The sequence below is a fragment of the Sus scrofa genome, chromosome 2, assembly GCF_000003025.6.
Source record: "Sus scrofa isolate TJ Tabasco breed Duroc chromosome 2, Sscrofa11.1, whole genome shotgun sequence".
In the NCBI taxonomy this organism is placed as follows: Eukaryota; Metazoa; Chordata; class Mammalia; order Artiodactyla; family Suidae; genus Sus; species Sus scrofa.
In genome coordinates this window covers 72,509,298-72,581,386 of record NC_010444.4, presented here as the reverse complement: position 1 = coordinate 72,581,386, position 72,089 = coordinate 72,509,298, and the positions used below count along the sequence as shown (strand labels likewise).

General features: G+C 43.7%; 2 protein-coding genes and 1 long non-coding RNA gene across 6 annotated transcripts in view; 2 read left to right on the top strand and 1 right to left on the bottom strand.

Moving 5' to 3' along the window:
- TNFSF9 (TNF superfamily member 9) overlaps positions 1-2,576 on the top strand; it is a 4,024-nt gene extending 1,448 nt beyond the window's left edge. The window contains exon 3 of the mRNA XM_003480815.3: positions 795-2,576. Coding sequence (XP_003480863.1) covers positions 795-1,267 — 473 coding nt within the window. The 3' untranslated portion in view covers positions 1,268-2,576. The remainder of the gene's footprint in view (positions 1-794) is intronic.
- Positions 28,096-59,318, top strand: LOC110259352. 4 transcript variants are annotated; one of them, XR_002341681.1, is made up of 6 exons: positions 28,096-28,168; positions 34,498-34,553; positions 44,030-44,169; positions 57,214-57,283; positions 57,927-57,984; positions 59,075-59,318. It is a non-coding gene; the product is annotated as an uncharacterized LOC110259352 (long non-coding RNA). The 4 variants fall into 4 exon arrangements; XR_002341678.1 differs by having other exon boundaries at positions 57,927-57,988; XR_002341679.1 differs by lacking the exon at positions 44,030-44,169 and having other exon boundaries at positions 57,927-57,988.
- Positions 49,437-52,399, bottom strand: CD70 (CD70 molecule). Its single transcript, NM_001044531.1, has 3 exons — positions 52,250-52,399; positions 51,383-51,416; positions 49,437-49,825 (listed from the first exon to the last, which is right to left on the bottom strand). The coding sequence occupies exons 1-3, from the start codon at positions 52,397-52,399 to the stop codon at positions 49,437-49,439; spliced, it is 573 nt and encodes a 190-aa protein (NP_001037996.1).

Sequence of the window (72,089 nt, the reverse complement as noted above, 5' to 3'; positions counted from 1 at the left end):
TCAGGCCACCCTCCTTCCCAAAGATGTCCCCGCCCACTTCCGGAGACCCTCCTCTCTGCCCCTCCCTCTGCCCCTCCCCCTTCCAGAATCTCTTCCCATCCTCTCTCGGAGACCGCCCCCCTTCGGGACTCTTCTCCCCACACCTTTCCTTCCCGCTTCTGGACCTGTGGCCACCTCCCCACTCCTCCTCGCCTTGGAGTTCCCTCCTTACCCTTCCCACCGCTTCCGCCTTTCCCTTTATCTTTCCTCCGTTTTCTACTTCTCTCCAGGTCAGACCCCTTGTTTCCCCAATCTTTACCCTTGGATTTTTCCTTCTTCCTGACAACCGCCCCCTCCATTCCCTGCCCTCTGGGCTCCAGATCCCCTTTCCTCCTTTCTTCCTCTCTGAGTCCTCTTCTCCATTCTACTCGGTCTCTGCCCCCCCATTCCCCTCAACTCCCCCTCCGTACCCCTTTCTTCCCTAGGAGCGCCCCCTCCCCCATCGTACATTCCCTCTTCTTTCTGGGGTCCCCCCCCTTCTCTTCATCACTCTCCCACTTCTGGAGAGTCTTTCCCCTCCTCTGAAACCCTTTCCTCCCTTCTATCCCCCCCTGCCCCTTTTCCTTCCCCCTCAGCCCCAGCTCCCTTTGGGATGCTCTTCCCTCTCTGAGTCTCCTTCTCTCTCTCAGACACCCTCCCCACTTTTGCCTCCTGTCCTCTCTCCCTCAGAGCACCCCCTACCCTCTCCCCAGGGCTGCACCCCCACCCCCTCAGCCTTGCTCACATGCTGAGTGTATCCTGCTCTCTGCTCACAGAAAAGCTGACCGAAGGGCCCCTGCACTGGTGCAGCGAGCCAGGGATGAAAGGTGTGACTCTGACGCCAGGTGTGAGATATGACAGGGACACACATGAGCTGGTGGTGGTCAAGGCTGGAATCTACTATGTGTTCTTGCACTTGGCACTGAAGCGCGTGGTGGCCGTCAACAGCAACAGCAACAGCAACATCAGCTCCGGCTCCGTCTCCGTTGCCCTGCACCTGCAGCCTTCCCACGCTGAGGCCACCGCCTTGGCCTTGACCTTGGACCTGCCACCCCCATCCTCAGGGAACTCAGCCGCTGGTTTCCGGGGTGGCCTGCTGCACCTGGGTGCTGGACAGCGCCTGGGTGTCCACCTGCACCCTGAACTCCGCAAGCCCCTCACCTGGCAGCTCTTGGACACCACGGCCTTGGGCCTCTTCCGTGTGGCCACCAGAGCCCCTGCTGTACTCCCTTCACACCAGCTCTCATGACCCCAGGCCCAGGTGCCACCCCCTAGACCAAGACTGAATCTTGTCTTCTTTTGTTGGGGCCCCTGGTTGATGGGGCCTGGCTGCTCTACCTCACTGGGCTGGGCAGGGGTCTGTGCTGCTGACCCCTTCTTCCAGGACTCTTTGGGAGTCACTCCTGCCCCAAATCGAACCCTTGGTATTTATTCTGAGCCTGAGCTCAGTCAGTGTACATTATATTACATGTATATTAATCCATATTATATTACATGTATATTGATCCATTCAGCTTATATTTATTGAGCTCATGCTTGGTGCCAGGCACGGCCAGGTGAAGGGCTGGAGAAACATTGACAAACAAAAAAGACCCCTCAGAGTTCCCATTGTAGCTCAGCAGGTGAAGAACCCGATGTAGTATCCATAAGGATGTGGGTTTGATCCTTGGCCTTGCTCAGTAGGTTAAGGATCCAGCATTGCTGCAAGCTGTGCTGTAGGTCGTGGATTCAGCCTGGATCCAGCGTTGCTATGGCTGCAGCATAGGCTGCAGCTGCAGCTCCGATTCGGCTCCTAGCCTGGGAACTTCTATATGCCACAGGTGTGGCCATAAAAAGAAAAAAAAAAGACTCCCCTAAATCCTTATTTATGTTAATATATGAGAAAAGGAGACTCAACCCCAGCCTCCCCTCCCCCCATGAAATTCATGGGGCTAGCTTGTGGGGGGGGGTCCTGTAATTGCTGTGTGAGCTTTATTCATTTATTCAACTTTAATCAAGCACTGTTTTAGGTGTTGGGGACACAGCCATGAACAAGACGACACAAAACCTGCAGCTTTTGTCAAGCTGAAGTTCTAATACAGTGGCTTGACCCTGGTATTATGTGACCATGTGTAATTGGACTATGAGGGATGATGTGAGGTGGGGTTGCTACTGTATAATAAACTATAAACAGAATGACTGCTATGTATTGAGTATTTACTACATGAGTTATCTTGAGTCTTATGATTTCACTGTGCCTTAGGGATTTTATTATTCCCATGTTACTGTCATTTATTCTCTTGAGGGTTTTTTGTTTTTGTTTGTTTTTTTACCTTTATTGTATCTGGTGATACATACTGTATAATGTACAAATACTGTGTAATGCCATTTTGCAGAACGTCGCTTGTCAAGTCTGTGTTCTGTGACGCCACACTAGTAAGTTAGAATCGGTCTTGGTGAAAGTATTTACACTATGAGAAGCGGCATAGGTTACAAGTCCGGGCTTGGTTTATTGTTTATTCATTGTCTATACTTAAAGTCTATTAAACATGGATAATAAAGGATACATGTAGATTACACTTAAGTGTGTCTTGTCTGTAGCTGTTACATCGCGAATAGTGCACACACACACAAAATCAAGGAAGTCTTTAATGTTTTTAAACCATTATCTGATTTAGCAAGTAAGTTGCTCACACCAGCAAAAAACAAGTGAAGTGTGGACGCACATCTTTATTGTTCCATTCCACTTCAGTCTTTAAAGGAAATTAGCAGCCTACATTCACTGGTTTGTCACTTACCACCATAGGTTGGCTCTGGGTACAAGAGTGAGACAAGTCAAGGAAGGCATTCTGTGAGAATCACTTTTGGCTGTGTGAAATTTGCAATGCAATGTATTTTACTATTATTATTTTCTTTTTTGGCTGCGCCTGCAGCCTATGGAAGTTCCTGGGCCAGGGATTGAATCCAAGCTGTCACAGAGATGACGCTGTATCCTTAACCAGCTGTGCCACAGTGGGAATTCCCATTCCCAGAATTTTTTTTTTTAATATATATTAACCTGTGTACATATTTGCATTATTTTCACTAGTGTTCTTTTTTAATAACAATTTTTATTTTTTCTATTATCGTTGCTTTACCAGAATTTGCAATGCAGAGTATTTTGTATATCATTTTTGAAGGTTGTGTATTGCATATCATTTATGCCAGTAAAATTTATAATAAATGCAGATATTCATTTCTCCCCTTCCTGAGGGCTGGTTGTTAAACTTTTAGCAGCACACCACTCCCTCCAGACCCAGTCGGTTCCCCTAGGCTCAATCATTTTCCTACGATGCAGACCTTCTGCCCACTGGCCCCTGTATACCAGCTGGACCTTGGCTCCTGGGGCTGGAGTGGACAAGGAAGTCGCCACACAATAGGTGACTTTGATGGATCTTAAAAGGAGGGATATGGGAGTTCCTGTTGTGGCTCAGCAGTAACAAACCCGACTAGTATCCATGAGGATGTGGGTTCGATCCCTGGCCTAGCTCAGTGGGTTAAAGATCCGGCATTGCCATGAATTGTGGTGTCGATGGCAGACTCGGCTCAGATCTGGCGTTGCTGTGGCTGTGGCGTAGGCCAGCAGCTGTAGCTCCGATTCGACCCCTAGCCTGGGAACCTCCATATGCCCCAGGTGCAGTCCTAAAAAGACCAAAAAGAAAAAAAAAGAAAGGAGGGATGTAGGTGAGTGGGAGTGTGAGAGCATGGTGTATGCTGATCAGACGAGAGGGGAGGGACTGGTAGTGAGGTCGGGTATGTGGAGGTGAATGTCATTTGCCTGCCCCATTCCTATCCTTTCTGGAAGAGTTTGTTTTCCACATCCCTCCTGACAGCTGATGGACACCCTTGAATATGGCCACACCGGTCATTAATTATCAATCCAGTTCCACACCAATTGGCAAATGCATGTTACTCTTGCCCTCCTTTACTGGATGCTTTCTCTGGACCCGTAGGATGGCCCTGGTGACTCAGCATCCAAAGTGTTAACAATTAGAGTTCCCGTCATGGCTCAGGGTTTAGACACTGTGAGGATGTGGGTTTGATCGCTGGTCTCACTTGGTGGGTTAAGGATCCAGCGTTTCGGTGAGCTGCAGTGTAGGCCAGCGGCTACAGCTCCGATTTGACCCCTAGCCTGGGAACTTCCATATACCGCAGGTGCAGCCCTAAAAAGCAAACAAAACAAAACAAAACGAACAAAGAAAAACCAAAAAACCCAAAGTGTTAACCCTTTGGGCACCCTTGGGATTGGTGGGGGAAGTGTGAGGTCCAGGGGCCAGTTTCACATCTGATTGGTCAACATCTGGTTACACTGGTTGTTTCTGATTTTGAATATCACCCCTGGCACCAGATGGTGCCACTGCTCTGGCACAGCTGATTGGGCCAGGGTGGATACATGACTCAGGCTGGACCAACCAGATCTCCTCGGCAGGAATGTGGGTGGGTGAGCCTGGCCCCGTAGACAGTGGTAGTCAGGAATTGGAAGCTGCATGTGAGAGAGAAGCATGGAGGGGCCGTGGGCAGAGAGGGATGGGAGGAGGAAGATGCGTGGGGATGCACGGGTGAGACTGCAGAGTCCTGGGGAGACAGAGGAGTGACCATGGCTTCCCCTTGCCTCTTCCTGTGACATGGGGTACCCATTGCATTAATTTCCTAGGGCAGCCATTACACAGTGCCTAAAACTGTAGCTTAACGCAACACAGCTATTTATTTTCTCCCAGTTCTGGATGCCAGTAGTCCAAAATCAACGTGTCAGGAGAGCCATGCTCCCTCCAAAGACCCTAGGGAAGAGTCCTTCCTCATCTCTTCCAACTTCTAGGTGTTGCTGGAATTCCTTGGGTTTCCTTGCCTTGCAGCCATGTTACTCCCAGGAAGGATATGAATCTGGGGAGGGGGACACTATTCAACCCAGGACATCTAGTGTCTATGCTGCGGGGGGTAGTGGGCATGAGAAACTCGAGTGTCCTTCCATGAATTTTCTTCTGGGGTGGATTTTGTTCTATGTCTTCAAAAGACCTCTTAGACAGTGGTCTCCAAGGATGCAGTCCCGTAGGGTCATCAGTATCTTTTCTGATGCCTTTGGGCTCACAGAGACTGTCTTACTTCCTGCATTATGTTGGCGATGGGTCTGAGATCCCTAAAGAGAGACCCTTAACTTCTTCCACTACAGCAGCCTGGTAGGATAAGTCTCCAAAGATGGTGGCAGAATGGAGAAGCTTTGCATGTGAGTGCATGTGTGTTGGGAGTAATACAGTAAAGAAACATACTTTAAAAAAAAAGATTGTGTTAAGGATACTTAACATGAGATCTACCCTCTGAACAAAATTTTACGTGCCCAACAGAATATTGTTAACTATAGGCACGAAATGGTATGGCTGCCTCTAAAACAATCATTTGGGAGTTCCTGCTGTGGCTCAGCGGTTAATGAATCTGAATGGCACCATGCTCAGTGGGTTAAGGATCAGGCGTTGCTGCGATCTGTGGTGTAGGTGGCAGACGCGGCTCAGATCCCGAGTTGCTGTGGCTCTGGTGTAGGCTGGCAGCTACAGCTCCGATTCGACCCCTAGCCTGGGAACCTCCATATGCCGTAGGTGAGGCCCAAAAAAGCAAAAAACAAACAAACAAAAAAAGTTCATCTGGCATAACTGAAACTTTGTACCCATTGAAAAATAATGCCCCATTTCCCCCTCCTGCTAATCTCTGGAGATCATCATTCTACTTTCTGTTTCTATGATTTTTTAGGTAGAATTTTTTAGATTTCCCTCATAGAAGTGAAATCATACAGCATTTGTTCCTCTGTGTCTGGTTTATTTCACTGAGCATACCATCCTTCAGCTTCATCCATGTCGTTGTGTACAGCGCGGTTCCTTTCCTTTTTAAGGCAATGGAATAATAGTCCATGGCACCGATGGACCACATTTTCTTTATCCATCTGCCGATGGACATTTGGGTTGTTTCTACATCTTGGCTATTGTGAATAATGCTTGCACAAACATGAGAGTGCAAATATCTCTTTGGGATTCTGATTTCAGTTCTTTTGGATAGGTACCCAGAAGTGGAGTTGCTGGATCATAGAGAACATGCATTTTAGTGTCACACAGAGCTGAGTTCAAGCCCTGCTTCAGGCAGTGCTAGCCAAGCTATGCATCCTTGGGCAAGTGCCTTCACGTCTCTGGGCTTAGTGTCTTCAGTTGTAAAACTGGAAAAAGTTTTGTTATCTCATGGGATCCTGGGAATAGTAAATCAGCCAATGGGTTTAATAGCGCAGTGCCTGGCATTTGATTCAATATGTGGAAAGTGCAGTTTATTATTTCCTCGGTTGGGTCATGGCAAGATGGCATGGAAGGTTCACGGTGTATCAGGTAGAGAGAGGGTTTGGGGAAGTGAGTTCCAGGTAAGAAGAGCAGCATGTATAAAGGGCCAGAAGTAGGAGAGTGACTAGTGTGAGATAGGGATGAGGGGGGTCAGACCATACAAGCTTGTGGATGACAGCCCAAAACTCTACCCTGAGGGAAAGGGAGTATTACAAAGACAGAGGTTAAATTAGCTTGTTGGATCTTTCTGGCAGAGATGCAGAGTTTGGATGGGAGGCAAAGTTGGAAGGCAGGGAGGCCAATGGAATCACCTAAAGGAGAGCTATTGGGAGGCTTGGGATGGAGTGCTGGCTTTGAAGACGAAGAGGGAACACATGCATAGAGGAGAGTGATGATAAAAGCAGTAGGAGTTGGCAAGACTTTGAACATGGGTGAGATGGAGGAGATAAGACTTTTGGCTCATGGAGGTGGATAGGTGATGGAAGTATTTATAGATGTGGGGACCCTAGATCATCATAGGTCACTGTGAATTGTGGAATTTTCATGTGCCTCTGAAGTGACCAAGTAGGAATGTTGAGTCAATTTTGTGGCTATGCCAGCTCTTTGACTGGGATGGAAATTTGAGTTGTTAGTGTATTTATATATGAGGTGTTTGGGGCAAGGATGAGATTTCTTAGAAAAACAAGTAAAGAGGTAGCAGGAAAGAAGGTCTAAGGTCAAAGCCTAAGGAACTCCAATAAAGAATGGTTCAGTGAGAGGCTAGGACACAAAAAAGCCTGGAAAGGAGGAGCCAAGGAGGAAAGAAAAAAAAATCAAGATTCCAAGGATTCTGTTTCAAGAAGGAAGTAGTGGTCATTGGTGTGTGATATGCTGAGTCAGTTAAGATGAGAACTGAAAATATCTACCGGATTTTGAATCATCAGAATCAAAAGTGGCTCTCTTCAGGGATGTGAATGGATCAAGTGGCATCAGAGTGGCTTGAGAAATTATTAAGTGAAGAATTTGAGATCACCTCTATAGATATTTCTTTAGGAGAGTTAGCATTTGGAAATAATTTCAAATTTAGAGAAACATTTTGTAAATAATGAAAGTACAAAGAATCCCTCAATATCCTTTACCCACATTCACCAATGGCTCCCATTTCGCCCCATTGACTTTATCGCCTTCTCTCTTCTCTCTCTTCTCCTTGCCATGTTGTGAAAATAAGTTGGAAGTATTCATTGAAAATGAGTCAAACAAGATCAGAATTATTAAGAAACAAAATTAGAGGAAGCTACATCCTCAGAGGTTGGGGCAGTTCTAGGAAATTCCCAAAGGTAGTATGTGTGGATTCAAGAAATGGGAGGAAGTTTGGGGGCATTTATCAAGGTGATTTCATAGAAAGAAACATAGAAGTTAGCTGTGTTGGCTTTACTCTTTCTTCTGGGCTGTGTAGTAAGCAGATCCAATGATATAATTTGCCCTTTGGCTAATTCAGTGGATAAAATATGTCCAAGTTACCATTACTCCCCTTCTGAGTCAAGTTATAACAAATAGAACAGGTGGGGGAACGGGCATTAAAAAAAAAAAAAAAGGTGAGTAGGCAACTAAAAATTAGCAGGCATATGACCAAAATCAACATAATGAAAGAGCTATTTCAAACTCCATATAAGCAGAAAAGAGTCAATATTTGAAGAAACAGGAGTTCCCGTCATGGCGCAGTGGTTAATGAACCCGACTAGGAACCATGAGGTTGCGGATTTGATCCCTCGCCTTGCTCAGTGGGTTAAGGATCTGGCGTTGCTGTGAGCTGTGGTGTAGGTTGCAGATGCGGCTCGGATCCTGAGTTGCTGTGGCATTGGCTACAGCTCCGTATTGGACCCCTAGCCTGGGAACCTCCATATGCCGTGAGAGTGGCCCTAGAAAAGGTAAAAAGACGAAAAACAAAACAAAACAAAACAAAAGTTGAAGAAACAGAGCTAATAGAACAAGCAAAAAACTCCAGAACAAGTTTAAATCATTTTCCTAGGAAGATTTTATTTTATTTCGAATTAAATGATATTTAAATACTCTAATAAAATCTATAATGATACTCCCTCAAATTTGAGTCAAACTTCCCAAGATATGAAAGTTTAAAGATTAAATACTATTGCTCATTAAAGTTCCAAGATATTACAGTGCAAAGGAATTGACTTACCAGAGTGAGATTAGAGAATGCCTCTACATACACTCATTTATTTGGTCAACGAATATTTAATGAAGGTTTTAAAATGTGCCAGAAATTTTTCTGAGTGCTGGGGATACAGGAGGAAGAAGAGAGACTTAGATTCTGCTCTCAGTTAGCTTATATTCTAGGTCAGGAGTCAGCAAAAACCATTAACTGTTTTTGTAAGAGATGTTTTATTGGAATATGGCTGTGATCACTTTTTTCTTTTTAGGGCCGCACCACAGTGTATGGAAGTTCCTGCACTAGGGGTCAAATCAGTGTTACAGCTGCAGGCCTATGCCACAGCCACAGCATCACCAGATCTGAGCCACCTCTGTGACCTATGCCACAGCTTGTGGCAACGCCAGATACTTAACCCACTGAGTGAACCCAAGGATCAAACCTACATCCTCACAAACACTATGTCAGGTTCTTAACCAGCTAAGCCACAGCAGGAACTCTGGCCATGATCATTTTTAATATATTGTCTATAGTTGTTTTCAACTATACATGGCATAGTTGAGTAGCTATGACAGGGACTGTAGTGCTTGTGAAGCCTAAAATATTTAACAACTGTACCTTTACAGAAAATATGGCTGATCTCTGTTTTAGATGACTCCCAATACAATAATTTTTCACTGTGTGAATACCGTATTAGTCAAAGTTCTTCAGAGAAACAGAACAAATAGTATGTGTATATATGTACAGAGAGATTTATTTTAAGGACTTGAGTCTCAAAATTGTGAGATCTTGCAAGTCTGAAATCTGCAGGGCAAACCAGAAGACTGAAGACCCAGGGAAGAGTTGATGTTGCAGTCTCAAATCTGAAGGCAGTCTGGGAGGCAGAACCACCTCTTCCTCTGGGGAGCCTCAGTCTTTTTCTCTTAAGGCCTTCTACTGATTGAACAAGGCCCACCCACATTATGGAGGGCAATCTGCTTTATACATTTATGGATTTAAATGTATATACATTAAAATACGTATTGCTCTCTAGGGCCACACTCATGGCATATGGATAGTCCGAGGCTAGGGGTTGAATACGAGCTGTAGCTGCTGGCCTGTGCCACAGCCACAGCAACGCCAGATCCAAGCCATGTCTGCAAACTACACCACAGCTCTTGGCAACGCTGGATCCTTAATCCACTGAATGACACCAGGGATCAAACCAGCATCCTCATGGATACTAGCCAGATTCATTACCACTGAACCATGATGGAAACTCCCTATTGGTTTAAATATTAATTGCATCTAAAAGTATACTTTTGCAGCAATCTTTAGATTGACATTTGGCCAAATATCTGGGTACCATGACCTAGCTAAGTTGACATATAAAATTAATCATCACAAATGTTACAAAATAAATATATGATGGATGTCTTAGAGGATGAAGGAGGTCTACTTTCAAATGATAGCCAGGGACATTTTCTTTTTAGAAGGCAGCAGATGAGCTGGGATTCAAGTGATGACAAAAATCCATCCATGGGGAGTTCCCATTGTGGCTCAGTGGTAATGAACTTGACTAGTATCTATGAGGGCTCAGGTTCAATCCCTGGCCTTATTCAGTGTGTTAAGGATCCAGCATTGCTGCGAGCTGTGGTGTAGGTTGCAGATGTGACTTGGATCCCGCATTGCTGTGGCTGTAGAGTAGGCCAGCAGATGCAGCTCTGATTTGACCCCTAGGCTAGGAACCTCCATATTTTTCAGGTGTGGCTCTAAAAAAAAAAAATCTGCCACAGGACTGGAAGAACATTCCAGGTAGAGAGTACAGCAAATGCAAATGTCCTGAAGTGGAAACAAGCTAGGTGTGTTTGAGATGCAGAAAAATCAGTGTGGTGGTTAGTATTAGGGAATATTAGCAATATTATGAGGGCCTCATGTGTAGATTTAGGGGTTTAGACATTTCCTACTTTTAGTATAAAGCCAATGGGGAGTTTCAATCTAGGATTTTGGTGGGAAAATTGGAAGCAGGAACATAATTGGGAGGCTGGTGGAAGCCCTTAGGAGAAAGATCTTGTTGGCTTGGGTGGTGGTTGTGGAGCTAGATGGAAGCAGAGTATATGTCAGCTATACTAACTGAGATTTGGTTCTTTTTCAATGGATCTGGAGAATACAATAAATGAAATGAAAAATGCATAAAAGTTAAAAAAAAAGTATTAAAAATAACTAGTTACAAGATTTGGTTCTTTTTCAATGGATCTGGAGAATACAATAAATGAAATGAAAAATGCATAAAAGTTAAAAAAAAAGTATTAAAAATAACTAGTTACAATAATTTGTTAATGAATATACAACATAAAAGATGTCAAATTTGACATCAAAACAAATTGTGGGGAGGGGGAAGTTAAAGCATAGATTTTTAAAATATGATTGAAGTTAAGTTGTGATCAGATTAAAACAGACAGTTATAACTCTAAGATGTTTTATATGTCACATGGTAATTACAAAGCAAAAACCGATAGCAGACACACACAAATTAAAGAGAAAAGAATCAAAGCACACCATTATACAAAAGACATCAAATTACAGAGGAAGATAGTAAGAGAGGAAGAAAGGAAGAAAGGAACTATAAAACAATAGCATTGGAGTTCCCGTTGTGGTGCAGTGGTTAATGAATCCGACTAGGAACCATGAGGTTGCGGGTTCGATCCCTGCCCTTGCTCAGTGGGTTAACGATCCGGCATTGCCGTGAGCTGTGGTGTAGGTTGCAGACGCGGCTCGGATCTCACATTGCTGTGGCTCTGGCGTAGGCTGGTGGCTACAGCTCCTATTAGACCCCTAGCCTGGGGAATCTCCATATGCCGCAGCAGCGGCCCAAGAAATGGCAAAAAAGACAAAAATAAATAAATAAATAAAACAATAACATGACAGCAGTAATCCTTAACTATCAATAATTAAAAGTAACTCTCTCAAATCAAGAGACATAGAGCAGCTGAATGGGTAAAGTAAGTAAGACCCATTTATCTTATGCCTACAAGAGATACACTTCAACTTTAAGGACACAAAATGGCTCAAAGTGAAGGAATAGAAAAAGATATTCCATGAAAATAGAAACCAAAAAAGAGCAGGAGAGATCAGCTATACTTACAGCAGACAAAATAGACCTTAAGTCAAAAAACTGTAACAAGAGGAGTTCCCGTCGTGGCGCAGTGGTTGACGAATCCGACTAGGAACCATGAGGTTGCGGGTTCGGTCCCTGCCCTTGCTCAGTGGGTTAACGATCCGGCATTGCTGTGAGCTGTGGTATAGGTCGCAGACGCGGCTCGGATCCCGCATTGCTGTGGCTCTGGTGTAGGCTGGTGGCTACAGCTCCGATTAGACCCCTAGCCTGGGAATCTCCATATGCCGCGGAAGCGGCCCAAGAAATAGCAAAAAGACAAAAAACAAAACAAAACAAAACAAAAAACTGTAACAAGAGACAAAAAAGTTTATTAAATAATTATAAAGGGGTCAATTTAGGAGTTTCCATTGTGGCTCAGCAGTAATGAACCCAACTAGTTAGTATCTATGAGAACTTAGATTTGATCCCTGGCCTTGCTCAGTGGGTTAAGGATTTGGCATTGCTGTGAGTCGAATAGTGTAGGTTGCAGACATGCCTGACTCAGACCTGGCATTGCTGTGGCTGTGACATAGGCCAGCAGCTATAGCTCTGATTCAACTTCTAGCTGTGGCCATGGCCCTAAAAAGCAAAAAAAAAAAAAAAAAAAAAAAAAAGAAGTCAGTTCATCAAAAGGATATAACAACTTTATATATACCGAACATTGGAGCACCAAAATACATTAGACAAATATTAAGAAATTTGAAGGGAGGGGAGTTCCCGTAGTGGCGCAGTGGTTAACTAATCCGACTAGGAACCATGAGGTTGCAGGTTTGATCCCTGGCCTCGCTCAGTGGGTTAACGATCCGGCATTGTCGTGAGCTGTGGTGTAGGTTGCAGATGCGGCTCGGATCCCGAGTTGCTGTGGCTCAGGTGTAGGCTGGTGGCTACGGCTCTGATTCGACCCCTAGCCTGGGAACCTCCATATGCCACGGGAGCGGCCCAAGAAATAGCAAAAAAGACAAAAAAAAAAAAAAAAAAAAAAAAAAGCCTACACATTAACAAACAAGAAAGATTGCATAAATGACTTGACTTTATATCTCAAAGATCTAGAAAGAGGACAAAGTAAGTTCAAAGTTAGCAGAAGGAAGGAAATAACAAAGGTAAGAAGAGAAATAAATTAAAGAGAGTAGAAAAACAATAAAAGATGAACAAAATCCACTATAATCAAAAGTCTCCCAACAAATAAATCTAGCACCAAAGGCTTCATTGGTGAACTCTTTCATATACTTTAAAGTTAACCCTTCCAAAATTTCAAAGAGAAGGGACTGCTTCTCAGTTCATTTCACGGAGCTAGCATTATTCTCAAAGGCAGACAAGGACACTAAAAGAAAAGAAATGACAGAACCTATAGAAATGGTAGCCCTATAGAACTACCTTATGATCCCACAATCCTACTTCTGGGCATATATCTGAAGGATGGAAAATCACTATCTTAAAGAGATATGAACACTCCCATGTTCATTGTTGTCTTATTCGCAGTAGTGGAGAAATGGCATTGATTGAGTATTCATTGATGGATGAATGGATAAGGCAAATGTGACTAACATATTAATATATATTTGTTTGCTTTAAAGCTAATACTTTTGGAGTTCCTGTCGTGGTGCAGGAACCAACCAACCAACCAACCAAACAAACAAAAAACAAAAAACCCAAAAAACGAAATACCATAGGCTGGAGGACTTAAACAACAGAAATTTATTTTCTCACAGTTAAAGAGGCTGGAAAGTCCAACAGCAAAGGATTCACAGGGTTGCTTTCTGGTGAGGACTCTTCCTGGCTTGTAGACAACCAGCTTCTCTCTTCTTCTTCTTTTTTTTTTTTTTTGTCTTTTTAGGGCCGCACCCGCAGCATGTGGAAGTTCCCAGGCTAGGGGTCTAATCAGAGCTGAAGCCACCAGCCTACGCCACAGCCACAGCAACGCCAGATCTGATCTGCATCTGCGACCTACACCACAGCTCATGGCAACGCCGGATCCTTAACATACTGAGCGAGGCCAGGGATCGAACCCGCAGCCTCAAGGTTCCTAGTCGGATTCGTTTCAGCTTCACCACGACAGGAACTCCCTGGTGTCTCTTCTTATAAGGGTGCTAATCCCATCACAACAGTTCCGCCTTCATGACCTCATCTAACCGTAATTACCTCTTAAAAGAAAACACTGAGAATTCCCTGGTGGCTCAGCGTGTTAAAGAGCCGGCACTGTCACTCTTGTGGCTCAGGCAACTGCTCCACATGATTCCCCCACACTGGCCACTTTTCCCACACGAGATGGGTGTCCTCCTGTTCCATTCTATTGTGCCACTATTTGTCTGGAGTTAGTGTTAGATCCCGCAGGTTAAGGGTTCAGTCTCACAAGACTGCTCCCCTTCTCCACCTTCAGATGCTGATCCCAGGTCCAGGCTTCTGACTGATCAGCTATAAACAGAGTTTCCCACAGCTCTTCCTTGGGCTGGCAATTTGCTGATGCAAATCCACAGAACCCAGGAACACAAGTTTACTGACGAGATTCCCAGATTTGTAGAAGAGGCTGCAACCCAGGAACAGCCAGATGGAAGAGGTATGATGATGGAGGCAGAGTTGTGCTGTCTCCAGGCATGCCACCCTCCCAGCATGTCCACGTGTCCCCCCATCTGGAAGGTCTCCAAACCTCTTCCATCTGAGTTGTTGAAATGGAGGCTTCATTACATAGACAGGATTGATTAAGTCATTGGCCATCAGGGATTAACTCAATCTCCAGCTCCTCTTTCCTCCCCAGAAGTTGCCAGGGGGTTGAGACTGAAAGTTCCAAGCCTCAAATCATGTGATTGTTTCCTCTGGCAACCAACACCCCCATCCTTGGGGGCTTTCTAAAAGTCAGCTCATTATTATAACTTCAGGTGTGGCTAAGTTTAAAAAGGGGCTTATGGAGTTCCCGTTGTGGCTCAGAGGTTAACGAATTCGACTAGGAACCATGAGGTTGCAGGTTCGATCCCTGGCCTTGCTCAGTGGGTTAAGGATCCGGCGTTGCCGTGAGCTGTGATGCAGGTTGATCCCGTGTTGCTGTGGCTCTGGCTACAGCTCCCTAGCCTGGGAACCTCCATATGCCGTGGGAGCGGCCCAAGAAATGGCAAAAAAGACCAAAAATAAATAAATAAACAAAAGGGGGCTTATTGTAACAAACCAATGATGCTCCTCTCATTCCATTACCTCAGGAAATCATAAGGATTTTAGGAGCTCTGTGCCAAGGACTGGGGACAAAGACCAAATACATATTTCTTCATATCATAATATCATACCATCTCCAGTGGCATCACGATGGAGGTTAAGGCTTCAGCATAGGAACTGGGGGCAGGGGGCAGTGAGGAGGGAAGAACACACACTCAGCTCCTAAAAAAGTTTCTTCTTTGTTTCCCCATTGGTTTTTTGGCTGAGTTCTCTCTCTCTCTCTCTTTTTTGGCTGCATCCTCAGCATATGGAAGTTCCTGGGCCAGGGATCGAATTCAAGATGCAGCTGTGACCCACACCCCAGCTGTAGCAATGACCCAACCTGCTGCACAGACAATGCTGGATCCTTAACCCATTATACCACAGTGGGAACTTCTGGCTGAGCTATTAATGGGTTGTTCTAGTGTTCTACAAGCCCAGCCGCCTATGATTTTTTGCTTTTACTTATTATTTCTCTCTCTGAGAATTCCCCATTCTGTTTCTCATGAATGACATAGCTTTGGGGACACTTGACTTCCAATTTCTTAGGAAAAAAAAATTTTAACTGCTAGCAACTTGAGAAAATTGGCTAGTATATGCGACATAAATTATATTAACTACAAAACCCAAATCACAGGGGATTGGAGCTGTGTCTGTGACCTACAGCTCAAGGCAACGCTGGATTCCTGATCCAATGAGTGAGACCAGAGACTGAACCCACATCCTCATGGATACCAGTCAGATTCATTCCTACTGCGCCACAACAGAAACTCTCCTAACATCTATTCTAATTCATAAACATAGTCTATTCTTGAACTTTTTTTTTTTTTTTTTGCTCTTTAGGGCTGCACCCAAGGCATATGGAGGTTCCCAGACTAGAGGTCCAATTGGAGCTACAGCTGCCAGCCTACACCACAGCCACAGCAATGCCAGATCTGAGCCTCATCTGAGACATGCACCACAGCTCACGGCAACGCCAGATCCTTAAGCTACTGAGCGAGGCCAGGGATTGAAAGCGAAACCTCATAGTTCAAGTTCCTAGTCGGATTTGTTTCCTGTGTGCCACAACGTGAACTTCCTCTTCTTGAACTTCTGATGCATGGAAGTATATAGCATGCATTCTCTTTTGTCTGGCTTCTGTCACTCAAAGTAAAGTTTCTGAGGTTCATCCATGTTCTGCATAGCAGTAGTTCTGCCTCATGTGGAAGTTCAAATTCATTCTTTTTTTTATTGTCAAATAATATTTTATTACATAAATGGAGCCCAGTTTGTTTAGCCATCCCCCAGTCCATGGATATTTGGGTCATTTCCCATTTTTGCATATTGCTACACATTTTTAAAAATTTCTATAACAATTCTTGAGCAAGTATCTGCAAACATACATTCATTTCTTCCAGGGAAATACCTAGATGCAGAATTATCAGTTATAGGGTTATGAAAAATTAATTTTTATGAGACCAACATAGAAACAGAAACTTGAAAACTCATACATACATTTGCATACCAGCTAAACAACGTGACACCCATATGTTACCATTTTTATGCAACCACGTGATGATCAGTGACATCCCTTCTCCTTTTAAAAAAAGCTTTATTCCAGTAAATTACACATAACATGATAGTTACTATCTTAAACATCTTAAAGTGTACAGTTCAGTGGCTTTAAGTTCATTCGTTTTGTTGTACAACAATGATCATCCCCGACCTCCAGAGCTCTTTTCATTTTACATTCACATCTCGTACCCTTTGTATTTTGCATTCACATTTCCTCTTTTTTCCCTGGGGTGGCTTGAGCTTTCTGGAGGAAGACTTAGAAACAGTGAAAATCTAAAAATTGTTTGCCACAATGGTTTTCCTTTATAAGTGGTTTCCTGCTACTCTCTTTTTTCTTTTTGAGTATTTCTCTGTAACTCTCTTTCTCTCGCATAACATAGTTGTCTTTTTGTTTCTTTTTCTTAGTGCATCCAGCCCTATCCCCTGATTCAGATCTCCTGCTAAAAATTGAACATGTATTATAACTATCCAAGGCTTAAGAGATACAACTATAGGGAATGTCGATGCCTGGCTGCCTACAGGAATAATCTGGGAACCTTTAAATAATACAGAGACTTTGGGTCATATGAGACCTACTGATTAGGAATTTCTAGATGCGAGGCCCAGGAATATGTATTTTAACAAGTCGCTGGATATGGCAGACAGGATTTTAAGACTGCCCTCGAAGACCCTGGCCTTTGTATAATTCCCTTTCTTGTGAATATGATGGGATGTCACTCCCATGATTATATTATGTGATCAAAGGGATTTTGCAGATTTTGCTTAGTTGACTTTGACTTACTCAGTAGGGAGGTTGTCCAAGGGGGCCTGAATGAATCACGCGAGCTCTTTAAATCTAGATCTAGAAGTCAGAAATGGAGAAGGTCAGAAACCATAGAGATTTGGCACTTGATAAAGATTCAAATGTCCTGGTTGGCTTTGAAGAAGGGAAAAAAACTTGAGAATATCTTCAAGCTGAGAGTGCCATCCAACAGACAACGAGCAAGAAAACAGGGACTGTGGTCTTACAACCTCAGAGAATTTAGTTGTGTCAACAACATGAGTGAAATTGGATGTGATTCTTCCTCATTAGAACCTCCAGATGAGAACACAGCGTGGATACACCTTAATTATGAAACCCCGAGTATCGAACCTGGCTGAACCTTTTTTGGAATTCTGAACTATGGATGCCATAAGCTAATCAGGAGTGTTTTAAGCCACTAAGTGTGTGGTCATTTGTTATGCAGCAATAGCTGACTAATACATTTCATTGTTTCTATGTAGTCCACTTGTTGCTTGGAATCACTAGCCCTGTGTGCAAAGAAACTTCAGAACCATGGACAGTGGGATGTGTTGGGAAAGATCTGATTGGCTGGTGATTAATCACCAGCTAGCATGATGTAGCTCTACTGGGCAGTCTTACACAAGAGTATTGATGCCCTGGTCCAAACGGGTTTTGCTAAGGGCTCCAGACTTGCCAGCTGTAAAGACACATCTCAGGGGTCCTACAAGGTCCTGAGTGAGTTAGTCTCTGCCTAGTTGTTTAGAAGAATCTTGTACCATCCTCTTTCTCATTTGCATAAGCCTCATTTTGGCTTCTCCTTCCCATTTCTTAACTATTGTCCTCTGCTCTTCTTGCAGTCAGGAATGCCCTTCCCTGCTCCCCTTGAACTTTTCCTCTGTCCTCCCAGCCAACTCCAACTCCTATTCACTCTTAGCATTCACTTTTTCAGGGACTCTTTCCTTAAACTCAGCACTCAAATTAAGCAAGATTTCCCTGTTTTATAATTTTGTAGCTCTTGGAATTGATGCTTTTGGAAGTCTTATTACAACTGTCTTTTAAAACTTTTGTTAATTTTCTTGCTGCCCACTCAGAGACTGGCTAGGAGTTCACCCAAAGTGTTCTCTTTTCTTTGGGTACATAGCTCTTAGATTGTGTTTCCCAGCCCTTTTGCTGTAGGTTGGTTGAATTCTAGCCAATGGACTCTCAGAGGAAGCCATGTCCTCTACTATCTTAGCTGATCCATAAAAAACTGCCATAAATGATCCTTCAACCCTTTCCCTCTTTTGTGGATGAGCACCTTGGTAGATGGTAGAACCACAACATAGAAGCAGCCTGGATCCCTTAGTTGCTGGCTGTAGGAGAGCATCCTGACAAGCAGGAAACATCCATTTTACATTTTTATGGGGACAAGAAGTAAAATTCTATTGGGTTAAGTCACTGGGATTGGGGGTTTATCTGTTACAACAGCTAGAGTTATCTTAATATATTCTGCCTCGTGGGCTAGTGTTTTGGCTCAGTGAGGGCCTACTGCTTGTTTGTCTCTTCAGATGCAATGTCCACCCTTATCCATCTTTTGGAAGGAAGATTTATATCAGTGACATCACCCACCCCCCCACCCCCCCCCCCCGCAACAAGTTGGTTTCAGCACTTGGGAGGGACTGGAAAGGGATGATGGGTAGGAAGTTACTAAAGGCTGGGCTTAGCTTCCCCTTAGCTTCCTCTCTGCCAGGTCACCTTAGGCTAAGAAAAATGTATCTAAAACTTCGGCAAAAGCAAGTGGATGACCGTTGATCCTCTCAGTTTTGCTGTTTAACCTGTATGTCAGTTGGGTTTTCTAGAAAGTGGACGCTGAGACTGAGTCAGGAGCATAGAATTATGATTAAGAGTGAATGACTCTCCAGAGTAAATGGGGAGGAAGCAGAACTGGGCAGGAAAAACCTCATGCTTAAATCCAGATATGACTAGTTTCCAGCCAAGCCAATGTGGCAGTTGGAAATGAAGATGACTCACTAAGGAATCCCGTGTTGGTCAGAAGCCCTAGTGTCTTTGCTGTATCATCATGGCTAGACTGCCAAGGAAGAATGAGCTCTGGGGCAGATCCTGAAGATCAGTGGGAACTCCTCTAAGGGAACTGCATTTCTTCTGGCAGAAATGGCAGATTCTTTCTTTAGAGATACAAAGAACCTGAGCCTCAGTAAGTCCAGACACAAGGTAAGTGATTCTAATTCTAAAAAACAAGGGTTCAAGTCCCAATCTGGGTTTAGGCTGGGTTCACGTCAGCAATGTCTTCGGTTTGGGCTGGTGACCACAAAGGGACTGTGATAAGTTCAGAAAATGTTGAGAGTAAGGTCTTGGTCCTAGATGGGCTTGTGGGACACCACAAGCCAGGTGTACTGGGACGGATGCCCTACCGACATCTGCTCATTTTTTTTTTTCTTTTGTCTTTTTGTTGTTGTTGTTGTTGCTATTTCTTGGGCCGCTCCCGCGGCATATGGAGGTTCCCAGGCTAGGGGTCGAATCGGAGCTGTAGCCACCGGCCTATGCCAGAGCCACAGCAACGCGGGATCCGAGCCGCGTCTGCAACCTACACCACAGCTCACGGCAACGCCGGATCCTTAACCCACTGAGCAAGGCCAGGGATCAAACCTGCAACCTCATGGTTCCTAGTCAGATTAGTTAACCACTGTGCCACGACGGGAACTCCGACATCTGCTCATTTTTGACTGATGGGTCAACCCCATGTGCTTTTGCACATCCAATTGCAGGTCCAAGGCAGAACCCTTAATCTCTACACTCTTCTTGATTCTGAGGTTTTTTAATTCTACAGTCTGTGGTCTTTCCTACTCTATTTCTTACTTTCTTCTGTTAATCCCAGAAGACCTGTGTGACCCCCAAGGTGTACTTTTTATTTCTTTTATACCCTTCTCGCCAACCCTTTCAAGTGCTAATGCTTTATTCCCAACTTGCAGCCAGACCAACTCCGCTAATCATGGACACTACTGGGGACAGCTCCTGTACCATTGCCTTGCAGCAACTTCTTGGGCACTAATACCTGGTTGAAGAGATTATCTGGGAAGGGACAGCATTTAAAATCATGAGTGCAAATCTTGACCACACTGCGTGGTGGATTTTGGCATAAGAGTGAAATTTGGATAACACAGGAATTAGAGACATCACCTCAGGCTTGGCACTGAAATGGGTCAGGCTGCATAAATCCCAACCAATGTCCCTCTGGGCCATAGACTCTGGGATTGAGAAAAATTCAGACAACAGGGATTAAAAAGGAGAAAAAAACTAATTAAGTTACATAACCAAGTTTGGTCACAATATGAGTTAGGAAGCCAAGAAAAGTGGCTAATGAGTTATGATACTATATTGCAGTTAGATGTGTACTGTAGAAGGGAATATTTTTTTTGTTTTCTGTTGTTGTTTTATTATTATTTTTTATGATTTAAATTTTCCATTATAGTTGATTTACGGCCCTGTCAATTTCTACTGTACGGCAAAGTGATCCAGTCATAGATATATAAATACATTCTTTTTCTCACATTATCCTCTATCATGTTCCATCACACATGACAAGGTATAGTTCCCTGTGCTATACAGCAGGATCTCATTGCTTGTACACTCCAAATGCATAAGTTTGCATCCATTAATTCCAAACTACCAGTCCATTCCACTCCCTCCCCCTCCCCCTTGGCAACCACAAGTCTGTTCTCCAAGTCCATGAGTTTCTTTTCTGTGGAAAGGTTCATTTGTGCAGTATATTAGATTCCTGATATAAGTGATATCATATGGCATTTGGTTTTTTTCTTTCTAACTTACTTAGTATGAGAGTCTCTAGTTCCATCGATGTTGTCCAAATGGCATCATTTTGTCCTTTTTTATGGCTGAGTAGTAGTATTCCATTGTGTATATATAGGAAATCTTAATCCATTCATCTGTCGATGGACATTTAGGTTGTTCCCATGTCTTGGCTATTGTGAATAGAGCTGCAATGAACATACAGGTGCATGTGTCTTTTTCAATGAAAGTTTTGTCCAGATATATGCCCAAGAGTGGGATTGCTGGGTCATACGGTAGTTCTATATTCAGTTTTCTGAAAACTAAATATATTTTTCAGAAATATAGTTTTTATATATACTTTTAGTACCTCCATACTGTTTTCCACAATTTGTTGTACCAACATTTTTTTTTTTTTGTCTTTTTAGGGCTGCACCTGTGGCATGTGGAAGTTCCTAGGCTAGGGGTTGAACCTGAGCTGCAGCTACCAGCTCATGCTGCAGCCACAACTTCAGATCTGAGCTGTGTCTTCGACCTACACCACAGCTCATGACAACACTGGATCCTTAACCCACTGAGCAAGGCCAAGGATCAAACCCAAGTCCTCATGGATACTAGTTGGGTTTGTTACCCCTGAGCCACAATGGGAATGCCTGTAGAAGGGAGTTTAAATGGCGTGAACCTCTGTATGTTCAAATTTTCCTGACCTTATATTTAGGTAATGAGACCCAAAAGGGATTTTAAGGCATGTGTAGCTTGGAGGGAAAATTCTGATTAGAACACAGAAGCCATTTTAACTGACCAGCCCTATGGGGGCCATCTGAAGGTCAAACTCCCCCCACCCGCCGAAGGAGGAGCCGCCACTCCAGCAGGACATCCTGACTCCTGGGAGGAGCTAGGGCCATGGCCGAAGCTGCCATACCAGCAGCAGCAGCCTAGGCTCCAACAAGGGCTATCCCACAGGCGAGAGCCCCTCCACCAGCCTACTATCCCTGGGAAGACAGAGCTAGGGATGGAAAGAGGCTCCCTCCATGTCCAGAAACCTCTTCTTTGTACCCTGAGGTACCCAAGGGACCCATCCTTAGCCCAGCTAGCCCTCGCAGTGGTGTAAGTTACCGACCAACTGCCCCTACCATTTTGCCTCTGGGAGAAGTTCCTGATGGAAATCAGGAACAGTAAGAGTCCACGTACCTTTCTCAATGTCTGGTCTAAGGATGGCAGAGGATAAGCTGGGAAGTTTTTCTTAGGATCCTGAACTCTTTTCTTTCCTTTTCTCTTTTTTAGAACCCCACCCGGGGCATATGGAGATTCCCAGGCTAGGGGCTGAATCAGAGCTGCAGCTGCCGGCCTATACCACATCACAGCAACAGCAACACGGGATTCAAGCCATGTCTGTGACCTACACCACAGCTCACGCAACCCTGGATCCTTAACCCACTGAGCAAGGCCAGGGATGGAACCTGCATCCTCATGGATACAATTCGAGTTCAGGTTCTGGTTCGTTACCGCTGAGCCACAATGGGAACTCTGATCCTGAAGTCTTTATAAAGGGGTTTACTAAATTAGTGAGATCTTTCTATCTCACTTGGAAGGAACTACAGAGCTGACTCTCCCACTACCTACCGTGCCTCTGAGGATAAGCAGCATATAACACCGGCGGCCAGAGCCCATGCAGACCAACTGGCGGCCCAGGACCAACAGGGATGCAGTGCAGTGGTTGGGGAAGGACGCTGTCCCTGAGGCAGACCCATAAAGCACTTACCAGGTGAATTCTGTTGATAAAGATGGACAAGATCATAGGATTAACTGTTTAATAGAGGGTATGAAGTAAATTACAATAAAACCTGTTAATTACGAAAAGGTGAAAGAGGTCCAATGGGGACAGATGAAAATCCTGCAGTCTTCCAAGAGAGACCAGTGGAGACTTTTGGGAAGTGTACAAACATGGATCCCCCTCCCCCTGAGGGACAGGCCCTTTCGACGCTGCATGTCATAGCCCAGTCTGCCCCAGACAGCGGGTGCAAAATTCAGAAAGCAACTCCTGGGAGTTTCCATTGTGGCTCAGTGGTTAAGAACCTGGCTAGTATCCATGAGAATGCCGGTTTGATCCCTAGGTTAAGGATCTGGCATTGCTGTGAGTTGTGGTGTAGTCTGCAGATGCGGCTCAGATCCGGCATTTCTGTAGCCACCCTTCTGCTAATTTTTTTTTTTTTTTTTTTTTTTTTGTCTTTTTGCCATTTCTTGGGCCGTCCCGCGGCATATGGAGGTTCCCAGGCTAGGGGTCTAATCAGAGCTGTAGCTGCCAGCCTACGCCAGAGCCACAGCAACGCAGGATCCAAGCCGCGTCTGCAAACTACACCACAGCTCACGGCAATGCCGGATCGTTAACCCACTGAGCGAGGCCAGGGACCGAACCCGCAACCTTCCTAGTTGGATTCGTTAACCACTGCGCCACAACAGGGAACTCCCCCTTCTGCTAATTTGAATAAGCACCATGACAGTCCTAGTTTGACCTCATAGAACATTCTTGCCTGCCCGCTTGTATCTCTTGCAAGCGTCCTATCTTAATAAATCTATCTCCTGCCCATTGCTTTGTCTCTTTCTGATTCCTTATGTGTGGAGACAAAAAGAAACTGAGACTTAATAAGTCTGGACACCAGGCAAGTGATTCTAATGAAAAAAATGTGGGTGCAAGTCCCAATCTGGGTTTTCACGAAGTACAAATCAGAGGTGTTTCGGTTTCAAATGCAGCACATTTTGTTTCTCTTTTCATCAATTAATGGACATTTGGGTTGTTTCCGTTTTTTGGCTATTATGAGTGAAACTGCATCAGATATGCCTGTACAAGCACTAATCAATTTCGTACCAAACAGCAAAATCATTTGAGGATATCTTTGACTGGCTATACAAAGTATGTCGGTTGAATATTTTTTTTGTTTTTTGTTTTTGTTTTGGCTGCACCTATACCACTGCTCACAGCAATGCCAATCCTTAACCCACTGAGCAAGGCCAGGGATCGAATCTGTATCCTCATGGATCCTAGTCAGGTTCATTAACCACTGAGCCACTAAAGGAACTCCCTGTCCTTTGAATTTTAGCCTGCCTTACCATTTTACCAGTTCCTTCATTTTACATTAGTATGACCATTGTAGTTTTCACTTTTTGAAAATGGTACTTGAACTCTTCACTGAAGGCCATAGGTCCTCTATGTAGCTCTTTGCTACAATTAGAGCAAAACTAGGTTCTAGCAATTGCTTCCTCCCCTAGTGTTAGAGCCCCATCCCATTCCTGCTTCGTTCCCTTAACATTCTTCACACTGTTGAACACTGTTCATTTTCTTTTTAAAATTTAAAAAATTTTATTTTTTATTATTCATTTTTGGCTGCACCTGCAGCATGCAGAATTTCCTGGGCCAGGGATTGAACCTGTGCCACCGCAGTCACCAGAGCCATAGCACTGACAATGTCAGATCCTTAACCTACTGAGCCACCAGGGAGCCCCCTCCATCCCTTTTCTGAAGACTAGGAATGTGCTGTTTTTTTCCTGGCTGGATCTGACAGATGCAGGGAACACTGTGGGATACAGTTCACACTATATCCTCAGAAGATACATTGTAGCGTATAGGACATTCTCACTAAACACTTGTAGAATGAATAAATAAAAGTGTATGATAAGGGATATGATTTGAAGGTTCTTGAAGGCCCCTTATCTATTCACTGCTATGAGCTGAGTTTTATTTGAGGGTTGGGAAATCCCCTAATCTTACCACTTGTGTCATGGAAAACTGTCTACTGCAAGGACTACCTTTCCTCACATGACTTAGATCAGCCTCACAGACCCCTGCGCCCCGGCCTGTCCCCGTGCTGATCTGTAACAAGGCCAGACATGGACCCATCCAACTCCCATTCTTTGCCTCATAAGTGATTCGCTGAATTGCATGTCTCCACTGATCAATTAGACAAAGCTGCTCTTCACCCAAATTTTGGTGAAGCTCCTTTCCTTCCTCCAGGTCCCTCAATTTTGCCCCCCAACCTCACCTGAGCCAGCAGAGAGCATATCCTGAGAACAAGAATACCTCTGATCTGCCATCTCACTACAACATCCTTTCATCACTTTTCCCCAGTTCTAGAAAGCTCAATTCTTTCTATAAAGGAAAATTTCTATAAAAGAAAATCTTTTGGGAGTTCCCGTCATGGCGCAGTGGTTAACAAATCTGACTAGGAACCATGAGGTTGTGGGTTTGATCCCTGGCCTCGATCGGTGGGTTAAGGATCCAGAATTGCCGTGAGCTGTGATGTAGGTCGCAGATGCAGATGGGATCTGGCGTTGCTGTGGCTCTGGCGTAGGCCAGCGGCTACAGCTCCGATTAGACCCCTAGCCTGGGAACCTCCATACCATGGGAGGGGCCCTAGAAAAGGCAAAAAACAAAACAAACAAACAAAAATAAATAAATAAAAGAAAGTCTTTTGGACAAACTCATGAGATGCTTGAAGACTTAATGGTCAGTGTTCTTCTACTGCAATAGCTTCCCTATTTCAAAATTTTCCCCTCTTCCCTTCCAAGACTCCTAAATAAAGTCTCTCCTTACTAAGTCTGAATTTTTTTTTTTTTTTTGCTTTTTAGGGCCACGCTGGCAGCATATGGAAGTTCCCAGGCTGGGGATGAAATTGGACCTATAGCAGCGGGCCCACACCACAGTGTGATCCAAACCATGTCTGTGAACTATATACCACAGCTCACAGTGGCAACGCCAGACCCTTGACCCACTGAGCAAGGCCAGGGATTGAACCCACATCCTCATGGATACTAGTTGGGTTCATTACCTCTCAGCCACAATGGGAACCCCTGATTTTTTTTTTTTTTTTTAATGGCTGTACTCACAGCATTGGAATTTCCTGGGCCAGGGATTGAATCCAAGCCACAGCTGTGATCTACACTGCAGCTGTGAAAACACTGGCTGAGCAGGGGATTGAACCTGCGTCTCCACAGCAACCCAAGAAGCTACAGTCTTATTCTTAACTCACTGTACCACAGTGGGAACTCCTGGATTTGTTTTTAAATTTGACAGAGTAAAGGATCGTATACCTACTCAGATATGTATGTTTTCAAAGAAACAGCTCTTTGTTTTATTGATTTTTTTCTACTGTTTTTTGAATCTCTATTTTATTGATTTCCTCTCTGATATTTATGATTTCCTTCCTTCTGCTGACTTTAGGTTTCATTTATTCTTTTTTTTCTAATTCATTTAGGTGGTGGGTTAAGCTGTCGATTTGAGTTTTTTCTTCTTTTTTGAGGCAGGCCTGTATTGCTATGAACCTACTCAGATATGTATGGTGCGGGGAGAAAAAATTCTCTATCTTCTTTGGGGTATTATTTCCAGTCATTTTAATTACATATATTAATGAGAAATCTGGACTTCTAGAAACCTTATTTCTAGTGAAAACTAGGAAGCAAACAATTATGAACTGGCCGTTACATATCACCATTCTGTAGATTGACAAATTTATGAATACACTATTTCATATTTCTAGAAGCCCATGCTTCTTTGGAGTACAATTTTTCAATGTGGCCCATGGCATGTTTACTAAAAGACCTCCAAAATTTTTAGTTCAAATAGGAAGCCCAAATCTTCCTTCACTTAAATTTAATAATTCATGTTTCAGTATATTATCTTATTTGGAAATGACGTGGATATTCAATGGCTATCTATCATTTAATTCAGTGGAATTTTAAGTCACCAAAACGACTTTGGAAACTCTTTTAAAATATGCATATTGGAGTTCCCGTTGTGGCGCAGTGGTTAATGAATCCAACTAGGAACCATGAGGTTGCTGGTTTGATCCCTGGCCTTGCTCAGTGGGTTAACGATCTGGCGTTGCCGTGAGCTGTGGTGTAGGTTGCAGACATGGCTCGGATCCCGCGTTGCTGTGGCCCTGGTGTAGGCTGTTGGCTACAGCTCTGATTTGACCCCTAGCCTGGGAACCTCCATATGTTGCGAGAGCGGCCCAAGAAAATGGCAAAAAAAAAAAAAAAAAAAAAAAAAAAAGCATATTTTATAAAACACTCATCTTATACACGTATTTTGTTATCTCACAGTTATTTAATTTACTTGTTCTTAACAATTATGTTTAGACTACTCATGAAATTTCATGGAACATTAGACAAAGTTAACTGTCATCTGGAGTTCCCATCTTGGCTCAGTGGAAACAAACCTGACTAGTATCCATGATGATGTGGGTTCACTCCCTGGCCTCAGTGGGTTAAGGATCTGGCGTTGCCGTGAGCTGTGGTGTAGATCACAGATGCGGCTCAGATCTGGCATTGCTGTGGCTCTGGCGTAGGTGGGCAGCTGTAGCTCCAAATAAACCCCTAACCTGGGAACATCTGTATGCGGCGGGGTCAGCCCTAAAAACCAAAAAAAAAAAAAAAAAAAAAAAAAAGAAGGAATTCATCATCATCATCATCTTATTTTTCTCACTGACAATTTTTTTTCCTTTTTTAAATTCCTCAATGAATTTATTACAGTTATAGTTGTACAATGATCATCATAATCCAATTTTATATGATTTCCTTCCCACACCCCCAGCACATCTCCCCACCCCTCAAACTGTCTCCTTTGGAGACCATAAGTTTTTCAAAGTCAGTGAGTCAGTATCTGTTCTGCAAAGAAGTTCATTGTGGCCTTTTTTCAGATTCCACATGTCAGTGAAAGCATTTGATGTTAGTGTCTCATTGTCTGACTGACTTCACTTAGCATGATAATTTCTAGGTCCATCTGTGTTGCTAAAAAAGGCCAGTATTTCGTTCCTTTTAATGGCTGAGTAATATTCCATTGTGTATGTGAAAAGTAATCACCATCATCTTCTTTTTCTCACTGACAAATTGTGTAATATGCATATTTTGTAGGATATATTTTGTTACATATACAGGTATACATAAAATATCCAAGAGCGCAGGACTGGGGCTTTCCATTTTAAAAGCTTGTCTGTGTCATATGAAGAGAGAGTGAGCACGTTTCCTGACTGTGAAGCCTGTACGTGAACCTAAGAGTCCAGATGGCATTTTAATCTAAAGAAAGAACAGGCATGTCTGAACTTGTCTCCTGAGCAAGGTGGGGGAAGGGCAGACAACCTCTGTGGGCCTATTTGCATAAGGATGATGAACAGTCCTTATAACACAGAGTTAACTGTAAAGGGGGGGGGAAGAGCTCTGCCACTGTAATATGATCTTCTAGAAGAGGAGAGAAGAATCTGCCCCAGGTAGGCCAGCACGGATTTTTGCCTTCTCTGGCTCTTCTGCGACCCACAGGGGAACAGATAGACTATGAGGAAGAGTTGATGGATCGGTTACTCTAAGACTGAACAGCCTTGCTACCCTCTCTTAGAATGCCCTTGGGAGGCGATCCTAATGTCTGAGAACTTGAACTCTCACAGATTCTAATTCCTTCTGGACACCGATGGGCTCACTGGGAGAGTGATTGTGCTCACAGATGGGTGCTGTGTAAATGTCAACCGCAGGATTGGAAAAAGGCAGTGTGGCAACTCTTTGGAGCCTTAGATTGTACCAAGAGATGTGGTTGCCTCAAGTGGGGAAATTTGAGCTACTTTTCTTCAAATGATTTCATTTGGTTCCTAGTGTTGGAGAGGGAGGTTTAGGGGAAATACAGGCGTTTTTGTTATTTTTCTTGGCCACGCCCACAGCACGCGGAAGTTCTCCGGCCGGGATCACATCTGTGCCACAGCCAGTGACAATGCTGGATCCTTAACTGCTGGACCACCAGGGAGCTCTTGGAATGTGGCGCGCACACACACACACACACACACACACACACACACACACACACACACACGCCCGTATAGTCTTCTAGTCAGTAAGGTGAATTTTAAAGAGATATATTTTCTCTTCCTAAGCTTAACATACTTTCAGACTTTCATCATACTCAAATGAACATGCAGAGCGTGTTAAAGTCATGAAACAGAGTCAGCCCATTTGGGTTCAAATCCTGACACTGTCCTTTACTAGCTGTTGATGGTGGACCCATCTTTCAACCTTTCTGAACCCACTGTCTTGTCTGTAAAATGAGAAAATAACAGCACCAGAATAACTGAGTTGTTGTGAGGTGTGGAGTAGGGGTTGTGGAGTCAGATAGCCTGAGTTCTGCCTCTTCCTAGCTGTGTGATTTCTGGCAAGTAACTTAACATCTCTGTGCCACAGTTTGTTTTCTGCCAAATGACAGGTACAATACAAGTGCATATCTTATTGGGTTGTTTTCAGGATTACAGAGGGTAATGTACGTAAAATGCCAAACACTAGCACAATACTAAGTTTTGCTGTTATTATCATAAGGTATGTAAAGTTTGTACCCTGTAGTACTCAAGTCAATGTCTGACCAGAATGAAGGGTGGGCTGAAAGAGTAGGGTCTGAGAGAGAAAAGGGAAATGGGGACAGGAAGGTAATGATATCATCTCAGGAGGACGGTGGGCAGAGGTTGTGTTCATAGGACAACTTTCAGAAGTTGAGTTTCATGAGTTTCAGGTTGCGGGCGTTTCCCTCAGGGGTCTAAGTTTTAAATCTCCCTGTAAGAGAGAGATTTTGCCCGTTGTTCCCTAACGCTCTATTTCTCTTGCCCGGACTTGCCCGGGCTTGTTCTGGTTTATTGATTTAAAGGAAGATGTACCACCCACAGAAGAGTGGTGAGTTTAAGTTTTATTCAGGGTGGTACTGAGGACTATGTCCCGGAAGCAGCTACTCAGTAGTTCAGAGGAAAATGCTCTGAAGAGGCAGGGGAGAAGCTGGTTTATACGGGACTTTTTTTTTTTTTTTTTTTTTTTTTTTTGGTCTTTCTGTCTTTTTAGGGCTGCACCCAAGGCATATGGAGGTTCCCAGGCTAGGGGTCCAGTCAGAGCTGTGGCCTCCAGCCTATGCCAGGGCCATAGCAACCCGGGATCCAAACTGCATCTGTGACCTACACCATAGCTCGTGGCAATGCCAGATCCTTAACCCACTGAGCTAGGCCAGGGATTGAACCTGTTTCCTCATGGATGCCAGTCAGGTTCATTAACTGCTGAGCCACGACGGGAACTCCTATATGGGATTTTTTGGCTGAGGAATATGTATAGTCAGGCACACATCTTGGTAAATGATAACTGCTAGGCACAAAGAACAAATATCTCAAATTCATGATTTTAGTGCTTTTCTTTTTTTTTTTTTTTGTCTTTTTGCCATTTCTTGGGCCACTCCCGCGGCATATGGATGTTCCCAGACTAGGGGTCTAATTGGAGCTGTAGTCTGTGACCTACACCACAGCTCACAGCAACGTGGTATCATTAACCCACTGAGCAAGGGCAGGGATCGAACCCACAACCTCATGGTTCCTAGTCGGATTCGTTAACCACTGTGCCACGACGGGAACTCCTTTAGTGCTTTTCTATGTATGGGAAGATCCAGGTATTTGGGAGCTATTGTTAATGATGTTTCTTTTTTCTTTTTTCTTTTTTTTTTTTTTGTCTTTTCTAGGGCTGCATCTGCGGCATATGGAGGTTCCCAGACTAGGGGTCTAATCAGAGCTGTAGCCGCCAGCCTATGCCAGAGCCCCAGAAACGCCAGATCTGAGCCACGTCTGTGACCTACACCACAGCTCATGGCAATGCCAGATCTTTAACCCACTGAGCAAGGCCAGGGATCAAACCCGCAACCTCATGGTTCCTAGTCAGATTTGTTAACCACTGAGCCATGATGGGAACTCCATCGTTAATGATGTTTCAATGGACATCTGTGTCCAAGTGTTTGTGTGGACATAGGTTTTCATTTCTCTTTGGTACAAACCTAGGAGTGGAATTGCTGGGTCATGCGGTAACTCTGTGTTTCACTTTTCAGGCACTGTGGGACTGTTTTCCGTAGATGCTATGCCATTTGAGAATCCCACCAGCAATGTGAGAGTTCATTCGTGTATTAGTTGGGGTGCTCCAGAAGAACAGAACAGTGGGAGATGTATATATATAGAGAGATTTATTATGAGGAATTGGCTGATGGGAGTTTGCCCAGTGACTTGCTGTCTGTAAGCTGGAGTCTGAGCAAAGTGGTTGGTGTAATTCCTGTCCAAGTCCAAAGGCCTGAGAACTAGGGGAGCTGATGGTGTGAATCCCAGTCCATGAGCAGAAGAATATCGATGTCCCAGCTCAAGTAGGATGGCAGGAAGGGCAGGCATCCTCCTTTTCTCTGCTTGTGTCTTATTCAGGCCCTCAACACATCGACGGATGCTTTTCCCTCCAGTCTGCCCATGCAAATACTAACCTCTTCCAGAAACACCTAGCAATATGGCCTAACCAGACATCTGGACAGCCTATGATCCAGTCAAGCTGACACATAAAATTAAACACCACAGATCCAATTTCTCTCCTTCTTTTTTATTTTTATTTTTTGCCATGCCTTTTGCATGCAGAAGTTCCTGGGCCAAGGCTCGAACCTGAGCCACAGCAGTGACAACATCTGATCCTTTAACTGCTAGGCCCCCGGGGAACTCCTTCTTTCCATCTTTGAAAGCAATTTCTATCATCTGTTTTTTTTTTTTTTTTGGAAAATAGACATCCTGAGGGTATTTCTCATTATGGTCTTTTTTTTCCATTTCATTAATATTTTATTTATGACACCTCTATTGTCATTGGTAAAATTGCTCTATTGACATGGTTCTCTTTTTTCAGGTACAGGATTGAATTTGTTATTGTATTTTGAAAAAAATTTATTGTAGTTGATTTATTTCTCATTATGGTCTTGATTTGCATTTCCTTGATGACTAATGAAGTTGAGGAATCTTCCCTTTTTTCCTTTCACAAGTGTTTCTCTTTCCTTCTCTGTCATTATTACACTCATTTCCATGCCAAACCATAGACACTCTAATTCTGAAGTAAACAAGGCCAGCCTGGTCTTGATAGAGAGTTAGCACATATCTCTGTGTATAGCTGCTTAATTGTAAACAGTGCTATGAATAAAAGAACCAGGACTTCTTTGGGGGCAAGAGGAGATAATTCTATCTAGTCCTAGGGTTGTGGAGAATTACATAGAAGCTTCCTTTTAAAACTGTAAATACTGGAGTTCCGTCATGGCACAGCAGAAAAGAATCAGACTAGGAACCATGAGGTTGTGGGTTCAATCCCTGGCCTCACTCAGTGGGTTAAGGATGGGGCGTTGCTGTAAGCTGTGGTGTAGGTCGAAGACATGGCTCGGATCCTGTGTTGCTGTGGCTGTGACGTAGGTCAGCAGCTGTAGCTCCGATTTAACCCCTAGCCTGCAAATCTCTATATGCTGCAGGTGCGGCCCTAAAAAGAAAAAAAAAAACAAAAACCCAAAAAACAAAAAACAAACAAACAAAAACCCCCAAAAAAACCCCTTTAAATCCAATCAGGTCTCTTTCATTCTAATACCTTCAACGGTTCCCTCTTGCCCCAGAAATAAATGTTCAGTTCTTAGCTTGGCATTCTAGCTCTGCGTGCCCTGGCCCTAGCCTCATGTTCTACTTCACAGTATACCCTTGATCACCCTCTTGTCATTTCTGCCACTGTGGGGCTCATGATCCTGATAATGGCCCTTTGCTTTCAAGTGGGGTGGCACAACTCATTTCTGGAAGTGAATAATGGTCCTTTTGTTTAAAAAAACCTCTTGGAATTCTCTGGTGGCTCAGTGGGTTAAGGATCTGGCATTGTCACTGCTGTGGCTTGGGTTGCTGCTGTGGCACGAGTTCAATTCCTGGCCCAGGAACTTCCAAATGCCATGGTCGTGGACCAAACAAACAAACAAACACCTCTTGGTGGGTTATATAATCTTTGGTATGATTTTTGAGAAATGCCAAGTTCTCTGGGCATTGATGTCATGGTCCTTGCGCATGTGTCGGGAAAAAATCTCCAACATAGTTAGGTGAAGAGAAAGAAGTTTACTTAGACAAGAGACTGCTAGCGCAGTGAGAGATATACCTGCTGACCTGCTGATTGGCTGGGGAAAGAGGGGTCTTAGGATACACTTGCTGGTTGGTTGGGGGCATATAAGGCCCCTATAGGGGCAGGGTGAGGAGTGGGCCACATACATTTCCTAGTAGGGGGTAGGAAGGAGTAGGCCAGGTTGCTCCAGGTAGGGGAGGGGGCATTACAAGGATTCAGGTGAGGCGATAATAAGGGTTTGGTCATTCTTGTCTTGGCCAGAGGCTTAGAGTTTTGTCTCCTTGAAGAGGTCTTAAAATCTCACATTCCCCCTTCTTTTTTTTTGGTCCTTTTAGGGCCGCACCCATGGCATATGGGGGTTCCCAGGCTAGGGGTCTAATCTGAGCTACAGCTGCTGGCCTACACCACAGCCATAGCAATGCCAGATCCGAGCCGCATCTGCGACCTACACCACAGCTGATGGCAACACCAGATCCTTAACCCACTGAGCAAGGCCAGGGATCAAATCCAAAACCTCACGGTCCTAGTTGGATTCGTTTCCTCTGCTCCACGACGGGACTCCATTCCCCCTTCTTTGTCTTGAGGGTCATGTCTTTGGCCCCTTTGAAGACGCTGCTCATGTCTAATTACCCACCTATTTCCCTCTATGGTCTGTGGGAAGCCAGATTATAAGGGAAAAGGGGCAACAATGGCTCTGGCTGCTTCCTGCTGAATGGGGAGCCCTGGGTTCAGCCTGCGCTCTGTCAGGGTGTTTCTGAAGAGGAGGGTGTGGTTCCACGGAATGAGACGGTAGCTTGTTCCAACATTGTGCTTGTGTTGACTGGTTGATATTCCCACCACTTTACCATTTGGAGACTTAGGTATGTTTGTATGTATGTATGTATGTATGTATGTATGTATGTATAGGGCCTCACCTATGGCACATGGAGGTTCCCAGGCTAGGGGTCAAACCAGAGTTGTAGCTGCTGGCCTACACCACAGCCACAGCAACATCAGATCCAAGCCCCGTCTGCAACTTACACCACAGCTCATGCCAATGCTGGATCTTTAACCCACTGAATGAGGCCAGGGATCAAACCCACATCCTCATGCATGCTGGTCAGATTCGTTTCTGCTGAGCCACGACAGGAGCTTCTCAAGACTTATTTGTTGTATTCTAGAAGAAACAAACTTAATAAGCAGATGAAAAAGTGGAGGCCATGGAGTTCCCGTTGTGGCTTAGTGGTCATGAACCCAACTAGTAACCATGAGGATACAGGTTCAGTCCCTGGCCTCGCTCAGTAGGTTAAGGATCTGGCATTGCCATGAGCCATGGGATAGGCCAGCAGTTGCAGCTCTGCTTCAACCCCTAGACTGGCAACATCCACATGCTGCAGGTTTGGGCCTAAAAAGAAAAAAAAATGTCAAGACCAAAGAACAATAAGAGAATGATTGTAACCAGGGGCCCAAGCGGGATAAGAACCAGGTTATGCTTGGTAATATTTTTGATTATAGTCCAGATAGAGTCAGTTCTGAGGTTACACTGTCCAAAGAATGGAACCGCTTGGCATGGTCATATCCTCTTTTGGCCCAGTGTTTTTGATGTAGATGTAAAGGACCAGTTGGAGGAGTGAAAACCTGAATATTTATAGACAAAACAGATCTCATTTCTTTTCAGGAGAATAAACGTGAAACTTGGTCTGGACCTGGCACTTTCAGGAGACTTGTGGTCAGGTAACAAGCGGTGTAGGGTTTTTTATTTTGCTTTTGCTTTTTAGGGCTGTACCCACAGCATATGGAGGTTCCCAGCCTAGGGAGCCAATTGGAGCTAAAGCTGCCGGCCTAAACCACAGCCACAGCAACAGCAGATCCAAGCCGTGTCTGTGACCTGCACCACAGCTCACGGCAATGCCAGATCGTTAACCCGCTGAGTGAGGCCAGGGATCGCACCTGCAACCACATGGTTCATAGTCAGATTCGTTTCCACTGCACCATGAGAGGAACTCCAATTTCATAGTTTTATCTAAGTAAGTTTTAACATTTGATGTGGTATTAATACATAATTATCAGGAACTGTTGGTCATTCTATATATTGCTTCTTTTTCTTAATGTATGATCTAAATTTCATTCTAAAAATGCAATAGTTACAAGAGGAGACCTTAAAAACATAAGGCTATGGCTCCCAGCTGCCAGCTGATACTGCTTAGAGAATGCCTGGTGGCATCAAGTCCCACATAGTGCATAATCCTTAGCAATACAAGGACTTGTCTTTTTTTTTTTTTTTTTCTCATCTTTTTAGGGCCACACCCAAGGCATATGGAGGTTCCCAGGCTAGGGGTCGAATCGGAGCTGTAGCCGACGGCCTACACCACAGTCATGGGAACTCGGGATCCAAGCCGCGTCTGCAACCTACACCACAGCTTATGGCAACGTTGGATCCTTAACCCACTGAGTGAGGCCAGGGATTAAACCTGCAACCTCAGGGTTCCTGGTCAGATTCATTTCTGCTGCACCACGGTGGGAACTCCAAGGCCTTGTCTTAAATTACTCCCATAATATTACCTCGTATTAGCTGGGATTTGTGAACCACAGCTACTCCATTTTGCCTTTCAATTTCACTTCTCTCATTAATGGCTAAAGCTGATGTCACTGCTAATGATTTTAGTGCTTTTCTAGATAAGAGAAGATACAAGAATTTGGGTTCATAAAAATCCTTACCTAAAAATATCTAGGTATCTGCAGGGCTATTTTGCCCAGAGCACAGCTTGCCTCATTCCTGATCTCCATCCTGAAATCCTTTCAGGGGGTGTTGAGGGTCAGCCGCCATAGCAACTCAAGATTCAGTCCATGTAGAGGCAGATGGCAAGTGCCAATCTCCAGCTCACAGGGCTCCCCCGCGGATATAAACGACCATAGCTTTTGGGAGGCATTTCATGACCCATGGCACTAGGAACGCTCATTCCCATGTCTGGCAAAGATTTCATTGACAGGCCACTCAATGTGTTCTTACTGGACTAGGCTTTATTACTGTAGCCAAAAGTCTCTGGACCACCTATCTTGTGGTCCAGGAAAATATTCCCTCTTCTTGCATTTTCCCATATTTAGAGATCATTGATCTCATACGTATCTGTGTTTTTTTTTTTTTTTTGGACTCTTTAGGGCTGCACCTGTAGCATATGGAAGTTCCCAGGCTAGGGGTTGAATCCAAGTTGCAGCTGCTGGCCATGGCCATGGCCACAACCGCAGCCATGAAGGATTCAAGCCTCTCCTGTGACCTACACCACAGCTCATGGCAATGCCGGATCCTTAACCCACTGAGTGAGGCCAGGTCCTCATGGATACTAGTTGGGTCCTTAAGCTGCTGAGCCATGACGGGAACTCCTAAACTATGTATCATTTTTATCAGAGACTTGGTTACCCATTTGGCAATGCAAGCAATCACAATTTTGTAAAATGGTGAAAAATCATATAGCTAGCAATAAAAAAATCATATAGCTAGCAATATTACTAACGTCATAAATAAGAATTCTTAACATCAAGAATATCTGGTGGAGGAGAAGGAGGAGAACAAGGTGATAGAGTAGCAGTGGGGAGACACATATGGTAGGAGTCCCTTAAACCCAGATTTTGAGAGCCATGAAGGCTTGGATATAAGGAACACTTTCTGTGTAAGATTATTTGGGTCAAATTCCTTCCAACTGTTAAGAATACAGCCAAGGGGAGGAGTTCCTGTTGTGGCTCAGTGGTTAAGGAATCCAACTGGGAACCATGAGGTTGCGGGTTCGATCCTTGGCCTTGCCCAGTGGGTTAAGGATCCAGCATTGCCGTGAGCTGTGGTGTAGGTCGCAGACGTGGCTCGGATCCAGTGTTGCTGTGGCTCTGGTGTAGGCCGGCAGCTACAGCTCCGATTCGACCCCTAGCCTGGGAACCTCCATCTGCCTCCGGAGCGGCCCAAGAAATGGCAAAAAGAAAAAAAAAGGAATACAGCCAAGGGGAGAGTTGTCAGGGGGCCTCCCGGAAGCCATTCTTAGGCTCCATGCTATAGGGGTACTGTGAATGAGGGTACTGAGGGTCACCAACTGGCAAAAAGTTGTCCCTTATTGTCTCACTGATGTCTCCATGTGATGAAGACACAAAATTGGGGCTCTGTGCAACTAACGCATGAGGGGGATTTCACAGGAGCCAGCTGGGGTTGACTCACCATTTGGAGATCCTCTGGGACGTGGAACGAACTTTCTGGATAAACCCAGGAGCATCAGGTTCCCTCAAGGCCCAGCTGGCCCAAGGAAGGCAAATCGAAAGTAACAGGAAGAGAAGGGTGGGGATTCTGCCTTAAAGTCCTATTGGGGAAGCAGTGGCTAGGGACAGTGGGTTCTTTGTTTTTCTTTAACCTCTACGTGCTTCATGTTGCGTGGAAATAGTCTTTTTTTTTTTTTTCCTGGCATATGGAGGTTCTCAGGCTGGGGGTCTAATAGGAGCCACAGCTGCTAGCCTATGCCAGAGCCACAGCAATGCCAGATCTGAGCCATGTCTGCTACCTACATCACAGCTCAAGGCAATGCCGGATACTTAATCCACTGAGCGAGGCCAGGGATTGAACCCAAAACTTCATGGTTCCTAGTCAGATTTGTTTCTGCTGTGCCACCCCAAAAACTCCTGCATGGAAATAGTCTTCATGGGGGCAGATGCCCTAATAGCCTGGTCCATTCTGTGACTCACTTATCCTCTCATGGGAATATACAAGCAGCAGGCATGTGCTAATCACTCTTAGGTTGCCTATCCCATGCCTGATATCAGTTGGTCGGGTCTCCAGCTGGAAAGAACAAAAAAGGAGGAATCTTCACCTGTTCCAGCTGCAGTTACTAAGGCACAGTGAGCAGTGTGGGACTTCAGAACACATCAGAGTGATAGCACAGGGAAATATATCCAATCACTTGTGATGGAACATGATGGAGGATAATGTGAGAAAAAGAATGTATGTATATTTATAACTGGGTCACTTTGCTATACAGCAGAAATTGACAGAACATTATAAATCAGCTATAATAAAAAAAATTAGGGAGTTCCCATCATGGCTCAGTGATAACTAACCTGACTAGTATCCATGAGGATGCAGGTTCAATCCCCAGCATTGCTCAGTGGGTTGGGGATCTGACATTGCTGTGGCTGTGGTGTAGGCCAGCAGCTGCAGCTCTGATTAGACCCCTAGCCTGGGAACTTCCATATGCCTCAGGTGTGGCCCTAAAAAGCAAAACAAACAAACAAACAAAAAACACACTAGATTGTAACCCTGGCCAGAATTCCTCAGTTGTTTCCATAGAGAGAGAGGAGGGAGGTGGAGGAGAGATCCCCAGTAAGGTCACCGTATGGGCCGCCAAAGTATCGTGGTCCATGCATGCAGGTCAGAAGAAGAATTTTCAGCCATATCGAGGCAAAGAGACGGAAGAGTTTATTGAGCTAAGAAATGCTGCTAGTGCAGCAGGAAGACCTCCTGATGATCAGGGAGAGCCAACCCCCCGTGCATGGTCATGTCTGTTTTTATAGTCCAGGGAGAGGGGAGGTCTTGCTGATCTGCTGATTTGTTGGGGAAAGAGGGGTCTTACACTACACTTGCTGGTTGGTTAGGGTTGTACAAGGTCCTTTGGGGTGGGGTGAGGAGTGGGCCACATACCTTTCCTAGTAGTGGGTAGGAAGGAGTAGGCCAGGTTACTCAAGGATGGGGAGAGGTTATTACAACCAGATGGGTGCGATGATGATAGGGTCTACTAATTCTTGTCTCGGCCAGAGGCTTTGAGTTCTCTCTCCTTGAAGAGGCCTTGAAGTCCCTCAAATGATAAAGGCAGAAGTCATGTGCTCTGCATGATAAAGTCAGCTGAATTTTGAGAGAAGAGAGTCAGGTCTATGAAGACAGGTGAGAGGGGGAGCGATGCAGGGGTGAGTGAGAAAATGGAACCCCAACTGCTATGGCAAAGAGGAGTTCCTTGTGGCTACAGTAAAAAATGTCCATCAACCTAGTGGCTTAATGTCATCTTATATTCTTAGAGTTCTAAAAGTCAGAGTCTGAAATGGGTCTCCATGGGCTAAAATCAAGGTGTCATTCTGGAGATTCCAGGATGAGAATCTATGTCCTTGTCTTGCACATTCTTTGGCTTGTGGCTTCCTTCCTCCATCTTCAAAACCAGCAGCGCAGCGTTGCCCATCTCTGATGAAAATCTCTGCTTCTGATGTCACATCTCTTTCTCTGACCCTTCTGCCTCCGTCTGATAAGAACTTGCGGTGACATTGGGCACACCTGGATGGTCCAGGCTTACTTCCTCATTGCAGGACTGAATGGTATCTGCGAGTACCCTTTTCTATATAAGGTAATACATTCGCATGTTCTGAGGATAACCTCTGGGTTACTCCCAGCTGAAATGCCATCTTCTTTTTTTCTCTTCTTGTTTCTGCATCTTTCAAAGAACTCAGAGCGGGGGAAACAGCTGCCTCAAAAGTCTTTTGAAATACCACGTGGTAAGTGGTTTGTTCTGGAAGCAGAGGGAGCTGGCCTGAGTGGTCAGGAAATGTCATGAAGATGCAGGATGTGTCGTATGGTTTTGTGGGGGATGACTTTGATTTTTTGGCAGACCTGGCTCTCAATCCTGGCTCCACCAGAGTTATGTGGTCTTCGGGACATTGTTTAATCTCTCTGAATCTCAGTGAATTATGCTGAACTGTACAAACTTGTCAGAATGTGACCAAGTCTCCATTTCATGTAGATTGATCTAAAATTGTGCCGTTGGCTGAACTGCAATGTTCACTGTGCTGTCTTGTGTAGCTCATCTTAGAATTTGGTAAATTTCAGTCTGCAGAATTACTGTTTCACATTTCTCATCCTACAACCCACATCGTTGGTTTGCTGTCACCTTTGTATAAAGCAAGGTTGGTAGAGTAGTCAACTGCTATGGGTTTAATCACATCCACCCCCCCCAATTCACACGTTGAAGTTTTAACCCCCTCAGGACCTCAGCATGTGATACTATTTGGAAATAGGGCTGCTGCAGATGTAATTAGTTAAGATGAGATCTTACTGGACTGAATGATCCCTAATCTGACTGTTTCCATATAAAACAAGAAGAAATTAGGACACAGACACAGAGGAGAGTGCGGGATGAAAGCAGAGATCAGGGTGATTCTTCTACAAGCCTGGAAACAGCAAAGATTGCCAGCAAACCTCCAGAACCTAGAAGAGGATCATAGAACAGATCCTCTCGTGCAGCTCTCAAAAAGAGCCAGCTTTACTGTCATCTTGATCTTGGACTTCTGCTCTCTAGGACTGTGAGACCCATAAGTTTCCTTTTTTTTAAAGTCATCTAGTTTATTATTTTCTTGTTTTGTTTTGTTTTGTTATGGTAGCCCTAGCAAACTAATACACTGGCACACAGAAAGCTTTCTAGACAAAAGTAGCCATTGTTTCAGTTTTAGGAGATGGCTCTGCTGAGATTTTTTTTCCCTTTCTTTTCTTTTTTTGCTTTTTTCTTTCTTTTTTTTTTGCTTTCTTTCTTTTTTTGTTTCTTTCTTTCTTTCTTTCTCTCTCTTTCTTTCTTTCTTTCTCTTTTTGGCTTTTAAGGGCCACACCCATGACATACAGAACTTCCCAGGCTAGGGGTCTAATTGGAGCTACACCACAGCCACAGAAACTCGAGAGCTGAGCTGCGTCTGCGACCTACACCACAGCTCACGGCAACACCAGATCCTTAACCCACTGAGCGAGGCCAGGGATCAAACCCTCATCCTATGGATACTAGCTGGGTTCATTACCTCTGAGTTACAACGGGAAGTCCAAGAGATTTTTTGTTGTTGTTGTTCTTAATCATGGTAAAACCCAGACAATGCAATTTTACCATTTTAAGTGTACAGTTCAGCGATGCGAAATACATTCACATTGCTGTGAAACTGCGCCAACCATCCATCTCCAGAACTTTCTCATTTTCCCAAACTGAAACTCTGTCTGCATTAAACACTAACTCCCCATCCCCACCCCCAGCACCTGGCCTCCACCATCCTACTTTTTGTCTTTATGGATTTGTCTCCTATGGAGACTGACTATAAGTGCAGTCACACAGTATTTGTCCCTTTGTGTCTGGCTTATTTCACTCAGGGTCATGTCCTCAAGGTCCATCCATGTCACCAGTGTCAGAAGTTCTTTCCTTTCTAGACTTGAATAATATTATGTTTTGTGTATATGTCACATTTTGTTTATCTCTTCACCAGTTGGCTATCTCTTCCACCTCTTGGCTACTATGAATAAATCATGCTGCTATTACCAGCTGTAATGGAAAAAATAAAACTCAAAAAAAATAGTGCTGCTATGAACATGGTGGTCTAAAAACTTCTTTGAGTTCCTGCTTTTAATTCTTTTGGGTCTATACTCAGAAGTGGGATAGCTGTACCTTTTTTTTTTTTTTTTTTTTTTTTTTTTGGTCTTTTTAGGGACACACCCGAGGCATATGGAGTCTCCTAGGCTAGGGGTTGAATTGGAGCAGTAGCTGCTGGCCACAGCCAGATCAGATCTCAGCCGTGTCTGCGACCTACACCACAGCTCACGGCAACACCGGATCCTTAACTCATTGAGCAAGGCAAGGGATCAAACCTGTGTCCTCATGGATGCTAGTTAGATTAGTTTCCACTGAGCCATGACAGGAACTCCTGATCTCTTTTTCCATGAGTTTGTTTTTGAAATATAATTGATCTACAACACTAGGTTAGTTCCTGGTACACAGCATAATGATTCAATCTTTCTATGCATTTTGAAATGATCACATCGACAAGTCTAGTTATATGTCACCACACAAAGATTAATGTAATTATTGACTATGTTCACCACACTGAGTTTCATACCCGTAAGTCACTGATTTTGCAACAAGAAGTTTGTATTTCTTAATCGTCCCTCACCTAATTTCTTTCCTCCTCCCATGCTCTTCCCTTCTGACAATCACCTGTTTGTTCTCTGTACCTATAACTCGGTTTTTGTTCTATCCTGTTTGTTTGTTTAAATTCCACAAATAAGTGAAGTCACACAGTATTTGCCTTTCTCTGATGTATTTCACTTAGCATAACATACTCTAGGTCTATCCATGTTATCGCAAATGGCAAGATGTCATTCTTTTTATGGCTGGGTAACATTCCCTTATCTGTCTGTCTTTCTATGTATGTATCTATGTTTATGTATGTATGTATGTATGTATGTATGTATCTACCTATCTGCCTACAACATCTTCTTTATCCATTCATCTATTGTTGGGCACTTAGGTTGCTCCTGTATCTTGGCTACCGGGCACAATGCTCTGTGTTCACAGAGGTGCCTATATCTTTTCTAATTAGTGTTTTCATTTTCTTCGGATAAATACCCAGGAGAAGGATTGCTGGATCACATGGTAGTTCTATTTTTAATTTTTTGAGGACTCTCCATGCTGTTTTCCATAGCAGCTGCATCAATTTACATCCCCACCAACAATGCCCTTGGATTCCCTTTCTCCACATTCTCACCAACACATGTTATTTGTTGTCTTTTTAATAATAGCCATTCTGATGGGTGTGATCATTTGTGGTTTTGATTTGCATTTCCCTGATGGTTAGTGATGTTAAGCACCTTTTCAAGTACTTGTTGGCCATTTGTATGACTTCTTTAGGAAAATGTCTATTTGGTCCCTCTGCCCATTTTTTACATTAGTTTTTTTTTTTTTTTGCTATCGAATTGTATGTGTTTTAATTGTTGTGTATTAATCCATTCAGACATGTGGCTTGAAAATGTTTTCTCCCATCCCTAGGTTGCTTTTTCACTTTGTTGATGGCTCCCTTTACTGTGCAGAAGCTTTTTTAGTTTGATGTAGTCCTGCTTGTTTTTTTTTTTTTTTGCTTTTGTTGCCAAATCTAAAAAGACCAAAAGTAATTGCCATCATGTTCAGGTGTTTAACCCATTTTGAGTTGATTTTTTGGGCATGATGTAAAGTAGGGATCCATTTTCATTCTTCCACATATGGCTATCCAGTTTCCCCAGCACTACGTAGTGAAGGGACCATCCTTTCACCACTGTATATTCCTGGCTCTTTTTTCATAAATGTAGTGATCATATATGCATGGATTTATTTCTGCTCTCTTTATTCTGTTTCCTTGACTTATATGCATGGATTTATTTCTACTCTCTCTATTCTGTTTCCTTGACTTTATGCCAGTACTATGCTGTTGTGATTACTATTACTTTGTAATATTATTTGAAATCAGAAACTATGATGCTTGCAGCTTTGTTCTTCTTCTATTTTATTTTAAATATTTTTGGCACCTGTGGCATATGGAAGATCCCAGGGTAGGGGTAAATTGAAGCTGCAGCTGCCAGCCTACACCACAGCCATGGCGACACTGGAGCCAAGCCACATCTGTGACCTACACCACAGCTTGTGGCAATGCTGGAACCTTAGCCCACTAAGTGTGGCCAGGGATTAAACTTGCATCCTCATGGACACTATGTCAGATTCTTAACCCACTGAGCCACAGAGGGAAATCCTGTTCTACTTTCTTAAGATTGCTTTGGGTATTTGGGGTCTTTTATGGCTCCATACAAATTCTGGGGTTGTTTTTTCTATATCTGTAAAAAATGCCATTGGAATTTTGATAGGAATTGCTTTGAATCTACAGATTGCTTTGAGTAATATGGACATTTTAACAGCAGTAATTCTTCCATTCAGTGAACATGGGATATCTTTCCATTTGTTTTTGTCTTCTTCATTTTCATCAATTTCTTGGAGTTTTCAGTGCACTGACCGTTTCACCTCCTTGGTTAAATTTTTGATGCAATTATAAATAGGATTTTTTTCTTAATTTCTTTTTCTAAGGGTTCACTGTTAATGCATAGAAACACAATTGATTTTTGTATATTGATTTTGTAGCCTACAACTTTACTGAATTTTTAAAATGAATTCTAACAGGTTTTTTGTGTGGTATTTTGGGGGTTTTCTGTATATAAGATCTTGTCGAAATCCTATAAAATTGGATTGTGATGATCATTGTACAACTACAAATGCAATAAATTCATTGAGTAATAAAAATAAGGAGGGGAAAAATAAAATAAATTTTAAAAAAAGATCATGTCGTCTACAAATAGAGACAATTTTTATTTTTTCTTCCTGATTGGAATGCCTTTTATTTCTTTTTTCTTGCTTAATTGCTCTGACTAGGACCTCCAGTACTATGAGGAATAAAAGTGGGGAGAATGGAATCCTTGTCTTGTTCCTGATCTTACAAGAAAAGCTTTCAGCTTTTCACCATTGAATATGATAGCTGTGGGCTTGTCATACATGACTTTTATTATATTGAGGTATGTTCCTTTTATATCTAGTTTGTTGAGAGTTTTATCATGAATGAATATTAAATTTTTGTTTTTTATTTCCCAGTGCATATAAGTTATGATTACACTATACTGTAGTCTATTAAGTGTATAACATATTATGTCTTTTGAAAAACACTTCTTTAAAAAACCCAACCAGCCAAAAAATGTTAACCATTACCCGAGCCCTTAGCAAGTTGTAATCTTTTTGCCAGTGGAGGGTCTTGCCTTGCTGTTCATGGTTGTTGCCTGATCTAAGCAGTGGCTGCAGAAGGTTGGGGAGGCTGTATTTTGTTTCTTCTAATAATACAAAAATGAAGTTTGCCACATCAAATGCCTCTTCCTTTCATGAACCACTTTTCTATAGCCTGCAAGGCTGTTTGACTCACAGCAGAAGTTCTTTCAAAACTGGAGTCAGTCCAATTTGAATGTTGAATTGTGTGAAATGGCTTTCCTGCATCTATTGAGATGGTCATATGATTTTTACCCTTCATTCTGTTAATATGGTGTACTACATTGATTGTTTACATATGTTGAAGCATCCTTGCATCCCTGGAGTAAATTTCACTTGATCATGGTGTATGATCCTTTAAATATATGGTTGAATTTGGTTTGCTAATATTTATTTGGTGGAGGATTTTTGCATTTACATGTGTCAGGATCTTGGTCTGTAATTTTCTTTTCTTGTAGTGTCTTTGGCTTTGGTATCAGAGTAATGCTAGCCTTATTATTATGATCATATATATATATATGTGTGTATCTATCTATCTATATCTATCTATCTATATATATATATATGTATATAGTCTTTTTAGGGCTGCACCCATGGCATATGGAGGTTCCCAGGGTAGGGGTCGAATTGGAGCTGTAGCTTCCAGCCTATACCACAGCCACAGCAATGTAGGATCCGAGCTGTGTCTGTGACGTACGCCACAGCTCACGGCAACTTGGGATCCTTAACCCACTGAGCAAGGCCAGGAATTGAACCCTCATCCTCATGGATACAAGTTGGGTTCGTTAACCACTGAGCCTTGACAGGAACCCCCTGATTTTATATTATCATAAGCATTCCCAAGAATATACAAAACAACTTTTGAAAGTGTTTTCTGCTTACGCTCATTTCTGCGGTCTCAGGGGACTTTTTTCTTAGGCTCCTGCACTGTTGGGTTTCACTGCAAACTCATCTCCTCCACCACGTCCCCACCACTTCCTAGAGAAATGACAGTTTGTAGTTGTTGGAGAGTCTGAACAGAGTCCCCAAACTGTGGTAGTGGCAGGAGAGAGACAGGGGCTCCATGAACTAGGGATGGAGTGAAGGAAGAGGGTGAAGGAGGAAAGGAAAAGGGGACAGTGAGACAAAGTGAAGGAATGAATGAGGGAGGTAAAGGAAGACATCTACAAGAATAATATTAGCAGCCACACAGAGGTGGATATTAAAATAGAAAACGAAAATAACAGAAAAATGGAAATATTTAATGGATATTAAAATTTAAAACCAGAGAGTTAGAAAAAATTCAGACTTTTCAGTGATGGGCCTTTCCCATTCTCACATTAAGGATTTGACTTTTAAAAAAAAAAAAATGTAAGGCCACACCTGTGGCACAGGGAACCTCCCTGGCTAGGGGTTGAATTGGAGCTGCAGATGTAGGCCTATGCCTTAGCCACGGCAACACCAGATCAGTGCCTCTGCAGGTTGTGGCAATGCTGGACCCTGAACCCACTGAGTGAGGCCAGGGATCAAGCCTGCATCCTCATGGACAGTAGTTGCGTTCTTAACCCAATGAGCCACAATGGGAATTCCCTGATTTTTTTTTTTTTTTTTTAATTTTATGGCCACACCTGCAGCATATGGAAGTTCCCAGCCCAGGAACTGAATCCGAGGGCAGCTGCGATCGCCCCAGTTGTCACAATGCCAGATCCTTAATCCACTGCACAGGGCTGGGGATCAAATGCATGTCTCCACAGTGAACTGAGCCGCTGCAGTCGAATTCTCACCCTAGTGCGCCACGGCAGGAACTGCAGGGATTTGACACTATTGTGAAGCATGTTATTTATCAGGGCCAGATGTAATCTCTCCTGTGTGTCCCCACTTCCTTTTTCAGTTGTTTTTATTTTACGGGTTTCATTGGTGATCCATTTCCGTGGACAAATCCTCTTTAGGAAACTCGGTTTCTTCAAAACCCAAAGGAAAACCAAGATGATAGTTTTAATAATTCAAGATGATTAAATCTTGAATAATTAAAGTCAGGATATGGTCCTAGGATCACAGTGCCTTGGTTAGATGATGGCCATGGTGATGGGAGGAGAGTAGGAAAATGGTTGCTACATTTTATCCCATTCAGTAGCATAAACTGATGACAGTTTCCCAAGATATTCCAGCTACATGGTCTCTGCCTCCTATAGAGGAGAAGTTACTTTATGATCCCAGAGGATTTTGTGATGAGGAAAGAAGTGGGCATGAAGTTGGTTTCCAGTGGCTATAGCAGCGGGAAAAGATGAGTTTTGAAGCAGTGAGAAGGGAAGAAAATAAATAAATAAATAAATAAATAAATAAATAAATAAATAAGGAAGTAGTTGGGAGAAGCTTGGCAATATCTGAAAAGCCAGGCTTTATAAACCCAAGTGGTTTTAAATTAATTAATTAATTAGTTAATTGCAGCACAAATCACAATAGCCAAAAGCAGAGACAACTCAAATATCCATCAATAGATGATGGGTAAATAAAATGTGGTCCATCCAGGCAATAGAATATTATTCAACCATAAAAAGGAGTGAAATTCTGATACACCTGACAATATAGATGACCCTTGAAAACATTTATGATAGATAAAAGAAGCTGGGCACAGACGGACAAAATTGAGTAATTCCATTCATATGAAATATCCAGAGAGGGTGAATCCATAGTGATGAAATGCAGTTTGGTGATTCCATTCCTGAATTGGAGGATGGAGGAATAATAGGAAATGACTGTTAACAGATATGAGGTTTCCTTTTGGGGTGATGGAAAGGTTCTGGAATTAGATAGATGGCGGTTGCATAACAGCGTGCTTTTAGTTTTAATTTACAATTTTTTAAAATTTAAAAATCAGAAAATTTTAAATTTAATTTTAACTTTAAAGAACACTAATTTAATTTAAATGTTTTTTTAATTAAAAATTTTAATCTTACAATGTTGTATTAGTTTCTGGTGTTCAGAAAAGTTACGTATTCTTTATAAATATATAAGGAATATTTTATATTTATCTTTATAAATATATAAAGAATATTTTTTCATATTCTTTTCCATTATGTTTTTTTACAAGATATTGAATATAATTCTGCAAATGTACTAAATGCCACTGAATTTAATTTTAAATTTAACAAATTAAATTTAAATTAATTTAATTTTAAATTAAAAGGGTTAATTTTTTTCTGAAACATTATTTTCATTTTTATTATTTATTTATTTATTTTTTGCTTTTTAGGGCAAACCCTCAACCTCATGGTTCCTAGTCAGGTTCGTTTCCACTGTACCACAATGGGAACTCCCCCAAACATTCTTTTTCTTTTGTCTTTTTCTAGGGCCGCACTCGTGGCATATGGAGGTTCCCAGGCTAGGGGTCTGATCAGAGCTGTAGCCACTTGCCTATGCCACAGCCACGGCAACGCTGGATCCTCAACCCACTGATCGAGGCCAGGGCTCGAACCTGCAACCTCATGGTTCCTAGTCTGATTCGTTAACCACTGAGCCAGGACGGGAACTCCCAAACATTCTTTATTAAGATAAAAAACACGAACAAAAATATAGTAAAATACAACATATACCATTTCAATGTAACAATTATTCCTGAAAACTAAATATAAAACTAACAAATGATCTGGTGATTCCACCCTTGCACATATATCTGGAAAAAACTACAATTCAAAAAGATATACGCACCTCTATGTTCACAGAAGCACTATTCACAATAGCCAAGACATGGAAACAACATAAATGCCCATCCAGATATGAATAGAATAAGAATACATATACACAAAGGACTTCTGCTCAGCCATAAAAAAGAAGGAAATAATGCCATTTACAGCAACATGGATGGAACCAGAGAGTCTCATACTAAGTGAAGTAAGTCAGAAAGAGAAAGACAAATGCCATAGCATATCATTTATATATGGAATCTAAAATATGGTACAAATGGGAGTTCCTGCTGTGGCGCCATGGGATCGGTGGCATTTGGAGAGTGCTGGGATGCAGGTTAGATCCCTGGTCTGGCACAGCTGGCTACGGATCCAGTACTGCCACAGATGCAGCTTAGGTTGCTGCGGTGGCTTGGATCTGATCTCTGGCCTGGGCTATGATATGCTGTGGGTTGGCCAAAAAAAAAAAAAAAAAAAATGGCACAGATGAACTCATCTACAGAGCAGAAACAGACTCAGACATGGAGAACAGACTTGTGGTTGCCGAGGGGGAGAGGGGAGGAAGTGGATGGACTGGAAGTTTGGGGCTAGTAGATGCAAACAATTATATTTAGAATGGGTGAGCAATGAGGTGCTTCTGTATAGCATAAGGAACTATATCCAATCACTTGTAATAGAACATTGTAGAAGATAATATGAGAATAAGAATGTGTATATATATGTACACAAAGCAAAGAACTAGGTCACTTTGCTGTACAGCAGAAATCAACAGAACATTTAAAATACTTTGATAAAACAATTTAAAAAACCTAATTATTCCTACTTCCTGGGATTAATGAATTCTCTTTGCTAAAGTAGTTTAAATTATAGACAGTGATGTTTCCTCCCTAAAAACTTCAGTAGACATCTCTAAGAGAATGAGGGCATTTTCTAACATAACTACAATGTCATAGTTTCCAAATGCAAATTTCCCCATTGTTTTTATCTTTAAAAATAAGTGTATATGTTACATATATGGTATATGTTATATTTATTTTATGTAATATAAATTATTTTACCTCAATTTTTTAAAAAAGAGTGTATACACCAGATTTTTTAAAATGCCCCCCCCAAAGGTTCCCAGGGCAGGGATTGAATTCAAGCCATCGGATCCTTTCTTTAACCCACTGCACAAGCGGAGGATGGAACCCACACCACCAGAGCAACTTGAGCCGCTGCACTCTGATTCTTAACCCACTGCACCACGCTGGAATTCCGTCACAAAATTTTACAGAAAAGAAATTCTATTTTATTTTTTTTATTTTAAAAAATATCTAGGAATAAATTTAAGATAAAAAAAAAATTTGGCCCAAGAGGTGCAATGGTCAAGGGCGCACCAGCTGAACTCCAAAAAAGGTCTCATCAGCATTTCTGGAAGGCAGCAGAGGCAGAGTGAGGTTGGTACAGAGAACATCCCCTTTAGCTAAGGGTGTTAGGCGCTGGGAGGCCACACGGCATGTATGGTGAAAGTTGAGGCGTAGCAGGCTAATGCTGTGGGTGGTGGGGGAGCAGATACCCAAAGTCAGGGTGGCCTGACGGGGCATGACGGTCCAAGTGGAGGAAGAGCAGTTCGTCAATGTCACCTGGATGTGCAGTCGGTAGATGCCAGTGCGTTGGATGCGCAGCTGCCCGTTGTCCAGCTCTGGCCCATGCACGAAGGATCGGCCCAAAGCGGGGCTGCCCTGCCAGCGCAGCCTGGGATCCTGCCGTGATTCTGGAGGCAGATGGTTGTGGAGGAGGGATGGAAGGATGGAGGTTTAGAGAAACTGGGTTTTATAGGGGGCGTGCCCCAAACTCCCATGTAGAAACCTAACCCCTGAGGGATAGTATTAGAAGATGGAACTTTGGGAAGTAATTAGATTATGAAGGTGGAACCCTTATAAAAGAGACCCCACATCCACTGGTGGACGAGTGGATAAAGAGGAAGCATCTCATACACACACACACACACACACACACACACACACAGATGGATAAAGATGAGATGTATAGAATTATTATAATGTTTCTTATACATAATAAAATTATGTATTAGATAATAAATAGATATAATTATTATTATTCAGCCATTAAAAAAAAGAGGGAAATTCTGCCATTTGTGACACCCTGGGTGGACCTAGAGGGCATTATGCTAAACAAAGTAAGTCAGACAGAGAAAGACAAAGACTGTAGGACCTCCCTTATATGTGGAATCTAAAACCCAACCCAATCCAAACTCAAAGATACAGATACAAAGAACAGACTGGCGGTTGCCAGAGGTGGGGGATGGTTGAGACGGTTGAAGGGGGCCCAAAGGCACAAATGCCTAAGTTATCAAAGAAGTACCGGAGATGTCACATACAGTATAGTGACTGGAGTTCAGGATACTGTCTTGCATATTTGAAAGTTGCTCAGAGAGTAGATCTCAAAAGTTCTCATCACAAGAAAAACAAAACAAAACAAAACAAAAACTATGCCTCTGTGTGATGAGCTCTCTCCCCAGACACCAGATCTGCCCCCGGTGCCGTGACCTTAGACTTCCGGGCCTCCAGAACCAAGAGAAAGAAATGCCTTGTTAATATGCCACCTGGTCTGTTCTTACAGTGGCCTGAACAGAAAGGGTCAGAGAGAAAGAACAATGGGGTTCCCTCTGATGCAAAATGGAATGAACACACACCCAAACCTCTGGGGATGAGTGTGGGACACCCAAAGAGGAAGAGAGTTAGGGGCTGGGCGGGGACTCAGCTTTGCTCTAATGCCCCTTCTCATGACACCTTCCTCCATTTCCAAGGGTAAATCCAAGCCTGGCCTGCCTGTCCCCCTCCCTTAATTAATATTCCTCCCAAATGCACTAGCTGCGTCTTTCACTCTATTTGATGTGCTCCCGATTTTACTTATTCACGTATTTATTGTCTGATCCCCTCCATAAAGGAAGGTCCCCAAGAGGTCAGGGATTTCTGTCGGTTCTGCTTGCTGCGGTGGCTCCCAGAACAGAGCCCACCTCATGGTAGCTGCTTAATTAACGTTTGCGGAGTGAATGAAGGCAGGTTAGCGTGGCTGTCATTTTGGGGTAGTTGGTTTGGGCTCTTCCAAGGGAAAAAACAAAATGCCGGGGAAGGAAGCCTGCGCTCAGAAACAGACCATCCCTTCTCCCTCTCTCTTCTCTCTTTCTCCTCCTTTCGTCCTCAATTTCCCTTTCTCCCACCCCCCCACCCCCCGCCCGCCTCCTCCTTTCTCTCGCCTTCTCTTTCACACACACACACACACACACACACACAGCCCGTCATGTTACCTGTGTGATTCAACAGGAGCTCGGCTAAGTCCCACTGGAAGAAAAGAAGAGAAAACAGGGGCTAAGGACACAAGCAGGCGCCTGCCGTCTAACCCCAACGCCCCGCCCCCACGGCGCCCACCCGGGGTCAAAAGCACTCATTTCTCTGCCCGAGGTCCCACTCACCCCTCATCCCGGACTTCTGACCTTTGCCAAGCGCTCTTAAAGAGGAAGTAGGTTTTGAAGTAGCAGTGATAACAAAAGAGAAGACCTCCGGGAGAACTTCTGAGTTCCAGGATAGAACGGGGGCGCCGCGCGCCCTTGCCTCTCCCTGCAAAGCCCCCAGCGCAGCCCGCCTCCCCAAAGTCAGTCCCGGTGATGGGTGTCCAGGGGGTCTCCTGGCTCATGGAGGAGCACTGTCCCCCTCCCAGCTTCGTGAAGCCCCCAGCAGCCTCTGAGTCAGCCTGCTGGGGGAACACCAAAGTCGAGTCATTTTCCATGCCCAAACCGGACGTCTTTCTCAGATGCACCCTCCACTCCGGGATCTCCACCCGGGATTTACCTCCTGGGCAGAACTGACTATCCGAGCGGAGACCCCCGGGGGCAGCCTTGCCCCTGCCTTCTCTCCCTGCTTTGATCTCTCAGGCTCGGTTCCTTTTCACCAAATCTTTCTTCTTGGCCGATTTTTATCCATCTCATTCTGATCTGATTTTTTTTTTTTTCTTCTTCTTTGTCTTTCATTAATCGGCGCTCCAGCTCTGCATCCCTCTGCCCCGAGCCGATTCTCTTCCCGGTTGCTCACCTCCTTTCGGCGTTCTCCCACCCCCGGCTCCTGCATCAGCAGGTAGCAGGTGTGCGCTTCTCTCCTCTTCTCCCTCCTGGACTTACCCCAGTTGAATCCAGCTGTTGCTGGGTGAAGCGCTGACCGCAGAGGAAGCAGTATATGACCATGCCAATGAGAAGCAGCAGCAAAGCCGCCCGCAGGATGGACGCCCAGGGCAGGCGAGGCACGTTGCAGCCGGAGCCCTCCTCCTCCATCGCGAGTCTCTTCAAGCGCTGCATCTGTTGTGTGGCAGAACGGAGGGCGGAGGGCGCGCAGAGGGCAGCCAGGAAGGGGGAAGGAAGCTTCAGCTCTCGCGCAGCTATGGGGCCCTCTCGGCCTGCCCGAACCTGCCTGGGACCGACCCGCCCCACCCTGGGGATGTCCGGCAAAGAAAGGGAGGGACTTGTTTTACGGTGCAGGGAAGTTCCCTTCAGCAGACAGAAGAGGTGGGCCAGGGTGCCTCTCAATTTTTCTCTTTTGTTTCCCCACCTTCACCTTCCTGGTACTACTCCATTCATTCATCAAACCTTCACTGAGTATCCACTATGGACCAGATGCTGCGCTGGGCACCAGGGGTACAGCCAGCACCCAGGGATGGAAGAGGGTTCCCCAAATATCCATGCACTCCTCCCCATCTTCCCAGCCCGCCTAGCACGGGTGGTAGGACCACCCATGACGGGGGTCACATGACTGACCTGCCCAATAGAAGCCCACTAATGGTCACTTCCATGGCCTGACCGTCTAAATCTGCCAGCTGCCTTTCAGTTCTGTTTCCCTGTGCTCTTGCAGAGAGCCTGTTCTTGGTGACTGCAGTGGCTTGAATATGCAAGTTCATGTCTGCCCACAACCTCAGTGTCTGAGGCAATAGGGTCTTTGCCGATGTACTTAGTTCCAGATGAGACGATGCTGGGTGAGAATGGACCCTACATTCCACGATATCTTTATAGGAAAAGGAGAGGATACACAGAGACACTGAAGGAAGACAGAGGAAGAGGTGAGAGTGATGTATCTAGAAGGCAAAGAACCCCAAAGATCGCCAGCAATCACCAGAAACTAGGAAGGGTCAACCCTATAGCCTTTCTGTTTTTAATTTTTTTATTTTATTTTATTTTTTTGTGGCTGCGCCTGCGATGTTTGATAGTGCCCAGGCCAGGGATAAAACCCTCACCCTAAGCAATGACCCCAAGCCTTAGCGTCGGCATGGTTAACCTGCTGTGCCATGAGGGAACTCCTCAAGTTTTTGAAGGGAGTGCAGCCCTTTGGACATCTTAGTTTCAGACCTCTGGCCTCCAGAACTGTGAAAGAGCACATTTCAGTTGTTGATTAAGTCCCCTAGTTTGTGGTGCTTCGTTATGGCACCCTCGGGAAAGCTAGTAACACCAGTGTAACTATAGGATAGAGAAAAACGACTCGTGCTTCATAGGCTTATGACCATACTAGGTAGTTTCAGTGAGTCAAAACACTCGTTGGTAGCATGAAAACTGTCACAGACTGTATATGCCAAGTACAGGTGGCTGTGTTTCAAAAAGTTTTACTTGGGGTTCCCTGGAGGCTCAGCAGTTTAAAAATCTGACCTTTCTTTGCAGCCCATCTGGTGTCCCTTCCCCACCTCTGTCTAGTTGAAATCCACCTAGAGTCAAAAAGAATTGCTATAGGTAATTCCCTGGTAGCTCATGGGGTTAAGGATCTGACGTTGTCACTGTTGTGGCTTTGGCTGCTGCTGTGGCTCAGGTTCGATCCCTGGCCCTGGGAACTTCCACGTGCTACAGGTATGCCCCCCCCACACCCCCGCAATTGCTTCAAAGGGCAGTTAAGTATGTAGAGTCTTTCAACACACTTGGGTTCCAGTCTCCAAAATGTCACATGGAAAAAAGTAAAAAAAAATTTTTTTTCTTTTTTAGGGCCACACCCTCAGCACACGGAAGTTCCCAGGCCAGGGGTCCAGTCAGAGCTACAGCTGCTGGCCTATGCCACAGCCACAGCAATGAGGGATCTGAGCCACTTCTGTGATGTACACCACAGGTCTTGGCAATGCTGGATCCTTAACCCACTGAGCGAGGCCGGGGATCGAACCCACATCCTCATGGATCCTAGTCGGGTTCGTTGACCACTGAGTCACAAAGAGAACTCTAGGAATGCCACATCTTAGCCTTTGGGAACCTTACACTGTCATCAGCTTAAGTCCAATATTTCCATCTATAAAATAGGCTGTGAAATACAATAATCGAAAGACTATAACATAAAAGAAGCAGACTCATAGGTATAGAGAACAAAGTAATGGTTACCAGTCAGGGGAGGGGCAGTATAGGGATGCAGGAGGTGGAGCTACAAACTACTGGGTGTAAAACAGGCTCAAGGATGAATACACACAGGCAATATAGCCAATATTTTGTACAAACTGAATATGGAAAGTAACCTTTAAAATTGTATAAAAATAAAATTTAAAAACTTTTTATAGTTGATTTATAATGTTCTATCAATTTTTGCTGTACAGCAAAGTGACCCAGTCATACATTCACATACATGGTTTTTCTCATATTATCCTCCATCATGTTCCATCACAAGCCATTGGATACAGTTCCCTGTGCTATACAGCAGGACCTCATTGCTTACCCACTCCAAAGGCAATAGTTTGCATCTACTAATATAGCCAATATTTTGTAATAACTATAAATGGAAAGTAACCTTTAAATTGCATACAAATAAAAATTTTTAAACGAAATAAAATAATGAGTTCCTCCTGTAGCACAGTGGGTTAATGGTCTAGCTTGTTTCTGTTGCATTGCTGGTTGGGTCCCCAGCCAGCCCAGGGGATTAAGGATCTTGTGTCTATGCAGCTGTGGCATAGGTTTCAGCTGTAGCTCGGATTTGATCCCTGGCCCGGGAACTTCTAACTGTTGGTGGGACTGAAAAAGGACAAAAATAAAAATAAAAATAAGGGAGTTTCTGTTGTGGCGCAGCGGAAATGAATCCAAGCTATGGTTTAGGTCACAGACGTGGCTTGGATCCTTCGTTGCTGTGGCTATGGCTGTGGCTGTGGCTGTGGTGTAGGCTGACAGCTGTAGCTCCAATTCAACCCCTAGCCTGGGAACCTCCATATGTTGCTGGTGTGGCCCTAAAATGATAAAAGACAAAATATAAAGAATATAAAATAAAATACAATGGGCTGTAGTGAGATTTAAAGGAGGGATGCACGCAAGGCCCTCAGCATAGTAAAGCACACAGCAAATGCTTAATAAAGGCTAGCTTTCATTTTTGTTATTTTCCCCCAAAAAATGCTCATTAGAAGAAAGGGAAAGGGCACAAGCAGACAATTCACAAAGAAGTTCAGGTGGTTTATCCCACATAGAAAAATGGCTCTTGGCAATAAAATGAAAATTCCCTCATTTTCACAGCCAAGGTTCAAAGATGGCTAAACCCAAAGTAAATCCCTGCTGGATCATGGATTTTAGTGTTTTTTTTTTAAAAAAAGAAGTTCCCACTGCATTGCAATGGGTTAAGAATCAGATTGCAGTGGCTTGGGTTAGGGAGGAGGTCCGGGTTTAATCCCTGGCCCAGGGCTGTGGGTTTAGGATCTGGCATTGCCATAGCAATTGTGGCTTAGATCCAATCCCGAGAACTTCCATAAAGTTTAAAAGAAAAAAGAAGCCATGAGAGGGTGGAAGCACTAAAAGTATGATAAATTCATAAAAATTCATCTTGGGGCAGTGAGGACTTTTTAAGTATGTTGAAAAAAAAAACTAAGAAGGCATAAAAGAGACTGTTGCTATGTTTCTCATGTAAATTAACCATGTTGCTGTTAAAGATACAATCGAAGTTAAAGGCAAGACAGAGAAAAAAAGAAAGGTTTGCAAGGTCAAAGAAAAACACAGCTATTTTCTTTAAGATATAAATAACTTAGAAGTTAAGTCATTGAGAAGCGACTCTCTAGAAAATGAAACGAATATGAATACTCTGGTTATAAAAAGAAACACAATCAGGCATGAGACCCTTGTGGTATATGCCCTGTTCCGAATAAGATGATTAAAAATTGAAAGCACATGGAATACGCCTGTCTTTTGCACCTATCATAATTTGGTAAATGATCAGAGCGTTGGATATTTGAAAACTCACCAAATGGCAAATGTTGACATGAGGAGCATCTGTAGCACTTGAACACTGGGATTTGAAACAGATCAAGTCTTTAGAAAGGATGGTTTGGCAAATCAATCAAGATACCAAAATGCACCTCCTCTAAGGCCCATCAGTTTCACTTCAAGGATTTCATTTCATAAGCACATGTCTGGCCAGGGAACTCTATATGCCAAGGGGCGGCCCAAAAAAAAAAAAAAAAAATGCACGTCACTGTCGCAGATGTACATACCTCAATTCAATGCGACACATGTGGTGGTAACAAAGAGCCAAAAAGCAAAGCCCCATTCGTTATCCAGGGTTTAGCCTCATGCGAAGAACTTGGCAGGTATGACTTTGTGAATCTTCGTCCAAGCCCTAGGAAGTTATGATTCCCATTTTCCACCACAGCGGGATCAGAGAGGGAGACTTAACAGCTTAATTCACACAGGGCAGAGCAGAAGGCAGCATGTGCCTGGCTTTTAGGGCACATTTGCATCTGTTGCCTGGGTTTTCCCACCGCTCTGGATTACTGAGCTGGGGACACAAGGGAAGCTCCATCAATCGATTGCTCTCTAGACTGTGTAGTTCTGCTGAGGGCAGTGTGAGGCGTTTGAGGAAGTTCTGAAACCAGAGCTTCCCCCACCTTGATGCAAGAGGATGCAGGGAGGGGATGTGATGAGCTCCCCCTCCCCTTGTCAGCTAACTTTCCACCTTCCTCACTACTTCTGAGAAGCCAGGGGAGTGAGGAGGAGGAGGAGGCGGTGGTGGTGCAGGGGAGGGAATGGAGGGGAGAGGCCCTGGGGGCGGAGGCGGGGCTGGGGGCGCAATCTGATGCAGGAAGTAAGACAGCTGTCCTCAGCAGGCAAGCCTCAAGCCCACTGAGCTGATTATTGTCTGCCTTTTCTTTTTCCCACAGGGCATTTGGAAATGTCCATCTCTCACCTACGATTCTGGGAACCAAGGGCAGCTCGAAGGTGCCCACCCAGGTGTCTTCTTTGTCCAACTCTGTGGCCCCTCCACTGTCTCTTTGCTGGGAATATCCCCATGTTGCCATTGGTCTATGCCCCCTGGTGTTCTCCTTGCCAGAGTCCTAAACAGGAAGGAAGGAGATCATGGCCGCTCAGCTTACATCTCCTCTTTAACTATATAGCTTCCCACTTCTGAGATTTAATCTAGAAAAAGGGGCATATTTTGGCCATTGCAGGCATGTGTAAGTTCCTGGGCCACGGACTGAACCCCTACCACAGTTGGAACCAGAGCTGCAGCAGCGACGATGCCAGATCCTCAATCCGCTGAGCGACTAGGGAATGCCCTGGAATATTGATTTTAAAGATAAAAAATTACTGCAAAAATATACGTGGTGAACACAATGTCACAATGTTTACTTTTTGAAAAAATTTTTTCTTGTGATGAGAACTTTTCTGATCTACTCTCTTAGCAACTTTCAAATATGCGATACAGTGTTATTAACTATAGTCACCATGCTGTACATGCTGTACAAATCGCCAGGATTTATTTATTTTTATAACTGGGAATTTGGACTTTTTGACACCTTCACTGAAAATGCTTAAAATGAAGATTGGATCTGACCCTGTACTAACAAGATTCATTTTACTTTTCTTAACTTAGTTCTGAACCCAGAGCCTAAATATGAATTCTGACTTCATCACTTACCAGCTGTGTGACCGTGAGTAAGTTACTTAACCTCTTTGTGCCTCAGTTCCTTGAAAGTTATAATGCTATCTATCTTATAGACTTGTTGTAAAGTGTAAAGGGATTAATATTCATAAAGTACTTAGCACAAGGCTAGCTGCAGCAAGGAACCAGTGGCAGCTGTTATTACACTACTCCTCCTCCTATTATTATTATCATTATCATAACCTTGACCATGAGTCCTTCGGACTTGAATGTCAACACATAATTAGAGCTTAAAGAATTGATAAAATGCTTTTTTTCCTTTCTATTTCCAGACTTTGCTTTCAAGGCTATTGCCTTGGGGGGAGTTTAAAAAAAATCTCTAATTTTAGGAATTCCCATCGTGGCTCAGTGGTTAACGAATCCAACTAGGAACCATGAGGACGCAGGTTCGATCCCTGGCCTTGCTCAGTGGGTTAAGGATCCAGCGTTGCCATGAGCTGTGATGTAGGTCGAAGATGCAGCTCAGATCCCCAGTTGCTGTGGCTCTGGTGTAGGCCAGCGGCTACAGCTCCGATTCGACCCCTAGCCTGGGAACCACCATATACCGTGGGAAGTGGCCCTAGAAAAGGCAAAAAGATGAAAAAAAAAATTTCTAATTTCATCATCAAAGCTAATTTTTCCTCCTTTCCTTGAAGCTTATGTATCAGTCAGGGTAGGCTAGGCTAGATTGCCATAATAATGAACAGCCCTTAGCTATCTTTATACAATAAAAGGTTATTTCCTGCTCTTGCTATGTGCAGGTCAGCAAGGGGTATGATTCTACTCATGACAGGCTGAACTGTCACTACAATTCTCTTTTCACTGACCAAAGACACATCATGCCTAACTTCAGAGGCTTAAGGTAAACCTTTGTGTTTCAGTTGGGCAAGGCTGCTTAGAAGGAAGACTACATTTCCCAGGCTCCCTTGCAGCTAGACCAATCATGTGACTAAGTTCTGTTCAATGAGGTGTGAGTAGAATTGATCAGTGCAACTACTAGGTCATGCCTTTAAAGGCAACTGGTGGTATCTTCCTTTCACTTTTCTCCCTTCTGTCTGGAATGCTGCAGCCATGATGGTGTACTATCTTGATCTACACAGGCAGGGGCATCCCTCTTGGTAGGTCAGAAGAACAGAAGAGGAAGAATTTGGGATTCTGAAGACTGCAGAGAAGAGAGGACATACCAGCCTAGAATTTCATGTAGAAGAAAATTATTTCTGTTGCTTGCTTATTATTCTTAAAGAATAGTCCAGGAATTCCTGCTGGGGCACAATGAAGTCAGTGGTGTCTCTGCAGTGCTGGGACACAAGACTGATCTCTTGCCCCTGCACAGTGGGTTAAGGATCCAGCGTTGCTGCAGCTGCAGCATAGGTCTCAGCTGCAGCTGGGATCTGATTCCTGACCTGGGAACTACATATGTGATTAAAAAAAAAAAAAAAAAAAAAGAGAGAGAGAGAGAATAGTCCAGAACTGTAGAGTCAGCCCTTACAGCTTCTGTCACTTATATTATTGGTACATAATACACCACTTAAAAATGTATTGGCTTTAAAAAGAAGAACATTCCCCCCCCCCTCATGTTTCTGCAAGTTGGCTGGGCTCTGTCAGGCAGTTCTTCTGTTCCATGTTGTATCAGCTGGTGCATATAGGCAGATGCTTTCACCTGGGAACTGAGCTGGGGCTGGAACATCCAAGATGGCTTCCCTCACATGTCTGGCAGCTAGGCTAGAATATCTGGAGTGATGCTGGTGGCTGGCTGCCTCCCTTTCTTTCTGTCACTTGCTATTATTCAGTAACCTAGTCCTAAGTTGTGTTTTTTTTTTTTTTAAGTTTTCTGAACTTATATTTACTGAGTTCCTGGGAAATAAGCAGTATCTTCCTGAAGTCCATCTCTTGAATTATCACCAACTACTATGAGAATTTGTAAAACAACTCATATACATCACCATTATGCAGATGTATAAAAGGACCCAGTGAACAGTGGTGAGAAAACAGATTTAAAAATGTGAAGTGCCTTGGTAAAGGGTAAAAGCAAAGCTGAAATTCAAATCCAAGGTCTGTTTAACTCCGAAGTTCTCTTTTAGCCCTTTATAGGCTATCATTTCCTCTGGGACCAAGCCCAAACGAACAGCTGAACAGCATCTTTTTTTTTTTTTTTTTTTTTTTTTTTTTGGCTTTTTGTCTTTTCTAGGGCTGCACCCGTGGCATATGGAGATTCCCAGACTAGGGGTTGAATTGGAGCCATAGCCAGCGGCCTACGCCAGAGCCACAGCAACGTGGGTTCCGAGCCACCTCTGCGACCTACACCACAGCTCATGGCAACGCCGGATCCTTAACCCACTGAGCGAGGCCAGGGATCGAACCCTCAACCTCATGGATCCTAGTCAGATTCGTTAACCACTGAGCCACGACAGGAACTCCAGCTGAACAGCATCTTAAAGGATAAGTGGGACAGAGAAGTGGTATGGAAAAAGTCACTAGCCTAAACTTAAAAAAAGATGATTTTTTAAAGACCATTTTTTGGTTCACTGCAAAAAGGAGTGGAAAGTACAGAAAGTCCTCTGATCCCTGGTCCAGCCCACGCTCATATACAGTCTTCCCCATCATTAACATCCCCCATCAGAGGGCTGCGTTTGTTACAGCTGATGAACCCACACTGGTACATCGTTATCTCTCAAGTCCATGGTGGACATTAGGCTTCGCCCTTGGTGTTGTGCATTCTATGGGTTTTGACAAATAAATAATGACATGTATATACCATTATAGTATCCTACAGAATAGTTCCACTGACCTAAAATTCCTCTGTGCTCTGCCTAGTTATTCCTCCCTCCCCATAACCCCTTGCAAACACTGATCTTTTTACCATCTCTACAGTTCTGTCTTTTCCAGAATGTCCTATGGTTGGAATCATACAGTATGTAGCCTTTTCAGATGGACTTCGTTCACTTCAGAATATACATTGAGATACCTCAATATCGTTTCATGGCTTGATAGATCACTTATTTTTAGCTCTGAATAATATTGTCATGAGGTTGCACCATTTATAAATTTATTCACTGGCTGAAGGACATTTTGGTTGCTTCCAGTTTGGGTAATTATGAATAAAGTTGCTACAAACATCTATGTGCAGGTTTCTGTGTGAACATCAGTTTTCAAGTCCTTTGAATAAATACCAAAGAGTGTGGTTGCCAGGTTGTATGATAAGAGTGTGTTTAATTTTGTCAAAAACTGACAAACTCTTGCAAAATTCTCCCAAACTTTTTTACATGGTGGCTGGGACCCAAGAAGGCAAAAATGGAAGCTGTCAGATCTCTTAAGACCTGGACCTGGAATTAGCAGTGTCTCACATCCCTTGAGTTCTTTTGGTCAAAGCAAATCAAAAGATCAACCCAGATCCAAGGAGATGGGAGGTAGACCCAACTACTTTTTTTTTTTTTTTTTTTTGATTTTTAGGGCCACACCTGCAACATATGGAGGTTCCCAGGCTAGGAGTTGAACCTGCAAACCTCATAGTTACTAGTCAGATTCATTTCCGACGCACCACAATGGGAACTCACCAACTACTTTTTTTTTTTTAATGACTTTTATTTTTTTCCATTATAGCTGGTTTACAGTGTTCTGTCCATTTTCTACCATATAGCAAGGTGACCTAGTCACACATACATACATACATTCTTTTTTCTCCCATTATCATGCTCCATCATAAGTGACTAGGTATAGTTCCCAGTGTTATACAGTAGGATCTCATTGTTTATCCACTCCAAAAGCAATCGTTTGCATCTAGTAACCTCACGCCAGTCAGAATGGCCATCATTAATAAGCCCACAGATAACAAATGCTGGAGAGTGTGGAGAAAAGGGAACTCTCCTGCACTGTTGGCGGGAATGTAAATTGGTACAACCAATTACTTTTTTTATTTGGCCTCGGCTGCGGCTTATGGAAGTTCTGGAGTCAGGGATCGATTTGCGCCATGGCTGCGACCCGAACCACAGCAGTGACAATGCTGGATCCTTAACCCACTACCCTGGGCCAGGGATCAAACCCACATTGCCTCAGAGACAATGTCAGATTTTCAACTCATTGAGCCACAGCGGGAACTCCCCTGACCCACTCCTTGATGGGAAAAGTAGCATATATGTGTAAGAATGGGCAGAATAGTTGTAGGCGGTCTATCAGAAAGCAGAAGGTCTGACCTGAGAAATAGAAACTAACTTGGTTTTTCAACCTTTTTTTTTGTTTTTCTGTCTTTTTAGGGCTGCACCCACGGCACATGGAGGTTCCCAGACTAGGGGCTGAATCAGAGCTGTAGCCTCTAGCCTACGCCACAGCTCAGGGCAACGCCAGATCCTTAACCCACTGAGCGAGGCCAGGGATTGAACCCCACTCCTCATGGGTGCTGGTCAGGTTCATTAACCGCCAAGTCACAACAGGAATTTTTTCAACTTTTAAAGATTTTTTTTTCCTCAGCCTTTTTGAGGTATGATTGACAAAAAGATTGTACACATTTAGGTTACACAATATGATTTTTAAAAAGATATACAACCTCACATTCAGTGCTCTGGATTTGTGAAAATCTAGACTCCCCTACCCCAAGATGGAAGAGTTCCTAAAGAAACTGAACCCACTAGTATGCCATCTATGTGACCAAGACAGGGTAAGCAGGAGAGCTGTGAGCCTGGAGGATCACCCTTTTGCCTTGAAGATTGTGTTCAAGGGCAAGGAAGTGAAATTTGACTATCAGTGCTTACTTTTTTTTTTTTTTCCAATCCTTAGATTTTTTTTTTCTTTTTTATTTTCCCACTGTACTTTTGGAGAGAAGTACAGTCAAGCCTTGAACAACAGGGGTTTGAACTGTATAAGTCCACTTTTTTTTTTTTTTTTTAAAGAAGACATGCTTTAAAAAAAGGAGATATTTAAAATTGAGAACAGGAGTTCCTGTTGTGGCTCAGCAGGTTAAGGACCAACATAATATCCATGAGGATGCTGATTCCATCCCTGGCCTTGCTCAGTGGGTTAAAGATCCGGCGTTGCCACAAGCTGCGTCGTGGGTCGAAGATGCGTCTAGGATCCCACTTTGCTGTAGCTGTGGCACAGGCTGGCAGCTGCAGCTCCGATTCAGTTCCTGGCCTGGGAACTTCCACATGCCACAGGTGTGGCTGTAAAATGAAAATAAATAAAGTTGAGAACAGGAAAACAGTCATGGAAAAATAGGCAAAAGATATAACAAAACCATCCACAGAACAAAAATCCATTGACTGTATGGAGTGAACCTCAATCGATTTCGCAGCTTTTAGATTGGGCGAAATTAAAACAAAACAATAACTGCTATTGCTGTGTGGATTGTGGGCCAAACACTATCACTCATGCGTTCCTGGAAGAAATGTGAATTCTATAATGTTATAGAAAGCACTGGCCATATCAATTAATATTAAAAATGTATATACTTTTGTGCAGGAGTCCACTTATACAAAGATTTTTTTTTTCAACAGTAAATACTGTAGGTGGGTTGAATCCGTGGATGTAGAACAGAGGATACAGAGGAACCCTAGTTATGGAGGAACTGCCAACTATAGGGAAGAATGACTATAAGTTATATTCAGATCAAAAAAATGTGTTGGCACATAGTTGACTTACAATATTGTACTAGATTCAGATGTATAGCAAAGTGAATCCGTCATGCACATAAATATATCCATTCTTCTTTTCCCCCATATAGGTTATTACAGAATATTGAGTAGGTTCCCCTGTGTGGTACAGTAGATCTTTGTTAGTTATTTATTTTATGTATAGGAGTGTGTATATGTCAATCCCAACCTCCTAATTTACCCCTCCCTCCTTATGGTGTTCCCTTTGGTAACCATAAGTTTGGTTTCAAAATCTGTGAATATTCAGATTTTTGACTGAATGGAGGGTCAGTGCCCCCAATCCCCAGATTGTCCAAGGGTCATTTGTAGAGTACTTTCCTCACAGAACCAGACACACACACACACACACACACCCCAGATACACACACACACATACATATATACATATATACCAGATACACACACATATATATATATCTTCTTTTTCTCATACTATCTTCCATCATGGTCTATCCCAAGAGATAGTATATAGTTCCCTGTGCGGTACAGTAGGACCTCATTGCTTATCCATTCTAAATGGAATGGTTTGCATCTGGCCCCAAACTCCCCACCCATCCCACTCCATCCCCCTCCTCCTTGTGAAGGTTTATTTTCATTCTGACTATAACTTATATATAATAAAATTCATTCATGTTTAAGTGTGCAGTGAGATGTGTTTTATCAAAAGTGTAAGATCCTATAACACCACTATGATCAAAATCTAGAACACATCTGTTGCCCCCAAAAGTTATCCCATGACCTTTTTGCAGTTTCTCTTTCTATCCATCCCTAGGCAATCACAGATTTATCATCTGCCATTGTAGTGTTACCTCCTCTAGAATTTCACATACATGAAAACACGTGGTTTGTCATCTCTCATGTTTGCCATTGTCCTCTGAGGATAATGCTTTTGATTTGTCCATTGTGTTATGTTGATTAATAGTCTGTTCCTTTTTATGGCTGAATAGTATTCCAAAATGTTGATGTGCCTTCCTCTGATGGATGTTCAGCAGCTGATGGGCATTTGTGTTGTTTCCAGTTTGGGGCTATTATGAATAATGATGCTATGAATGTTTTATATGTCTTTAGGTAGACATACATTATCATTTCTCCTGGACAATTTCCTAGGAGTGGAATTGCAGGTCAATGGTAGGTGTATGCTTAACTTCATAAGAAACAGCCCACTCTTTCCCCAAGTGTCCATCACATGTTGTACTCAATCTCATCAACATCTTAGGAGCATTCCAGTTTCTCCACAACCCCAGCAATACTTGGTATGGTTCATTATTTTAGTTTTAGTGTTTTTTGTTTTTTGTTTTTTTGTTTTTTTCCTTTTTGGGCCACACTTGAAGCATATGGAAGTTCCCAGGCTAGGGGTTGAATTGGAGCTGCAGCTGCTGGCCTACACCACAGTCATGGCAACGCTGGACCCTTAACCCACTGAGTGAGGCCAGGGATCAAACCTGCATTCTCTTGGACCTAGAAATTATCATGCTAAGTGAAGTCAGTCAGACAATGAGACACCAGCATCAAATGCTTTCACTGACATGTGGAATCTGAAAAAAGGCCACAATGAACTTCTTTGCAGAACAGATACTGACTCACAGACGTTGAAAGACTTATGGTCTCCAAAGGAGACAGTTCGGGGGGGTAGGGGGATGTGCTGGGGTTGTGGGAAATCGTATAAAATTGGATTGTGATGATCATTGTACAAATATAAATGTAATAAATTCATTGAGTAATAAAAAAAATTTAAAAAAACCCTGCATCCTCATGGATACTAGTCGGGTTCATTATGGCTGAGAAACAAGGGGAACTCTCATAGTTTTAGTCTGAGTCATGGTTGTGGTAATTTACTGTATTCGAAGTGCACTTTCCTGATGATTAGTGATATTGAGTATCTTTTCATGTGTTCATTTACCACTTGTATATCTCATTGGGAACATATCTATCCAATTTTTGGACAGTTTTTTTCTCCTAAGTTTTGTCTTCTAATGATTATTATTATTTTTTTATTTTTTGTCTTTTGTCCTTTTAGAGCTGTACCGCGGCATATGGAGGTTGCCAGGCTCGGGGTAGAATCAAAGCTGTAGCTGCCAACCTACGCCAGAGCCACAGCAACACGGGATCTGAGCCGCATCTGCGACCTACACCAGCTTATGGCAACGCTGGATCCTTAACCCACTGAGCGAGGCCAGGGATCGAACCCTCAACCTCATGGTTCCTTGTCGGATTCGTTAACCGCTGCGCCATGACGAGATCTCCTCTCTTCTAATTATTATGTCGTAAGAATTTTTATTTCTTTTTTTTCTTTTGGCCATCCCATGGCAAATGGAGTTCCCAGGCCAGGGATCAGATCAGAGCTGCAGTTGTGAATTATGCAACAGCTTCCGAAATGACAGATCTTTTTTTTTGGTGTGTTAACTTAATCACACAAATATTCATTTACACAGTAAGGAAAAAGCTCTTCATCTTCATCTCCTCCCAGGCACCATGAGGCCCCACCACAAACACCCAGCCAGCTTGCTTCGCACAACTTCCAGGTAGAGGAGGTAGCCACTGCTGCTCCAGCATTTACCCAAGGAAACAAAGAAAAGGCAAAGAGGGTGAGGTGGGGAATCAGCTTGTATTTTTGGGCCCTGGAAACCCCATCACCTTCTCCTGCCGGGGGACACATTGAATTTGGGGAGCTATTTATTCTTTTTTTTTTTTGGCCACTCCAAGGCATATGGAATTCCCAGGCTGGGGATCAACTCTGAGCTGCAGCTTCGACATAAGCCACAGCTGCAGCAATGCCAGATCCTTAACCCACTGTGCCCGACCAGGGATCGAACATGCATCCCAGTGTTCCCAAGACCGCCAATTCTGTTGCACCACAGCGGGAATTCTGCGGAGCTGTTTATTCTTATGGCCACTTTTCACCTTGGCCACACTGAGGCCACACCATCTGTCTTGGTGGTTCTCTCTGGGCTGGAAGTGCCTTTGATGAACTTACAATTACAGCCAGTTCTGGCTGAGGAAGAGAAGGCTGTTTCTTGTAGGGAAATGACTCAACACCCAGACAGAGACAAGCAGGCAGACCGTTGCCCATACTCAGGCTACATTATCCCTTGTACCCACTCATGCCAGATCCTTTGAATCCACTGTGCCTGCCTGGGGGTTGAACTTGTGTCCTGGTGCTGGAGAGATGCCGCCAATCCTGTTGGGCCACAGTGGGAACTCCTGAGTTGTAAGAATTATATATTAGATTTTATGCGAAATATATTCCGGGTACAAATCTCTTTCTAGATGCATGATATAAAATTAGTAAATGTTTTCTTCCTCTCTGTGACTGAGTTTTCATTTTCTTAATTGTGTATTTAGAAGAGAACATGCTTTTAATTTTTGTAAAGTCCATTAGCTCACTCTTTTATGGCTCCTGTTTTTAGTGTCTTGGTTAAGAAGTCTTTACTTCATCTCTCTCTGCTTATCTCTTCTCAGGGATCATTGTTCTGGGCTGCCTGTTGTTCAATATCTATTTCATTTTATTTTATTTTTGCTGTGCCGGGGGCATGCAGAATTTCCTGAGTCAGGGTTTGAACCCGCTCCACCGAGGTGACCTGAACCACAGCAGGAGCAACGCCAAATCTTTAACCGCTGAGCCAATGGGGGAACTCCTCAATGTCTTTAAAATAATCTTTTCCTGTATTTTGGACAGGTTTTCAGTTGTTTAAGGCTCGAGGATAAATCTGATCCCTGTTACAATAGCATGGCCAGAAGCAGAAGTGCCAGCTTTCAGGCATTTAAACTAGTCAAACTAATAAAAATAGAGTAAAGTGGGACTTGCCAAGGGCTGAGAAGTGGAGGGAAAGGAAAGATGTTGGTTAAATGGTACAAAATTTCAGTTATAAGATGAATACGTTGTAGGGGTCTAATGTAAAGCATGAAGGTTATAGTTAACAATAATGCATTATATGCTTGAAAGTTGCTAAGAGAGTAAATCTTAAATAGCCTCACTACACAAGCAAAAATTGTAATTACATGAGGTTATCAATGTGTTAACGAACCTTATTGTAGTTATCATTTTGCCATATATGTGTGCATCAAATCAGCACCTTGTCCACCTTCAGCTCATGCGATGTTATGGACCAGTTATATCTCAATGAAAGTGGAAAAACACTTTTATCAAAGTATCACACGCATACTGATAAGTGCACATATCCTAACACACTTATGCCACCAAAACCTAGGGCAAGAAGCAGAAGGTCATCAGCACCCCAAAAGACTCTCTTATCCCCAAGACTCCTCTTGTTCCCAAATCTTGGACCACATACGTGGATGCACCGATATAATTTCAAGTTAGCTCTGTAGGGATCTGCAGACAAGAAGCCACAACTGTGTCAAAATTGCCTACATGAGGAGACTCTTGATTCTGCCAGAAGTCACAGGTACAACTGAAGAGCCAAAAGCCTTGACTTATGTCAACTGCCATTTAGAAGGGAAAAGTGGGTTACCCTATGGCACTGAAGGCTGAGGAAAGGAAACAACCATAATGAATTAGAATACCACTGGCCCAGACTGTCAGTAAGATACATAACTCTCTATACACTTCCTCCTGTAGTTCATCCCCTCTCATGGTGTCTGCCTCCTTCAAGAATCTCTTAAATTGATGATGATTACAATAGGTTGAATTGGGTCCTTAAAAAATATATGTTCAAGTCCTAACCCTTGGTACTTGTGAATAGGACTTTATTTGGAGATAGAGTCTTTGCCAGTATAAGACAAATGTGAGATCATGAGAATGGGTTCTAAATCCAATCAGGATGGTGTTATCAGAAGAGAAGAAGAGAAGAGGAACCGATTGTGATATTGTGATTCATAATAAAAAGAAGTATACAATTTGGCTTTCATCCCTGTTGTGGGCACGAAGCTCCTAAAATCCCTTGGAATTTCCTCAGTGATGTGGGTGATGTAGGTTAGGTTAATGAGGCGGCCTTGGAAACCCCCAAGGGAAGGTGGCTGGTGGCCGGTGATTAGAGGGTTGGAACTTTCAACCCCACCCCCTGATTTTTGGGGAGGGGAGAGGGTCTGGAGGTGGCCATAAAACCCCAAAGGCTGGGATTCGAAGCACTTCCGGGTGGTAAACACATAGCGATTTGGGGAAAGGGCTGTGTCTGGAGAGGGAATAGCCGCTCCATTTTCTTTCCCCAGACCTTGCGCTGTGTCTCATTCTGGTGGTTCCTGAGTCATATCCCTTTATCACAAACTGATAATCTAGTAAGTAAAATGTTTCTCTGAGTTCGGGGAGCCTCCCCAGCAAATCAATCAAAACCAAGGAGAAGGTCATTGAAACCTCTGATTTATAGCCATGTGGTCAGAAACACAGCTGACAAGATGGCTTGAAGATAGGCATCTGAAATTGTGGGGGCCAGGCTTGTGGACTGAGCCCTCAACGTCTGGGACCTGACACATGCTCCAGGGAGACAGTGTGAGAACTGAGTTGAATCATCGGACATCCACCTGTTGTCTGAGAGTTGCTTGGTGTAGGGGAAAACCCATGTATCTGGGGCTGATGCTGAAAAGATGTTACTGGAATCCAGGCTCTTGTTCTCACAGTCGAAGAATGAACTCCACGAACACACAGGCAGCAAGCAAGCAAATAGCTCCCAGGGCTGCTGGGACAGGGGAGAAGAGCCCCCACTTGCTATGGTCCCATAGGGGTTTTTATCCCTTAAAGATGAGGGGGGGGGACCAATATGGGGTCCAGAAAGGTGTGGTTTTCTTCCATTGGCCTTGCCTAGTTACCTGTATCAGTCCTTGTCCAGTAGGGGTTTTAAGGGTGGAAATTTCCCATAAGTCTCATGTGGGTTTTTTTTTTTTTTGCTCTTTTCTTCCCAAAAACTGGGTCACAGGGGTTTAAGGATAAATGTCCATCTGGGCGTAGGTACACTCCCTATAGTAAACAAGGCCTGTGGGAATGTTAAGCCCTGGAGCCCTTAAGCCACAAATGTTCATCAATAGCCATAGCAATGAATGCATCGAAGCCCACGCTCCACACTGAGTTACTATTCAGCCTCAGTGCCACAAGTGTTACTGAGTTTATTGCTGTGAGAGTAAAAGAGAAACTCAGGAGAAAGACTGATATTTTCCCAACACACACACACACACACACACACACACACACACAGGCAAAGAAAGTCACAGGTTGGAGGGATAGATCTCCAAGTGAAACCATGCCAAGGATGGCCACCAGAAGCCGGAAGAGACTAGGAAAAATCCTCTTTTACAATCGCCACAGTGAGCATGGCTCTGCCAAGACCTTGATCTTGGACTTCTGGCCTCTCGAACTGCTAAGAGGACAAATCTCAGTTGTTTTAAGCTGCCGAATTTGTGGTGCTTTTTAACCGGCAGCCGTGAGAAAGAATACGGCAAACAACGGTTGGAAAAATGTATTTATTGCCCAATCAGTATGCAGCTACGAGTTTCCATAACCACAGGGCAAGAAAATGATAAAATTAATCTTTCCACCATCAGTAGAATTTCATGTTACAAGTCTCACACTTAGAGTTTCAAGTCACAACAACAATAAAAAAGTTTCAAGTAACAAAGGAACCATTTAATATTATCCTCCATTGATATAACTTCATGACCGATCTTTGGATCTTCAAGGTCACAGACCCCTTGTTTTTTTCGGAATGAACACCGAAAAACTTTCTCTCTCCCCCTCAAAATGTATATTTCAATCCTTTTCAAATGTAATAGCCTTTTTTTTTTTTTAATAGCCACACCCATGGCATATGGAGGTTCCTGGGCCAGGGGTTGAATCTAAGCTGCAGCTGCAGCAATGATGGACTCTTTAACTCACTGCACCAGGGGTTGAACCCATGCCTCCCCAGTGACCCAAGCTGCTGCAGTCAAGTTTTAAACCTACCACGCCACGGTGGGACCTCCTGCAATAGCCTTTTGAAGTTGACTTGTAAATATAAGGCTCTCCTCTCCCCACAGGTCTCAAAGCAAATTTGAAAAAGAATATTGAGGGGGAATACGGAACCTATAGTTAGGGAGTTAAATTAGTGAGGTGTAGGATTTCCACATTCTCGGTGGGAAAGTATCCTCCTCCTTTTTTTTTCTTTTTTCCTTTTTAGGGCTGCACCTGCAGCATATAGGAAGTTCCTAGGCTAGGTGTTGAATGGGAGCTGCAGCTGCTGGCCTACACCACAGTCACAGCAACGCCAGATCCGAGCCACATGTTCGACCCATGCCACAGCTCATGGCAATGCTGGATCCTTTAACCCACTGAGTGAGGCCAAGGTTCAAACCCTCATCCTCATGGATACTAGTCAAGTTCTTAACCCGATGAGCCACAATAGGAACTCCTGAGGCTCTTTTAAATGGCACATTCTGGTTTGATAGTTTTGAGCCTATGGCCTTTTTTCCCCCATAAGAGCAGTTAGAAAATCTGGACAACATACACAAAAATAATCTGTTTGGGGAGTTCCTGCTGAGGTGCAGTGGGTTAAGAATCCAACTGCAGCAGCTCAGGTTGCTGGGGAGGGGAGGGTTCCATCCTCGGCCCGCTGCAGTGGGTTAAAGGGTCCAGCATCACCGCAGCTTCAGCCTAGGGCACAGCTGCAGTTCAGATTCAATCCCAGGCCCCAGAACTTCCATATGCCATGAATGCGGCCATAAACATATAAAAAACAAAAGAAACCACAGCTGTTTGGATGCACTGGGAGAGCCAGCAAGACTGGGAGAACTTATAGAGCTAAGATGCGGAGTGGGGTTCAGTGGTTTGCAACTGCCTTCCCCACAGGGGTCAACCAGTAAGTTCTGCACAGAATGACTCCCAGGCGGAGGAGGCAAACAGAGCTTTCAACATATTGATGAAGGTGGAGGGACCAAAAATGGAGTTTAGGTCCACTGACTGGGGCAGGGGGTGGGGCCTGGGGAAGCCTGGAGGCATGTGGTAGAGTGAGCAGAACCCAGACAGAAACAGACCAGTCCTCACAGGGGGTGATGCCCAGTGTCAGATCATCTCAATCCCGAGGGGAATTAAAGAGGTCTGGAAGGGCTGGTGGCTGCAGTCTTGCTGCCTAAAAGAAGCAAAAGAAGATTCTCTGGAGATGGAGGATTACATTTTCCAGGGCCTCACATCATCTCTAATTGTTTTGTTTTTGTCCATCCTCCCCCCCCCAACGGCCGCCCCAGCATGCAGAATTTCCCAGGCCAGGAGATGGAACCTGAGCCACGGCATACCTCGAGCCACAGCAGTGACAGCACCAAAGTCCTTAACAGCTAGGCCACCAGGGACCGCCATCTCTCATTTTTTATCTGCGATATTTGGTGTTCAGCCAGATTGCAAGAGGTCAAGATGGTGATTAAAAGCATGAGCCAGGGCGTCCCTTGTGAGGGACGGTTGTGGCTGTGTGTTCCATTCCCTGCTTTGCTCGGTGGGTTAACGATCTGGCGTTACCGCAGAGCTGCTGAGTGGGTCACAGATGCAGCTCGGATCCAG

Bases quoted from the DNA above. Each gene is read 5' to 3' on its own strand.
- CD70 (NM_001044531.1), bottom strand. From the start codon at position 52,399: ATGGAGGAGGAGGGCTCCGGCTGCAACGTGCCTCGCCTGCCCTGGGCG. The intron at 51,417-52,249 runs GTAAGTCCAGGA...CTTTTCTTCCAG, and splicing joins AACAGCTGGATTCAACTGGG to TGGGACTTAGCCGAGCTCCT. The intron at 49,826-51,382 runs GTAACATGACGG...ATCTGCCTCCAG, and splicing joins GCTCCTGTTGAATCACACAG to AATCACGGCAGGATCCCAGG.